Source organism: Ciconia boyciana, chromosome 3 (assembly GCF_034638445.1).
Source record: "Ciconia boyciana chromosome 3, ASM3463844v1, whole genome shotgun sequence".
Classification (NCBI taxonomy): Eukaryota; Metazoa; Chordata; class Aves; order Ciconiiformes; family Ciconiidae; genus Ciconia; species Ciconia boyciana.
The window spans coordinates 79,107,806-79,179,894 of NC_132936.1; the positions used below are offsets into that span (position 1 = coordinate 79,107,806).

The window sequence follows — 72,089 nt, forward strand, 5'->3', positions numbered from 1 at the left end:
AACCAACACTTAATTTTCATAGACCACTACCTGCAAGTCCTTTCTTTCAGTAAATGCTCAAGTTTATTAACAAATGGCACTACTATTGGTTAGAGCACCACTGCTGCTATTCCTAATAACCCACATCTATAAAGCACATATAAGAAATCAAGTATCTGCCCCAAGTATTTTGTAGTCACTGCTTTAGCGGGACTAATGGTGGCCGACAAGTAAGAAGATCAGAGAGCTAGGGACAGCTCAGTTCTGGAACACCATACGAAACAGAAATCTCTTGTGGGTTTTCTTAAACCAACAAGTGTGAAATGGCAGGTATCTGATTTTTAAAGTGCTTAGAAGGAGCAGCACTGAAAGCCTGAACATGACATTTACAAACTTCACATCACTGTCCTAACCTGAAGCAGTGTGGATGCAGGTCTGTAAGCCCATGGAGACAACCAAGTACCTTCCCAGGAGCTCGGGACAGCAAGGAGCAGTCCTTGATGGGTGCAACAGAGCTGGAATACAGAAAGGGCAGGGCACTTTATGGGAACAAAACAGGAGGCTCTTTAAAGCTTAGGAAGAACTCATTAAAATTCAGAGATGTGTTGCTGATGAATAACATCAGTGTTAAATGCATCTCTGTCCATTACCTCCTCGATAAATATATTCATAAAAGAACCACTGAATTCAGGGAAAGACACTTCTTACAGTCACTTTCCTGATCTCACACAAGATTTTTTAACTATCTGATGCACGATGAATCTTAGCTGCTTTAAAAGCAAAGAGGCACTACTTAGAAAGCCGCAGAGATCAAAGACAACTGTTTCTAAGGGAGGAGTTTTTTTCTTTTTAAAATATGCCTGCAAAATGTCTAGTAGCACACTCCAAATTTATTTCTTCAGCTTGCTCAAATGCTGTGCTCTCCTGGGTGCCTTTGCAGTCTCAGAAACAGAACAGGTACTTTTGTGCTTCTTTGCAGATTTTCCATTCTGCTGCAGAGTCTGTTTAGGTTCCATAAATGCACAGGTGCACACAGTTATACATGAATGGAGCCAGGTTGTAGGGAAGCGAGGAATCACTTCTCCTACTATTTGCATAGGCTGGAGGCAGGCATAGTGCAAATAACTCTTTGCAGCTGTACCAACACGCTCCAGTCTCTACTTGCCCTGTCAAACCATCCTGCTCTGAGGCACCTCTTCAAAAAGAGCTGGAAGACATGGCTATTCACCAGATTCACTAAGTGTTGCCACAAAATTTAAAAGATTGGACTGGGAGCACAAAGGGACTAGAGGAAGCCTCAGCAATGGTGAGCGTGACAGAGCTCAGACTCCCTCAGGGAAGTATATTAACCAGCATAAGGCGGGTGCTAACACCAAGGGAGCCCTGAAAGCATTTCTGACCATCACCGTCACTTGCAGCATGCACCTGCCACTCCTGCCACCTGGGTTCCTCACCTGGCACTGACCATTTTGGTTCAGAGCCAGCTTGCAAGGACACTTCTTCTGGGGAGCTCCTCCTCAGGGAGCACACAGTGTCCCCCCAAGTGAAAGGTCTTCTTCTGCTGGTCTAACACTGCCAGGCAGGAGCCCCAGCCACCTCCCTGCCCAGTGCAGAGCTGGCCTGAAGCTTGCTGCCACCACTACTGCATCATTACATCCTGCAGAGAGAGCAGGAGCTTTCCTGAACTGAAATATTCTTCCCCAGTTGCTGATTTAGGCTGCCCTGGGCAAAAAAGACCAAGAGCACAAGCCAGAAGTGCTCCTCCTATGGCCACCACCTGCCATAGAGGAAAACACACCTTTTGTCACTCTGGTTGAGAGGTGAGCAGCTGCAGGCAGCTCCATTTCAAGTTTCCAGTCTGCCGTGATCTGTCAGCAGCCTGCCATGATACACTGAGCTAATCACATCCTCCCCAGAGGCTGACATGCAACCTCTGGCCTCTAGCATCCTAAATGCAAGTGTTTGCCAGGAAAAAGAGAAAAAAAAAAAAAAATCTACTCCAGCAACCAGTTATGGATGATGTAAGCAAAGGCACTCTCTGATGCAGGAGGATGCAGCCCCACACACCAGCCTCGCCAAATGCTCAGACAAGGGTTCTCATGTGGCCAGAACAGTTCAGGTTTTCCACATTAGCACAAACTCTTATACACCCAGCCAACGCTACGTGAAAAGCTAGTAAAGGATTTCCGTCCTGCCCAAATGAACTTGCTCAGATGGGCTTCACCTCTTCTTGAGAGCGCCAGACTGAGGATAAGCACCCTGAATAACACTTTTAGGATATGTTTGGGTATCCTGAACTCTGCCCAAGTTCCCGAGAGAGTTAATCCTCTCTGAGGGGCTTAGACCTGAAGCACCAAGATTAATGTCCGACAGAAAGCCAGTGGCACACCTAGAGACTAAACCTGCATCTCCCAGATCACAGATACACTTTTGGACCACTGGACCAGCCTCACTTGCTGGTAATTAGAAGTTTAATGGCATTACTGAAATTACAACCAAATTTTACTCAGTTAGACTGATCACTGTCTAATTTTGAAAGTAGTTACATGTGCTGACAGGATGATTACAGCTTTATTCACCCGTTTTAGACTCAAATTTAAAATAAAATGCACTGAGATTGTATCACATGATAAATTGCAGTCAGTTCTCAAGTCTAGTTCTTCCAGATTTAATTCTAACATTGTAAAGCTGACAGCCTCACACAGCTCAAAAGAGTATTATACTTCCTACAGCAGAAGCTTGACAAAGGGACAGATAACACTTGCTTTGAGGCCTGGAGGGTCCCAAGCTACAGGCTCTAAGACCACAGTCTGGCTACTGATTTGCTTTAAAAATCTGTTGAAAACTCACATGCATCCACCTGCAAATTCTCACTTGCATTCTTAGCTAGGGGAGGCTAACATAGCAATAATTTTACTCACAGCTTAGAAAAGTCTTTACATTAGTACCAACAATTTTTCCCTGTGACTCTGTGCAAGTGAGTCCATGACAACAGAAGTACCCAGTTTGACACGTAAAGAAAACCGGGCAGTCAGGTAGGTAAATGGTTCCAAATTGTCCTACCTGATTTGTAAAATGATCTTTCTACAAAATACAACCTACAGAAATAATTGTGTTTATATATAAAGTCATTTTGATTGTCGCTAGTTCAGAATGACCTGCTTAATCTGTGTATGTTCTCATTCATACATAAAGCAACTCTTAGAAATATGCGGTGGCGACACACTGTTAACATGTCTCCTTGCATTTAAAAATAAACCCATACATGCGTGTATCATACAACAGTCCTTGGCACAAGTCCACATAATACGGCTGTATGCATCCTGCACATGTGAGACTTTCATCTGCGCTCTGAAGCTGCTAGTGCATTGACTTTCCCTTTGCTCTTCCAGTGCAGTTTTGTGTTTGCTTTTCTAAGCCTGCTTTTATTTGGACTTGTTTAAATGTTGGCATTCACAGAGCCGGGAGAGGAGGCGACTGTTAGAGAGTTTGTGCCCTCTGGTGTTCAGCGGTGGATGCTGGATCCCTGAAAATGCCACTGCTTGGTGCTACTGCAGCATCCTCTCCTCACCCAGCCTTGGCCGCCTGGAACGCAGCTCACTTCAACAGGGTAAAGTATTTGGCCCTGGTCTGCTTAATTGCAGAAGTACTCTCAGCAAAATACTGTGCAGAGACCATTGTCTCCTTTTAAGACCATCTGCACGCTTCACATGCAAGACTCTAGCTTTGAGGATGATTTCAGCAAGATCCACACCAACTCAGCAGTTTCCAAAACTGAGGAGAACTCTGAATGTGGCACGCCTTTGTGTTTTCATCAGTTCAAATCAGCAAAAAAGTACAACGGATAACTTCAGAAAATCAAATCACTTATTGACTGAATCCCCTGAGTCCCAAAGCTGAGGATATACTCTTTAGCCTATACTGAAATACAGAAGCTCCCATCAGCATGGTTTTCAGATGGCTGGTTCACATTTCCTGTTACCATGCCTGTAGTAAATTCTTCAAAATCCCAACTAAAATCAAGCTTGTGGGCATAACATTAACACTCTGTTATGCCCACAAGCACTAAATCTTTGCCAGAGATGACTCAATTACAAATTTCAGCAGGCAAATTCTGAATAGAAAGCAGAGTTTACTCTCCTTCTGAAATCCATCCAAACTTTCCACAGTTCGCTCTAAAGACAATCCGATGTGGAGTTGTTCACTGTGGTGAGATTTAAGGTAGTTTGTAAGGATTTTAGTGATCAAACTGTTCCATCTGCAGATACCACCACTCCACCATCCAAGCTCTATACCTGCTGTGTTGCCATTGCTCAGGAGCTCTAGTTTCGGAAGAACCGTTCACCTTAGCACCTACCCCTGACAGGGATACCAGAGAAGACTACCCCCTGTCTTTTGGGGCGCCCAAAAGCCAGTAAGAGTAGATGAGGTTTTGGAGGAGTCCAGTGGCATCTGCATCTATGACCTCTCAAACAGTCTCTTCTGCCCTGCCTACACCTATGAACCCACTACAACAGCTCCTCTACACTTTGCACTGGCTGCAGGCAAGTGATAAAGCTAGTTTAAACTCACTTTCTGATCTAAATAAGCAAGGTCCTTTTATTTATCCTTTGAGGGACCCATTTTCCTCCAATTCCCACAACCTTCCCCAGTGTTCTGATGGAGCTATTTCTTCTTAGGGTGTTAGAGAAAAAGACGGTGCCGAAGATCTCATTTACAAACATGACCCTCTCAGCAAATGGATCTTTCACGATGACATTCAAAACAGTAAGTTACCAGCTTCCATCACTGTAAGGAACTACCCTAAAAAGAAAAAAGCTCACAGAAATGCCAAAAAAAAAGGAAAGAAAAAAAAAGAGGCAAGAGTTAACAAAGGATCTGGATTCAATAAACTGTTTCAGTGGAAAGTTAGGGGCCTAAACACTGAATCTGAGCCTAATAGCCGTTTGCTACAGTTATATTCACTTGAACATTGAGCACTGTGTCATTAGATGAGTGTATTCAGACAGCGCATTGCAGTAATAATTCACAAAGTGTTTACATTTCAACAAAACCTTCTCTTGTGTGTTCTTCTAACCATAACAACACATTTAAACATTTTATAAACACAGCAGATTTGTTTTTAATTAAGGAATTTCACAGCAGTGAACTCTGATCACTTAATATTTCAAATCTGAGAACATCACTCTTACAGCATGCTAAGAGATTATTCTCTATATACTTCATACTCTGTATGAGTAACATTTCCCCCAAAAATGCCACACTGCCAGCAGATGATGCACGAAGAGAGTGGCAACGTTGGCCCTCCCTGCGGCTCTGCAAGAAAGCTGTACCTGTGACTCAGGAGAATATGCGCAAAGACACTGCTTTCAGGACCGATCACAATCAGCTTCTGCATCTCTGAGAAATTCTGTATCTTTTAAGCAAAGCACAGCTGAAATCAATAGTCTGCCAAGAAAAGTGGAGAGACTTTGCTTTAGTGCTGTGGGATTCATTTTCATGACTGTCAATCATACAGTAATTTTCACAATTCCAGTGCTGCAGTCTAACAAGTGCAATAATCTGTGGCCCAGACTTCTTGCCAAGCAGGAGTGATTTAAGCTGAAAGACTGGGACACAGGAAAGGAGGAAAGGAGTGCATGTTTCACCCGATTTGACCAGTATGCAATTTACACTTGAAAGGAAAACTGGGGAAAGCTCGCTCTGGTAGGAACTGTTGGCAGCAGGGCCTGTTTGCAGCTAAGAAGCCAACAGAAGGATTGTATGGCAACAAGACTTCTGGTTCCTGCATGAATTTCAAATCACAGCATTATGTTTAACCTCAAAACATCTGAAAGGAAATGATGAACAAGCATCAATCACCAATTAGTCATTATTTCTTGGACAGTCCATGGAAAACAAAGATGCTGGGTCAGATCAGAGTTTTGGAGCTGCTATAAAGGCCATGGGACTTTCCTCGGTGGCCTCTGCTTTTCCGCTCCAGCTGGACGTATCCACGACGGTAAATGCAGCCTACATGAAAGGTGGGAGCCTTTACCCTTGCAGTGAACTTTCAACTGTCTCGCATCAGCTTGGGCCCACGTCCTCTGCAGGAATCACAGAGTAACAGAAACACCACCGCACCTCTAGGAGCACTTTTAGAAGGAATACCCTCTAACCACTTCATAGGCAGAACTCTTACAGCTGCCTTTCACCAGAGTGGCTTGCAAGCATCCTCAGTTTCCTATTAAGTTTATGTGCAGTCAGCAGCAACAAAAACAAGATGGGAGTCGAGCGACAAATCTTGAATCAGCCTCACTAATAGCAACATGAAATGGCCCTTTGTGGCTTTACACCGTGCTGGTAAAGAACAGAAACACAGCTGCACTGAGCATGGGTGGGACGCAGCTCCCAGGCGGCACCCAGGACCAAATGCCAAGCTTAAAATACATCTTTAATATAACCCACATGTATTACACACACTCCCCAAACACTGAGGGCGGGCCTGAGGTATAGGACAAGCTATGTGAAACATTTAGAGGTTGAGCTGTTTTTAAAAACATTTGTAGTACTAGTTGCATGCTGTGACAGCCTACCTTTGGTTGGTGCCTTGCCCCATAAGCTCACAAAGATTTCTGCTCATTTGTTTCCATGGGGCAATCAGTAACACCTCTAGCAAGAGGGCTGCTTCCAGTGCTTACCTGGCTACCAAATCGGTAGGATGTTATTCACCTCAGCCTGTCCTTTGCCATTCACAAAGATCTTCTGCCCAAGTCTTGCATTGTTACAAACAGCCTTGTTCATACAAGACTATGAAGTCTTTCCAGATATTTTAAAACCAAATCAGAAATAGGACACAAAAGGGAACTTCCCTGGACCAATCGCTCCACTGGGAACAGCAAATATGAAACAAATCAACCCCGTGCAGTCTGTGAGCAACCCACAGGCTGAAATTAATTTACAGAGATGGTACACCATCTCTGTAACAACTTCTATCCTTCTCCCTCAATTTCTGCTTACTTAAAGGCTTTAATGATACATTTGTCAAAACCACTCCATTTAAGCTTAAGCTAATCCTTTAATAACACAGATGCTTTATTTGACCTTTAATATCAAATCTGGATATCTGTGACTTAATGCATGTCCTCTATGAAGTCCTAGCACTGTGTGGACCAGCACAACACTGACCAGCCATGAGGAACTCTTTGCTTCACCTTCTGCGACTCAGGGGTAATTTAATCCTTGCTCCTATGAACCCTCCCAGGTCTGAAAACTGCCTCCAACACTGATGATGAGGGCTGCAGGAAACATGGAAAACAGAAGGATATACCCAGGAGCACACTGACAGCAAATATTTGTGTCACTGTTCAAAATAAGCATGTAATGCTTATTGTATTATAGAATTTAATAAGATATAATAAGCTGTAATAAGATATTTCAGGTATAATATAAAGTAAACGTATTATAAATGCTGGAGAGTAACTAGAATTTATTAAACTGGATAATGTTATTAAATGATATTTACTGCTAAAAGCAAAGATTTTTGTTAACCTGGCACGCAAAACTGACAATGCCTCTTCAGGATGGTTTTGTTTACAGACAAAAATCATACATTACCTTCTTTTTTCGTTGGTTAAAATGATCAAAATAGCACAACAGATTTTTTCCAAAATAGTAAAAACTGCTAGCAACTGAAAATATACAATTGTCTAACAAGCAAATCACATATGTGACTCACTGCAGCATCACCTGACTGCCAAAGCTCATGAGATTTTCCATATCCACCATCATTCTGGCTATGTTGGGACAGAAGTTGTTTCTGTAACACTTCAAACTAAATCTGTTCCAAGAAGATTCTGGAAGAGGCAGTATATCGTACAGTTTCTTAATCACACATTTATTACAAAAAATACAAAAATTAAGAAATGTAAGAAAACAAGACAGTCTGTTATTAGTTGCATTGGAACACAGGAAAGCTGTAGTATGGGCTCTGAAACAAGGAATAAAATTGCCCAATCTCCTCTCTACGCTTATACAAGAAATATAGAAAATGCTTCCCACAGAACTCCATCTGCAAACTGTCACAGCCAAGGAGCCTCCAAGCTAGCTGCTCCTACTCTGGCAGAGCAACACGAAACGGATATATCCACAGAGGGTCCACACCATGGAGGCAAAAGCAGATAAGCTGCACTACTCCAGGGGCGAAATTATATTTGCTAATATACAGCAGTTGCCTATAAAAGATAAGATCTTTTTCTCATGTCTAACTGCAAAAATTGTCCCATGAACTAGGGAACATTAATTTTCTGCCAATTAGTGTCCTTCATCCTTTAAACCTTCCTCACTCCCACAGTAACACCAACGCCCTTAATATCTTGTGTGTCAGAGATAAGTGTTGTGGCTACTCTGGAGCTAGGTATATGTTGACTGACTGGCCTGAACACGGGAGGACTGGCTACCTGGATGCTCTCAAATACAATACCTCATGGTTGAAGTTTGCCCAGTTTTTCCTCTGCCAGGGAACTAATTTGGGTCTTTCTCTTCCACCAGCATTGCAACGGAAACTAATGAAACGAATTCTATTTTAAACTTCTATCCCATTTTAAACTTTGGCTAAATTTAGCCTGAGAGTCCAGAAGTCGGGGGAGAAAAGGCAAGAGGAAAGGGCAAAGGGAGGAGACCCAGAGACATGGCAGCCCAATTTCTTTAAGAAACTAAGCTTAACTATCACTGCATCCTTCTATGCCTGGCATGTATCACTGTTACTCAGGGCTAGTGCACAGGTTTTTCCCTCAGATAAGTATCACCAGGTGACTTCTAATGGGACTACCCACATTGAATAATTTCTTAGCAGCCAAAGTGCATGCAGCCACAAACTGGACTTTCAAAGCAGGACATGGCTGCTAATAATGACAGCCAGCGGCAAAGCCAACCTCAGTTCAAGCTCTTCTGTGGAATAGAACAACAGAGAGTTCACACTGAGTATCTTGGCAAGTTTTGCTTTCTGGTGCCATACCCGCAGGAAGGCAGGGAGGAGAGCACATAGTCAGCACAGAGAAATACAACAGTGGAGACAGAGAATGGGCACCATTCTCTCGCCAGCTGATTGCAGAGTATATGATGTGCCAGCTAGGTTGCAAACTAATGAGGCTCAGCAAAAGCGGCACTGAAAGAGATGCAATTTAGCCTATCAACAAACAATAAGCAAGCAAAGGTATGGTGAAAAGGTAGCTATGCTAGCAAACAAGACTAGAAAGTATTCAGTAAAGGAAAATGTAAAGACAATTTTTTGTATTAGCTTTCCTCACAGGTTTCATTTTGTTTATTAGTCTGTCCCTACAGATACAAAAATAAAACAAAAATAGAATTAATCAGGTCAGCTCTACAGTTTGGTTTGTACCTCAGAGCGCAGACTGATTATGCCTGCATGGGCAATGTTCCAGGGAAGCGTCTCAATCACAGCAATAAAATTGGTGTTGCATTTTGTAGATCTCTCCCCTCTTCCTCCCACTTGATTCCTCTCCATGTCCAGCTCCCCCCTTTCAAGAGATACAGAGATCCAAGGCTAATCCTCTCCCCTTCTCAGTATTCAGTTTTATGCAGGCCACACTGTGGCATTAACTCAGGGCTGTGACCCCTCCGACCACACACAGAACAGGATTACCGTGCACTAGAAGCTTAAAGATGGCTCGCTGGCATCATTATTTCCAAGCTCTCCAATAGACTTCCACATGCCTATTCTACTCTCTCAAATGACAATCTAAAATTTTAAACTAAAACTGTACCACAGCAGCTGAGTCCAGCACTGAAAAAAAAAAAAAAAGGATCAGGTCCATACACTCTATTCAGTGCGGTCTCTTAATGAGGGTCCAGGATGAAAGGCAGAAGGAGAAAGCTCTGCTCTACCAGCTCCTGATACAAAGACGGGTTACAAAGCCTGAGTCAGGAGGGCCCCCAAGAGTCTGCTCTGCAATATTATCAGCTAGCAGATAGGAGGGCGATAGAGCTATGCTCTACCGGAATTACCTAGAAGCCTAAAGGATAACTAACAAACAACAGAGGCATTTAACAACTATAACTATTTTCCCAAGTAACAGTGCTACCTCCCACACCCCACCTTAACAGATCTCCAGGCAGATTCTCCTTAAATAGGCCCAAATAGCTGTAGAGCTTCTATTTTGCTAGCAAATTAGTGCATGCAAATAAGAAGCCTTTGCCTTTCATCGCTAACATAGTAGGACATGCCATAAAGACCACAGGACTCCTATCAAGCTTTACCTCACTGCACTGCATATCTTCATGTTTCCAGTCCACAGATCATTGAAGTAAACAAAAGGAGTCCTACATATTTTTCTGAGTTTCACCTCAGAACCAGTATTTTTTTCAGTATTCATTTAAGCAAGCTACATAGCCTCTAACTATGAAACCTCTCAATTCCAACGGGACCTGTAGAAAGAAGTGTGATAGCTATCCTGTTCAAATATGAAATAACACAAACAAATCAAAACAAGAGATCTCTAAAACACTTGTGGAGACTTCTCCAAAGGGCATATTTCCACAAAGACCAAAACAAACAAACAAACAAACCCAACCCAACGCCCCACAAACCACAGACTGTCTTCCTCGACCCTTCAGCTTTTGAACTGCTCAGAGAAGCACACATAAATATTTAGTAAATTATTTTTCCACCACACATGTAGACACATCTTCTGTATTCTACAGATGCCTAAATTATTTTTTCAAGTTTTTCAATAAAATTCTTCCCTTAGGCAGTGAAGTAAACGAGAACAAAGCATGAAGAATACTTATCACTGTAGTGGTTGCTATACAATACAAAAAAATGAGCAGCCTACAGAGAGAAAAAATTATAGCACTCAGGTCCACCCATAATTCACTCTCCCAGAGCCAGGGGATCTGCCAGGGAATCTGTCTCTTGTTTTAAACGTGGTATTGCAGAATGTGAGCCTTATACTGATTCCCCATTAAACCTGAATCTTAGCTGGTGTAATTCAGTATAGCTCCACATTAGGTTTCTATCCTTACGATCTGAAATACTTCCCGATATGACATGATTGGCAACTGACGCAGCATTGCCTGAACATGACTGAAATGACAGTCGGAGTAGCAGAATCCACCCAGTTCTTAGATACACTGATCTGTCTCTCTCATCTTGCCCCCAAAACTCAAATCTTTTTCCCCTACCTTATATAAAAACAAGGTTTCTCTTGTCATCTGGACAGAATTCATCACTCTGCATGGTCACCCTCATCAGCCCCAGTGTTATGCAATGGCTCTTTCTTGAATATACTCACACTCTCGAAATAATGGTGGGGGAAGGTGATGATCATTCAGCAAAATGTTTGCACATGTGGCCCCATTCTAGCCAGATGAGACAGGAAGCAGCGCAGAATTAGGCAGCTGAAGAAAGAGCGAGTACACCATTTTGGGGCAAAATCTGAAGGCTTGGAGCACCTTGCCAGCAGGTCTCCAGCTCTTTAAGGACTGTCTGCTTTGCTAGAAGTGGGCTGGTTGTCTTATGTCCAGCAGCACCTGGTGCTCCTTTCAGCTCAGACAATAGGTGAACGTAGGAAAACTACTACTCAAATATGAGAGCCACAACAAAAGTAAAGGTTCTTCAGAAAGAGTGTTTCTTAACCTGAAAATCTTTGCTTTTGGGTTAACCAGCCATTCGGGGAGACTTGTTTAAATGCTGAGAAAAGTCAGAACAGGAACAAAACTTCCTAGAACAACTGTAGCAGTAAAGTAACCTCAAAATAAACTGAGTTTACCGGCATATCTAGCTATAGTTTGGTAGAAACAAATCCCTTAATACTCCAAATGACTTTTTCTTAGAAAATTTCTTAATCTAATCTGAGGAGAGAATGTAACCTTGACCAATTCCCAAGTAATGTACAGGAGAAGAGTTCAGGAAGCAAAAACAACCAAACCACTAAATAAGTGACCACAACATAATTGCTATATTCCCTCTGGAGAGATTCAGAGCACTGTTAAGAAGTCTGGAAGGGATTCTGTGCAAATAGAATGGTTAAAAACAGCAGGAAGCAGCAAAATGAACATTGTTAGGCTCCAATTTGAATGCTGACGCAAATGGTACTCTCGACCAAAGAAGCTGCTGCACCTTTCAGCCCAGGGGTTCATAAAGGGGTTTGTACATACTCATAATACTTTTGGAAAGAACTAAAGATGGGCAGGGGAAATCCTGTGCTGAATTCTCTGTTACATGAGTTAGCATACCTCATTTAGGAAAGGGTAACTAAATATAGCCAATACGTTTATTTGTACATGACGCTCGTGGGATACAGTACATGTAAATTATTATCTCACCTGCTGAATTAGAAGTGAAAGACAGGAAGGTGAAGTACTCTGTCCATTCCCTTCTCCCAGTTTAGAAAATAAAACCCTACTTCCAAAGAGAGAGGAGGAAAGGGAGAAAGTAAGGAAGTCCCTAGCGAACTCTTAGGAAACTATACTTTTCCCAGCTAGCTGGCTTCACCTCCCTTCTTTGGTCATAGCATAATATGTCAATTGATACTGCTTATCATCTGCTCAGACTTCATTGCCATTTCTACCTATGCATTTTGAATGGCGGTCATTTATGAAGAGATGATTTAACGTAGCTCCACAGGTTGATTCCACTCTAAGAAAGTAGTAAAACATAGTAAAATAAAAAGATGCGAAAGACAAAGATATGAATATCCCTTATTTGAAAGGGATGCTTTAATATACTGGCAACACTTGTACTTTTTTTAGCTCAGTATTTTTTAAACTATATAAAAATCCATTGCGCAGTTACACAACGGATGACTTTGATGGTTCCAAAACCACCACCACAACAGCATCCCAATCCCATACAGGGCCCTTAGAGGCTATCAGCATAAAAACAAATAATGTCCCCTCTGACATGAAATATTTGTGTGTATGTGAATAAGTCTGAAGTTCTTTCCACTGGTTCTGTCATTTAAAGCTACTGATATGACTACATGCAACATGACTATATTTAATTGTTGATGTGAGGTTACAAATAAAAAAGTTTAAAAAGATGTTTCCATGGACTTTGAAGACCCAGCTATTAACAGGAATGAAAGAAAACCCATATTCTGCAATAACTTCAAATCAGATCGGTATGTAGACTTCTAAAAATGGATATAAAAATCATGTCCCTTGTGGCAGAAGACAGCTCATAAAACTCTTGGCGTCTATTAAAAATGTTGCAAAACTCTTTTCAGTACTGTTCAGGATCAATCTGCTAGCCCAAACAGAAATTTACTGGTACCAGGGAGAAGTCAACACTTTTCTTATAGCTGCTCCTGTTCTTTAGGTGAATTGCCCATATATTTTCCACTGGTGATATACATGCTTAGATTCCTCAAACCAGCAGAATCCACTGGGAATCATGTCTATATCCCAAGTGACTGTACCTTCAAAAGAGATATAAGGAGACCCTCGCTGTTCATCTCTCCAAGACAGGATGCAGAATTTGACTGTCTGTTTAGCTATACCTTGCACGGTCACAGAATACAGACGGACAACACCTCTTCACAAACCAGTCACAGAAGTCATCCCTTCTGCTACTGCTACTTCAATTTTTTTTTTCTCTGTATAAACACCACTGGTGCTGATTCACTGTACCACAGAAGACATGTTGAGGATCTGAGCACATTGTAGCCTAGCCCAGCCAGAAATATTGCATAATCCTAATGACCCATTTAGTAACGATAGGTATTTTTTTTATTTTATTTTATTTTTATTTTTTAGTATTCCCACGTATTTTTAGTATGGGATCTTTAGTGCTCTAAAGACCTGTGTTGCAATGAATTGACCTTTCATGTTGTTCCCATAAATGAAAAACAATGGGAGAGACAGATTTAAATAGCTAAATTTATCCAGGTAGAAACAGAATTTCCTGAAGATCGAAATTGTGGATTTACCTTTGCCCTTTTTTTGTTCACGTTTTTAAGGAAAAATGCTACATAGCTACATAATCTCAGCTATAATCTTTTTCTATCAGTGAGGCAAAAACAGCAAGGAAGATCCAAAAAAGCAATTCATCTTTATAAAATACCTCAAATGGGGGTGCTGTCCCTCTCACCTACCTTTCTGTCTGCTACAATTTCTAACATAAAGACTGTTTGGCTGAAAACAATGAAACTCATAACGCAAACTCACAGTTCAAAAAGTGGGCCCATTTATCTTATGACAGCATCATTTAGAAACCAGGAAAGGAAGAATAAATCTACGCTCTCAGTGATTTTTTTAAGACAACAGTTACTCTTGCATACAAAGATGTCCTGAACTGGAGACTGGCAAGCTGAGTTGCCAGGTACGCAAGCACTGGGGGAGCTCAGCCTGTCTGAAGTACCATAGTACAGCTGATGGCCGAGCTGGAAAGGAAAAGATCAATGTCGCCCCCAATTAATTTAAGAAAACACTAATTCCTTATTTTAATGGTTAGATATTTTAGAAATGAGAAATCTCTGCATGCCAAAACAAAGAGTTCTTCGCTCCCAAAGTAGAGTTTCCTGAAAAACAGACATGACATACTTTTAACTGCCTACCTGGAGCCCCTTCCTGGTGTAGAGTGTCATCAAAACCACTGATAATGGTGCAGAGAAGGGCACTCTCTTACAGAAACAGGTGTTTCCACCAGTGTAATATCTTGATCGTAAAGGGAACATACAGGTCATAATTAATAGCTATTTGTATGGCTTTCTCGCAAGCCTTTAAGGTGTACAAGCTTCCCTTGCTGAGCTGCACATACCTGGAAGCCATGATCCCAAAGTCTCAGACAAGTCTTCACCAACACTTTTGGACAGATTTGGAGGTGGCTGAGAAAATCTGGTATGATTTGAAGTCTTTGGCTGCAGTCACCACTGCTTTGGTGCAGAATAAAGCTGCTGCTGTGAACACTATCTTTCAAACTGAAGAGAGCATCATTTTCTCTTCACTTTTAAACCAAAAAGAGGCAAAACCATCAAAATTTATCAGACAGAAATTGTTGCAGAAAATAACTGTCCTATAACACAGGAAAAGAGGGATCCCTGTTTTCTGATCCAAGCTGCAACACTCACCAGACATCATGCAAATAACTTCTTTACTTTTGATACAGTAAATGACAGCACTCTGAACTGCCATGGAAATTGTTTGGGATTTCAAGTGGTCCATTTCCATAGGCTGCACGAATCACTACCTAGAAAGCAGCATCCCGGAGGCCATTAGCAGGGTTCCTTCCAACTGAAGACACCTGCAACTAGAGTTGAATGCCAGGACTGCCTTCTCAAGCATAGTGCTTTGAACAGATGGGAAAACTGGGCTCAATACAGAACACAGTGCCAAGTCTCCCTTTCCAGGAGAGAGGGAGGGAAGGAGGAAGAAAGGTAAAGAAAGAAATGAAGTGACATCAGAAAGCAAGTAAAAGAAGCTCCTATTTTCCCTGTGTTTTGAAAAATGTAATGAGAAATTAAATCCTCTGCTGAAGGATTTCAGTGGACCAAAAGGAACTTAAATGATGAATATATTGGCCAGACTGTGCATGCAATCCAAACATCTTTTTGTTATCTGGATCTAACATAAACAACTATCCAGTCCTACAAGATAACAAGGTAGTGATAGGACAGCACAGCTTTGCCTAGGATTCCTCCTCAGAGCAAAGCGCTCACTATTTGATTAATGTTCAGGAGGACAAAGATGAATGGTGAGGTTCCCTTGTGTGGTTCACAGGATCAAGCCCTGCTGGAATGCAAGTATCAGCCTTTACAATGACAAACGCCAGTCAGTGCAGTCATGAGGATAATCAGAAGACATGTCCCTCTCCCATCTTCTGCGCCAAGGGTAGCAGAATTGAGTTCATTACGGCCACGGCAGACATTTTCCCAACACCTCTGCATGAATGCACAGACTACAGTTTCACACCCATGATCAAAACCACAGAAAGCAGACTTCCAAAAGTGAAAGGAAAAAGGGGAAAGAGGGAGGAACAAAGAAATATGTAAGAGAACTGATTTTTCCCAGTGGGAAAAGGTGAGCAAGGACAAGGATAGCCTTTATATAAACCCTGAAATGATACATAAACAAGTGGGAAACAGGGAGTTCAAATGATGAAGACAGACCAAATCACTTGAATTCAGAAAGCTTGCTTTTCAACTCTCTAATTTACTTTTAAATTGTCTTACTTTTTAGTACATTAAGAGCAATTGTTTGAGCAAAGAATTCTTACTGAGCTTTAAAAGTAAGACAGAAGAAGAGATACAGCATAATGCTTCCAATTTACATTAAAGTCTATGCACTATTATCTTCTTATTATCTCCTAAAGATTTTTCCAGGCATTTAATTAACATATGACAAGATACCCAAGTTAGCACGAAAAAAAAGTCACCATTTGGTGCACTATCTATAGCCTTTCAGAAGTTAGTTTCCCATTGTTTTTCCTCCTAATGCACTACCTAGTGCACATCTATTATGCTATTTTAATAGCGAGGCTCTGTCACAGAAATAAAAGGAATAAAGTTCTTGAGGTACCCATGTTACGTTTTCTAATTTGACTCCAGCACAAGTGTCTTTCAAAGTCAGCGAAACATAGCTAAAGTTTAGAAGTTTTCACCCAAGGACTCTGCTGTGACAAAGGGTGCTGGTACTCACCTGCCTGCAGGAGCTCTGGCTGGGAGCCGAGTCCCAGAGACACCCAGGGGAGGCATTAACTTTAAATGAACATAACGCTGACAAACAGCCTCAGAACATCTCCAGAAAGGTGGCGGAGCAATCACCAGGGCCCTGTAGGCTCCCTGTGGGCTGGGGGCAGTGGGGGCTACCCATGGGGGTCCATTGGGGCAGCGCCTGGCAGCCGGGGCCCATCCCACGTCCCAGCCAGGAGCAGGGCAGCCGGGGGCTCCAGGGCAGCCCCAGCCCCGGGCATCGGGCACCTCCCTGGGGATGGAGACAGGCTGGGACAGGCCGTGGACCTGCAGATGGGCCCGTGGCCAGGCAGGGCAGGGCTGTGAGGAGCTGGAGACCTGCCCTGCTGCAGGGGCTGACAGTCCCGGACTGACATGGGGCCCTGGGCTGGTGGCCGGGCAGGAGCAGTCAGGCCTGGTGGTGCCCCCAGGGCCCTGACAATAAACACTCCAGGCCCTGTTCTCAGGGATCGTCTGTCTTTTCCACACATTCCCTGGACACAGACCACTGGCCTTTCCCACTTCCAGCCTGTCCCAATTCTGCCAAAAAAAAAAAATCACCCTTGGACAAGTGAAAGGATATCCTAACTTGCTTTACACATATTTTATGCATCCTCTTGCTACCAAACTCATGAGGTGATCTGAGGGAGATCTGCGAGTTCTGCTTTACTAACGTACTAACATGGCAGGAAAAGCCTGCAGCAAGTAGAAAAAACAAGACATGCTTAAGGGTGAAAAGATACTGTCTAAAGCAAATTCTCCCATCAGAAAAGAGTTTCTCTTTCTTAATAGCCCCACATCTAGTACTTTCCACAGCATAAAATCCCTCTCTCTCGTTTTTTTGTGAGTTTTTTTTGTTTGTGGTTTTTGTTCCCCCCCAGAGAAAGTGCTTCTAGCAGCATTTGCCAGTCGCTCAGCTCAGCAGTCACAGAATCTCAGGATGGTGGGAAGGGACCTCTGGAGATCATCTGCTCCAACCCCCTCTGCTCAAGCAGGGTCAGCTACAGCAGGTTGCTCAGGGCCATGTCTAATTGGGCTTTTAATATCTCCAGGGATGGAGACTCCACCACCTCTCTTGGCAGCTTGCACCACTGTTCAATCACCTTTAAATTTAAAAAAATATTTTTCTTATGTTTAAACAGTAGTTCCTGTGTTTCAGTTTGTGTCCATTGCCTCTTATCCTGTCGGTGGGCACTGTTGAGAAGAATCTGGCTGTCTTCTTTACTCCCCCCCCATCACGTATGTATAAAAATTGACCAGATCCCCCCAAGTCTGCTCTTCTGTTGGCTGAACAGCCCCAGCTCTCTCAGCCTCTCCTCAGACACCAAATGCCCCAAGCCCTTAACCACCTTCACAGCCCTTCACTGGACTCACCCCAGTATGTCCACATCTCTTGCTCTCCGAGGCAAACCCAGAATTGGACCTGGTACTCCAGATGTGTCTCCCCTCATAGAGGGCAAGGATCACGTCCCCCAGCCTGCTCTCCCTGATGCAGACCAGGGTGCTGTTGGCTTTCTTTGCCGCAAGGGTGCCTTGCCGACTCATGTCTAACTTGTTGTTCACCAGAAAACCCAGGTCCATTTCTGCAAAGCTGTTTTCTGACCAGTCAGCTCCCAGCATGTGCTAGTGCATGGGGCTCCTTCTCCCCAGGCTCAGGACCTTTGCATTTGCCTTTGTTGAGCTTCATGAGCTTCCTGTAGGCCCACTTCTCCAGCCTCTCTAACTGCAGCACAACCATCTGGTGCATCAACCACTCCTCCCAGTTTTGTATCATCTGCAAACTTGCTGAGGATACACTCTGTCCCATCATCCAGGTTCATTAACAAAGATGTTAAATAGTATTTGCCCCAGTGTCAATCCCTGGGGAACACCAAGTAACTGGACTCCAGCTGGACTTCATGCTACTGGTCACAACCCTTCAAGCTCAGCAATTCAGCCAGTTTTCAGTCCACCTCACTATCCACTTACCTAGCCTGTACTTTAGCAGCTTGTCAATGAGGATGTTATAAGAGACAGTCTCAAAAGCCTTGCTAAAATAAAGATAAGCATCATCCACTGCTCTCCCTGCATCCACTGAGCCAGCCATCTCTTCATAGAAAGTTATCCAGCTGGTCAAACAGGATCTCCCCTTCATAAATCCATGCTAACTACTCCCAATCACCTTCTTATCCTTAATATCTTTGGAAGTGGCTTCCAGGAGGATTTGCTCATGGAAGCTCTTTCCCATCTTATCTCTGCCTAGAGAGCTGGCTCACTGCTCTTGGGTCTTCTGTGGGACTGTTAACATTTAAAGCCTACCCAAGTCTTTGCTAGAGCTAATAAAGGTTCTGTTCTTCACCCTTTTCACATAGATGAATGGAAAGACAAAACTTTTTCCAGTCATGCCAGCCAACTTGGCACTAAGCTCAGAAGCAACAAGTGCTTTAAACAACACTCACCAGAGAATAACAACAACTACATGTTCAGTTATCTTGTCTTGGTGGAGAAGGGGAAATCTGAATGCCTCCTACTTTGCCAGAAGACCTCACAATCTCGGGCTCCTTGAAAAGGCAAGGAAAGAGCAGTAAGAAAAAACCCGACTTGCCAAGAGGAATAAGGGGACAAATCTTACCAGAAAACACCAGTGGCAAGTAACAAAAACTTGGGAGGTAGGGCCAAACAGTTCTAGACTCAAACTTAGCCCTGTTTCCCCACATTTGTAGATCCAATTTTACAAGATTTCACTTTCCTGTACACAACTGAGTATGGCTGCCTCAGGAAAGGCACAGACTGCCTACCTGAACACCTAAAATACGAACAGTACTATTTGTGGATTTTGGATTTCTTGTCAACCTCCAGAATTCTTTGATCTCACTTTTCATATACCTACAAAGTCATGCAGTGTGAGCTCATATTAATCCATCTGTTCATTAACCCCAAAATGCTTTACAGGACTGGGGAATGCTGACTAGGTCATGAGATGATCCAGGAGTCAAGAAGAGGTCCTCTGATCTCCCTACTATGCAAGAAACCTCTGGAAACCCTGTCCAGGCTGGTCCCAGCTATCAGGCTGAAGGTGCAGAGAGGGAGGAGGTGAGCAAAAACAGAAAAGGAAGAGCCACTCTCCACTGTTTTCCTCCAAGGCATTTCTTCTGTTTCAGATGATAAGTGCTACATACAACTGTGAAATGTTTTTTATAAAGGAATATAGACACTACTTTTCTAGCTGATCTGAGTTTTTATTTTAAAAGGTCTGATGACAGACTACGGCAATTTATTGAAATCAAAGCCCTCCGCAAGAAAGACCCAAACCATTCATCAGGAAGGTGTCTCAGATTCTGGGTGAACTTTACTGTTAAGAGCAACATGGAACCGCTTCTATCCTCTATCTTGCTTAGAGTACCCATCCTCCTCTCAAAGGTAACAATCCTACAAGACAGAAAAGATCCAGGTAAGTGTCTGACATATCTGTTGGGTCTTACATGGTCAACGCAAGTACACAAGCTAGTAAGATACCAGCTAATCTAAAGCATTATTACCTTTTCTCTCAGTGTCGCAAAAACTGGCCCTAGGTTTGCCTCATCATTGCAGATCAAACCACTACAACAACCTGGCTTTCCTGCTCAGCCTTTGCATGAAGCTCCCCTCTTTGTAGCACTGTGAACATTTTTTTCTTCAAGCATCTGGTACTTGACAGCTCTTAAAGCATTTATCACTGTAATAGCTAAGGAGTAAGGAGGGAAGGTGTTTGAGAATTTTTTTTTCTTAAAGAACAATTCCCAATTTAAAAAAAGCCAAACCTCAGATTTCCTTAGCACCTTCAGTAGAGCTACATAAAACTTTTCTCCATTCTTGCAGTGACACATAAGCCTTCCTTCCAGTATCTGCGAGAAAGATTCACACTACACTGCTCAAACTAGCAACAAGTGAAGACTGTTTGCCTGGGTTTTCTCTTCTCAACACCTCTACGGCTTCCTTCATCCTGTATGTTTAAACATTCTCCATTTATGTTACTCTACCAACGTTTGTTTGTGTATGTGTGCCTCTCTCCGTGTACCACAGGATGGCAGCAAATGTTAGACTATAAAGAAAACAGCTGAGCAAGAGACAAAACAAAGAGTACTACAGTTGATTTATATATATTATTGTTACTTGAAACAAAAGGACTAGTTCCTGAACTGTAATCCAAGTTCCCAAATGCATAAGCAAAGACACATCCTCAGGCACATAAACACAGTAATATGTGAATTCACACCATAGCAAGTCAAAGGCATTAAAAAAATTATCGTTTAAGGGAAACAAATGATATGGGATGCCATTACAAAAAGTAACTCTGGAATTAACAGGATGTTTTGTTTGATCCAAAGTAAATAATAATCAGCAAAATTGAGATGGGGAACAAATTTGTGTGGAATGACAGTAAATCGTAATTGAGAAGGACTATATTGCCTGAATGTGTTATTGAAAAGGCATCCATAGAAACAAAACCAGAGGAAAAAAAACATTCAAAATTCATCTCCAGAGAGAAATACTCTTCCTGGTTCAGGTACATTAAAAATTTATCTTAAATGTTTTACATAGATAGGTTCATTTGATTGAGGGCACTTGCCACAGGCAAACTAAAAGATGTTGCTTATTTAAAAATTAAATGAATTGTGCATATATCTTGCATGGAGTTCACAATTGGTGCCTCACCATTTTTTAAAAGCCTTCTCAGTAATGAGGAGCTCAAACAGAAGACAAGGGAAAAGAGAACAAAGTATATGGAAAAAGCACCAAATAATCCAATAGTAGCTTTTTCAACTTTTCACATGAAGTGTAGACTTCAAAAGCTGGGATTTGAAAGTCTATATTTATCATTATTATTAAATTAAAGGATAAGAAACAATGAAGAAAACCTCACAAGCCAATAAGAACATTTTTAGAATGGGACAGGAAAAGGATTTAGCGTAATTTTTGCAGAGCCACCTTTAACTGAAAGTTACAAAGTTTATGAAGTAATTTCACAGGAACTTGTTCATAAAGTTTCTAGTGATGAAAAGCTTTATAAAGGGATGCTGCCACTGTGCAAAGTTTTTCTCTCTAAGCCTTCAAGCAGTTTAAAAATTTTATAGTAAATTTAGATGAAATATTTATTTTTAATTCATGCCACATCTGCTTCTGCTCATAAATTTTTCTGCTTTCTTCCTACCTTACCACCTTTGCTTCTCTGTCCAATGCCAAACTAATCAAGAGACATGCTAGCATAGTTGAGTAAATCATCAATATTTTGAAGTTGTAGGCTATGTCAATTGTTTGCAACGCACCTCTTGCCAAAGAGATCAACCAACCTCCTTTGAAGAAGCCATAACTGGCATGGCTCTGTGTGATTTCAGGACTCCAGCTAATCAAACTTGTGATCTTTGCACTGCGATGGCTAGACTTGACTCCCCCTCCTGACTGCTGTTGAATGTCCCCATAGAAAAGGGTGACAAATTGCATGATTACAGTTAGCCCATTCTGGACATAAAATCGGAGGGGACCCAATTGTTCCTAGGGGATCAGGAAGGTGTGCAAAAAGAAAAGCTGGTAAAGATGCTCATGCCCTTGTCTCAAGCACAGAACAATTTACATGGCAGACATCTTGGCTGGCCAAAGAAAATTTATGCTAATATATTTTGTACTTTTTAAAAAATAAGAACATTTCATCTATCTGATGCATGTGGAAGAAGTGACTTCCAGATGTTACTGGCAGTTGTGCTTCTCTACTATATCTACTTGTGTTACAGCCATGGCCTTTTCCCTCAGAAACTGTGGGATGACCACTGTACATGACTGTTTGCTCTTAATCTGCTGCCAACTCCTGGCCATACAGTGAGGCAATTATAAGGGCGCAGCTACTAGCCAAGAGTCAGTACAGTATTTCTTCCCTTCAGGCCACTGTCATCCCACAGATATGAATAAGGATCTGGAAAATAAGTGTTTTCTATAGTCTTCTGCAACCTTCTTGCTGTAAAAATAGATTGTAACCATGCTTATGTCATGTTGTTGCTCAGCAACCTCCCCCCCCCCCCCCCTTAATCTCCCTCTTCTCTAATATCTTATTGGTCTTCACTGTGATCAGTCTGCAAACTATGACTCGCTACTCAGAAACAGCACTGCCTGCTAAGCTTGCAGGACATTCTGCCCTCCAATGATTACATAGGCTTAGGGGGATATACCTTACAGAGTAACCAGAGACAGGATGTTGACCGGGGGTGGGGGGGCTAATGAAAATCATGAGGGACGGGGGGAGAAGTTGAAGTGAAGAAAAGAGTGGTTCCTCTATCTTGAGGAAGCTTACAAAAATAAAATGAAAATTAGACCTCTAATCCCTTTCCCTTCTGTCAAGGTCAGCAAAGAGGAATCAATGACCTTATCACAGTCTCTCCTTTTCCCTGATGAGCTCTGGAGAAGGATCTTCCTTTGAAAGAAGAATAAGGACTGTCAGGCAGAACAGCAAGGACTCACAGCTCTCATAGCACCTGAAAAGCTTATTGTTTGAGAGGAAATGACAGAAAAAGGAAACTTGCAAGCACAGCTTTTGCACATGTAGTTGTTTGTGTGAATGGACTTGGAGATGAGCATCCAACAGAGCAGTGACACCAAAGGGTAAAGCCTAGCTCCAGAGCGCTATTTGGAGAGGGACTCAAGTGCTTAAACTTAGGTATGCATGAGCATTTTAGAAGTCATAAGGTATTCAGTCTGGCTTTCAGCTCCTGCCCTAGAAGAGGGTGAGTCTCCCATAAACACCGCATCGTACCTGCCCAATGTCCAGGTACCACAGGAAATCTAAAACCGCATTACATGCATGCCTGTGCTTTGGTCGCTGAATCACTCCTGAAGTATCTGACTTCTGTTCAAATATTTTAACCTTTATTGGTTTTAATGGATGCTAGGGAAACCACCCCCCCCCCCCCAGATCCATGTCTAACGTTACCTCAGATATCTGCATTTAAGTACCTGACAAAGGGGGAATACACCTTGTATCTGTGCTGTTCTTATTTTTCTTACTTTATGACTCCACCTTCTCACACAGTTCTGATCAGCGTCCAACAGAGAAAGCTTGTCCTGATCTTCTGGTGCTTGCTGTCTCCCAAGGTAGTTAGAAACCTAATATCTATTTCAAATCATCTCTGAGCGTTAGCCTCAACACATAAACACAGCCAAATTCTGGGACAAGATTTTCTACCTTCTTTGCAAAGGCTTAATACTTTCCAGTGGGCCTTGTGACTAATCTGTCACTTCATCTCTCTACAACTTCACAACATCTCAATTGACTTGAGGTCACAGCCAAGAGATTACCTGACAGTGGTTAGGTTAGTCAGCACCTTCCGAATCACCAGCTGATGGGAGCGTTGCCAATATCAACCTTACAAGCAGAGCTAACAGTGAGGTAGGTACTGAAATACCTTTAGATTTCCAGATGAAAGATTCCTCAGAAAAACATATGTAAAATATCAAGGGAAAAATCCTGATCCCCATTTAAGGTAGCAGTAATTTTAGCACAGACAGTGAAACACTGCAACAGTCCACACCAGCTTCTCAACATACAGGAATCATCATCTATTTGTGCTCATACGTTACTGATTATTAGTTGATCCAGAATGAAGTGGCACTACATGTAAACTAATACACATACAAAATTTCACCAAATGGAGAATCATGAGCTATTCCAGATTGCTTTCTTCCAGACTACATCAGAAGTTTAATTTCAGCATTTTACAGTGAAGTAAATACATCTCACAGTAAAATGATAGGGTTTAGTCAACAGCATTAGCAAGGAGTAATAATATTAACAATAATAAACCTTTTTCTCATATAATTAAGGAGCTAAAGATGACAGATACAATCAGCTACTCTGACCTTTTCAGCTATTCAATGCAATAACAAAAGCAAATTTAGATTTGCTTTTGGTGAGCAGTAAGGACATTATAGAAAAATCTAGATGTAGAATATGACCTTGGACAGAAGGATCACAAGAGGTCCCTGTTTAAATTAACTGAAAATACAAAGAAAGCAACTCCACGACAGATTTCTACAAGGAAAACAGACAGCTTTGATAAACTCTACTAGTAAAATCAGATGGATTGAGGATGTCAGGGACTTGACTGTGAAGCAGGTCTGGAACTTCTCCAAGAGGTACCCAGGATATAAATACTGAAATTATATTTTCAGTAATTAGGAGGACTTGTGTTAAGGGGCATCAGATCTAGTGGATGAATAACTACCTTAAGTGGAAAGCCTACCAAGTAATAGAAAAGAGGATGAAATGGCAAGGAATGCAATCTTCCTAATACCAGAGATCAAGGGAAAGGATAAGTGAAAGTTATCAAAAATCAAGGCAAGATATTCTTTGCTATGTGTTGCACGAGGGGAGGAAGGTTATTTTGCTATATAAATGAGAATAAAGACGGAAAAAGAAGGGGCACATTGCAGTTGGCACAGTGCAAAAACTAATGCAAGTATGGTCTCAAGTCTAAGTGAATGCTTTGTCTGAGCTACCAATAAGTATGATAATGAAGATGTCTGTTATAGCAGGATGACTAAAGAGAATGAAGATATGGAAACAAATTTTGCAAGCAAGCCAAAAGCTCAGTGTACTCACAGATGTGTCAGTACACACAGGGGAAGGACACAGGTAACCATGCTAGGACTCTGCAAGATCCAAAGGCTAAAATTGGTGGTTCAGCTCTACATCTTCCTAATGAAGTCAGGCACGGGGAGATATCAACTGGAGAACAGCAGACATAGGATCTTTATTTCAGAAGGGGGGTGGGGAGGAAGGATCCAAGAAGCCATGGAATCTTACTTGCATGCGAGGATTTACAACAGATCTCAAAACACAGGATAAAAGACGACATGGAGCTGAAAAGAAAATAGGGTAAGGATGTAAGGATAGACTAAGGATAGACTGTGCTAGTCTAACTTGACGGACCTTTTTAAAAGTAATCTTCCAGGCAAAAAAAAAAAACCACAAAAATCCCAAACAAAACACAGAAGTGGTACTTCTCGTCTACTTGAGAAGTGTTTGATACAATGTCATGTAGTAAATAATTCATTAATGGAATAAAATGACTGCTGGAGGTATTAAAAAGGTAGAGAAATAGCTAGCAGCAAGTAGTGCTGAAAAGCACTACTATCTATAGGAAAGAAATTGTGTTCCCCATAGGTTGGTCCTAATATTTTCACTAAAGACTTTAGTACAAAGAAGCAGGGAGTCCTGATGGAAACGTGCAGAAAACTTGAATTTCAGAGGCACTGTCAACTCCGACAAGACTTGAGATAGCAAGAAAAAACACACTTGAACAAGGTGAGAACCTCTGTGATGAAATCCCTCCCGTTCACGCAACCTCACTAAGGTCACACAGGTATGGGACATCCCCCCACAGAAACAGTGGCAGGTGCAGGGGACATAAGCCCTCGTTGCTGTCAGTGAGCTCCTCAGAAAGAAGCATGGTCCTTTTTGCCACAAATAACTAACTACAGCATTTACTCCCTACAAGTCCGTACCCATTGCTTTGAGAAGCGTAAGTGTCTATGCATGCACAGGTGCTGCCAGTAGGACTGACGAGAAGATCTGGGCCAGTAACTGAAGGAAAGAGAACATGGAAAATAAATACTGAAGAAATGCTGAAGGCAGCATATAGCAAGTATGTCTCCATTTGTACTACTGTAAAATGAAGGTTTCATTTCCCAGTTATTTATACGGTTACAAAACAAAGCTATAGTTTACAGCTGGAGACTTTCAGAGTGATTCAAATTATGTAAAAGGATCCAGCAAAATAATTTCAGGAGCTATCGGATAATTTAAGCCAACTGACGTGCCATACACTTCATTTAAATTACCTTCACAGGATCTGGAACTATTTTAGGTGGCAATGGAGTCTTTTAGTGAGTAAAACATCCTGCTTTTTTTTTCCCCCAAAGGTTTATTTCCACAAAGCATCTTGAGTTAAATATATGCCTTTCCCCTGTTTCAGATTAAATAACAAAGCACATTTATTGGGGGGGAGGGGGGGGGAACCCTTGGGTGGGGGGTGGTATCTGAAGAGGCCTTTTTCCAACTGTCAACATTTTGAAGCTGAGTAATAACGCAGCCTTGGGGTTGCCATGGGAACGCGTTTCATTTCCTAGGTGACAGCGATTGTATGTCGTCACCAGTGAACCACAGCGACTCTGGAAATATGTCAAGTTTCCTTCAGACGTCGGCATCCCGAGACTTCCTGCTCCCGCCCCAGGCACACGCCCGGCTGAGCTCAGGCCGGCACCTCCAGCCCGACGCCTGCCTCGGCCCCTGCAGGACCCGGCTGCTCTTCCTCTCCTAGGAAGGACAGCTGGTTTGGCTAGGGCAGGGGGAGGCTCCTAGACATCTTGAATACCCTAATAAAGGGCAACCCCCCCTCTCCCCTTGGCAGCCTCTTCCATTGCCTAACTGGCCTCCTACAGGCACGGTTTCATTCTCACTTGAGCGTGGCTTCAATTTCCAACTCTTTGGTCCTGGGTAAGCACCATCAGCAGGGCCTCTCAGTATTAAAAACCCCAAGAAACGTTGTGTCATGCTGGTAATGGACACATTATTTAAATCAACTATTTCTGAATCACCTGTACTACTAATCAACCTCTAAAAATACCCATAGAGCTCAAAGACTTGCTACACTAAGATGGTTTTTTAATCTGAAGCTTTTGGTTATATGACTGAAGACCCCTCTTTGCAGCACACATGTTCCCCAACACAACTTCAAGGCCACCAGCTGCACAGTACAACCAGCAGGATTCACTTGCCTCTGAACACTAGGGAGGGAAAATAAAGTAGAATAACTTCTCCGTAACAGCTCCTCAGTGCTCATGCACTAGTCCAAAATAAGCAGCTCTGATTTTGTAATAATTATTCTGCTCTGGAAGTAGAGTGATTATTTTATTCTGGGATAATTACTCCATTTCCAAAGTGAAATAATTGTTATAGAATAAAATCATTTTTATTTTGGAATATTTCATCCACATGTGGGAGTTATTCTGGAACAGCTAAATTATACCCTAATAGCTAGAAGAGAACAGTCCTGCCAATCAATTTTCCTCATACAGGCGAACCCTTAAACCGTAGTGCTACTGGAAGGAACAGTGCAGAAGATCTCGTTACACAACTGGAGACCCCTACTGTTTAACTTCAAGAAGAATCTGCATTCATTTACAAGAACTATGGCTAACAGTTCCCCTAAATCATCTATGCAGAAGTCCATAAAGGAAATCACAAGTACATCACGGGATTTCCAGAGCATGCTACAAGTATCACTGCTGGTAGGCGTACCTCATTATGGAATATGAAAATATTACCCATGCCATTGAATGCCTTCTCCTCACAAGGTCAGAAATTGCTGCCAAGGATGGTCCTGGTCTACACCACAGAAAGCCCTGCCTGCAGAGGTAAACGTTGGTAAAGGTATGTACCAGCTGTACCAGCACTTGATTTCTGAAGGAACTGGGGGCATACCCTGGGCTGTGCAGCTATTGTGCTATCTGTTCCAGGGTAACTAGCTTAGAAGTAAAATTTAGAACCTTTTACTTAACAATACGTCCAGAATCTCCTTCTGCTTTGCCCACTGTTTTCTAACATATCCAACTCTCAGGAGACTACGAAGGGAGTTCAATGCTAGCACCATTTTTACACTGCAAAATTTTATAATTGGGCATTAAGCTAGGCAAAGAAGTCAGGAGGCTCAAAAGTTTAGGTTCCCACAGCAACAGTAATTCAGCCACATTTAAGATATATAGCAGAGCATAAATTAACAGTTATTGAAAATGCTGCGTATGTGCAATGTGGCCATGTTAACATTGCTATGGGAACCTTAACTTTTGAATAGATAAGCATTCTACCAAAATAAGAACCATACAAAAGAAATAATCATTACAGATTTTGCTGGAAAAGACTACAGCCAATTCCTCATCTGCAATTTGTTGACGCAGAACATAAGGACGCTAAAGCCTCAGAAATGCAAACAGGTGAAAAAATCATCACTAAGAACACTGGGTGCCAGAGCCATAACCATGGCTGACACCAATGCTGTAACTTTACTTTAAATTTGAATTTACAGCCAAACAGTATGCAAAATCATTCCAGAAATTACAACAGAGGAAAAAAAGAAGCCCATGTACAGCTATCACCCTTCCCTCCTTTCCTCTCAGATTTTTCATGCATTAAATATTTTGGAAGAACAGACTGTAAATTCACTACTGGCTTTAGTCTTTTCCAGCACATTTCAATTTGGCAGGGGAGAGGGGGGGAAATCAAGCTGTGCTCTAGTATACACTTATTTAGTAACAGCAAGTCTGGATTGTCTCTCTCATATTATTCTAACTAAACCAAAAGTGTTCATTTCAAAAAAGTTTGATTTAAGCAGGTCTTTGGGGATGGAAGTTTTCATATTTTTAAATGAACGTAGTGACAGTAGGGCTGCTACAAGGCCTTACTCTCTAGCAGACTGGATGTTGCTTCAGAGTAAAAAAGCAGCATTCTGCTCCTGGTTCTACCACTCCATCCGATTCTCTGTGCTGCATGATCCTGGGCAAGCCAGGCTCACTTCCCTACGCTTCAGTTCCCTGAGCAGTGAAGCAGGAATAATGACACTCACCTTCCTTTTTATGCACAGGTCCAGTGCTTTAACTAAGTGGGTTTTCTCCCCTGTTTAAAACAACAACGAAATCTTCAAGGCAGTCTTTTTACAGTATTTGAACAGAATTCCAGCAGCATCTAAAATAATGGTTCTGCAAAGAGTTCTGCCAACTTGCCACCTATGGAAAGAAAAACAAAATAAAAGCTCCTTTCTGCCACTCCACCCTTTTGTTGCTGTGTGGCATATATGGTTAGTCCCATCCAAATTCCTGTTGAACAAGTTTCTTCCCCAGAGCAACTGCAAGATCACCAAATATTGTGAACCGACAAATAGGGCAAGTTCCAGAGTCCTGGAACCGCAGAGGCAAGATAAATAGCGTTCTTCAATCCAAGTCAGTGCGACAAGTTTTTTCTCTAATATTCTGGCATGCATGCCTGGAATTGTACTGACATCAGCAGGATTTCCTTGCTCGTAGGAAAAGCAGGATATTGGCTCTGAAACAAGCCACACAGTTCAAAGAGAACCTCATCTAAATTATTTGAGGTGACCCTGATTTCTTGGCATTTATAGCATAGACTTTATGAAGATTACATGGGCATATCACCTGAACATGTTTTCTGTGTATCATTACAATTTTACCCGGGCCATAAACTTGAGTTTCCCTAGAGTGATTTAGAAAAAAGAAAACAAGCTAACACCGGTCAGAATAGTGCTGCCTTTTACAAAGACAGGGATACACGCTTAAAATAGGAAGTGATATCCCTCCCTAGTAAATGGGAGACAGACAGACAATTTTGCCCAGTACATGCATGATGGGGTTTCTCACAGCAAACAGCCACTGTATTATTTGGTCAAAATGGAAGAGTTTATACTCCTTTATACCCAAAACACTGATTCCTTATGTTCTTCCTCCAAATCCTCCAGTCGGAGTACTGTATTTTCTAGACTGGAAGAAACAAGGCTGCTACAAATGGAGCCTGTGAAACAGAAAGGTTAGGTGGAAGAATTATATTTTCAAACCATACTTATGAGGTTGCCTGAGAAGGAGAGAAAGCATGGGTTTATTTGAAGCCCTTGCCATTTCAAGATGTTTGCAGTTACCCTTCAGCAAATTGCAAAGTGCTTTGATAACCAGCAGCCTTCTGTATTTAGTCATCCCTCATAAATGGTAACCTGCACACATTTCAACCTCCATACTGCTATGTCCAGTACCCCAAAACCACTCTTTTGCTCTAGTCAGCACCCTCACTGTCTCTGCTTGCCTTGACCCCAGCCCAGCCTCACAGCATGAAGGGCATGTTTATCTGGACAGCCTCCATTGCTGTCCAATTCCCTCCCGAGACAGCTCCATTCCTAACTGTTCCTCCTATGTGGCTGACCCCAACATCCTCAAAAGCTGTACTGTTGCATCCCAGTTCTTTTCCTTCAGAGGTTTACATCAGCTGTGATGAAGTCCACTGTTTGTTCGCTCAGTCCATGGAGTGAGAAAAAAGGCATCACATTTGCCAGTGAAGCTGGTATATAACTTACGTTACCTTTAAGTTAAAGTTATTTAAGTTACCTTTTGTTCATTAATAGATCTTAAGTGAACCTTTTCAGGCATGCAGGTGGTAAATTTTTAAACAAAGCTTCCCCACCTCATGAACTTAACTCTGATATATTGGGAAGATCCCTAGACTTACAGTCTCACATTTATGACAGGCAGGAATTATTTAGCTTGGTTTTCTGGGACAGCAATGGGAGTCACCGACAAAGAAGATCCTTCCATGTACTTTGTGTCTGTATGACAACACCCATCAGTTTGTCACAATTTTATCACGCTGCCTACAGAAACCACTTCCGCTGTTCCAGTGTGTCTTCAGCCATTACCTGCACTCCTGATCTGCACTGCCACTCCATTCTCAGAGGCATCTTCCGATTCCAGGATGTATAAAGCACTTGTCTCTGCTGTCTGACATACTCTGGAAAGTGCAGAGTACCAAAACCATCCTACTAGTCTACAAGTTCCCTATTCATTTCAGTATCCAGTGCTGGTATCACTTACACTTGGTTTTTAAAAAAAAAAAATAAATTCAAGATTATGTAGTAAGTATCTTCAAGATTCCAGCACTAATCCAGCACCAACCTCTCCTATACATAACATTGTGACTTTTAGTAAAAATGACTTCCTATTAGCTCTTGCTACCGCAAATAACCACCAAATAGCATTCAAACATTTAAAATAGACAGACAACACCATTTTTTCCTCTTGCCCTTAATTTTCTTTTTCCTTTCAACCCTACCCCTTGCTAAATGCAAGCTAAAAATAGGTCATGACTTTCTCAAGCTATTCTCCCTCTCAATGGCATAACATAGTAAGGGCTAGGGCACTGGTAGTGAGCTACTCAGATTATATATGCAAAAAGTGCTTCCTGGCTAGATGCAGATGAGTTTCATTTATAACCTGATGCCTTGTCTAAAAGCTACATATCCTGTATGCAAACCATTATGCTAATTTGTTTTATTGAATATCCAAATTCATCACACTCTAAAATGTTAGTTAAAAAAGTTGTTTCTGAAACGTCAATGAGATTAAACTCTGCCTATCTGTTTCTGTTTAGATAGTACTAAGTGCACAATGATACATATCTTAATATACACAAGTTCTAATGAACATTGGCAAACTGGAAACATCTGCATGTCACTTTATAGGTGACTCAGTACAGGTTTGTTTCCCTTCAGGTCTCATTCCATATTGCTTCTTAGTGCTCCTGCCATAATAGCATATTGTTGTTCTAAAACACTTTAGAGAAAATAGCAAGGATTGCCCAAAGTCCAGGTAAAGTTTCCATTCTGCATATCACTTAACTCATCCATGACTGAGATGTTGACCCTCCTTTTTCTTTTGTTGTCAATGCCAAAGATGGCAAACACACAAATTACGTTTCTTTGCCTCCTGATCTACTTTTGTATCAGCCAGCAACAAATTCCAAAATGCAGTGTACAACTGGAAACAATCCCTGAAGGCTCTTAACTCACTCAGACTTTCAGAGAGCAGAGAGAATCACCGGGACATTCACTGTAGCCTCATTAATGTTCAGTATCCAAGTCTCTTCTTTTCCCAAGCTCCAAAGAGGTAAAGGAAATGGAAAACTGGAAATTCTCTGAAGACCTGAAGAGTTATCCACAGTCTGGCTGTTACATGATCCAAGTCTCAGAAAAATCTTACAAAATATGCAGGAACAAGCTAATGACGGATTTTGGTTGAAGAGTTAAATTATTTTTTATGTCATTCAAGATGCTTTCTGCCACCTAAAAGTTATGCCACGTTTCTCGTGCATACTGTCCCAAGAACCAAATCTGCTTTCCCATCTTCCTTTACTATTGTGTTTGGTGCTTATAACTGTAAAAGAGTAATTAAATAAAGAGGACATGCATAAAACCACACAACTCAAAAGATGATACACCATCGCTGACCAAAGTCAGTCCCTAAAATCTGCTACAAACCAAGTCATGGCAGTTAGGCAGCAGCACAGCATTAAATTTATTAAAATCAATTTCCACTTCAAAATCAACTATGCTGACTACCATATCTCGGGCAGGTAGGCCTGCAGACCTGTATCTGTTACATGTCTACTTGATAAGAAAAAGGACCAGAAAGAAACTTCAAGCATAACCTTGGTCTCTGCATTATTAAATCTTATCCCATGTCTACTGTTATTGAAGCCCTCAAGACAGTCCATTTTTCTCTACGTGATAGTCTAAGCCTCCTCTGTATTTACAGTGCTTCTCAAATTTCTGCCATCATCCAATTTCATCATTACTCCCAATTCTTGTGCCTGAGGTCAACATCAAAATATTACACACAGGAGGCCCAAGACCAGTCCTCAAGGAATTCCACCAGTAGATCCTCACTCAGCAAGCCTGACTCTTCCTTCTTTGTCTCTGCCGGCCACCCTCCCAACTTTATTTAGATCCTTATCTATCATACAGTACCTGTTTCTCCTCCTTTCCTTCTGTTTAACCAAAAGTTCTCTATGTGGTACTGTACTGAAGGTTCAACTTTACTGCCTTTGGAGACAGCAGCAATATTTTCCTCTCTATTTAGTGTGTTTAGATATCCATAGAAGGGGACAGGTATCAAGTGGGTGAGCAGATGGGGGAAAAGCATTCCCAAACAAGGTACCCAGCCAAATGCCACTCGCTAGTGACAGCTGCCACCTTCTCCCCACTCTTACCAAACCTGCTCTTCCTGTCCTGTATGGAAAGCTGCACAGTGCAGCTGCCCTCACCAAATGAGAGGTGCAATGTGGGATTATTTCCTACCTCTCCTCCCAAAAAACCCCAGAAGCCAAACCTGCAAAGCAGCAGAGAGTCAAGTCTTGTCCCTGCTCAGTATGAAATGACACCAGCTCCAGGCAAGGTTCAGTTACCGGCAGAAAGCCAGCTACCAATAAAGCAAAAACATCTAACCAAAAAAGAGCTGATCCTGCCCAAGCTGTCAGTAAACAGGGGCTTGCTTTCAGCTCTTTGGGCACAAGGCAGGATCAAGCCCCCCAAACTGCCATGTGAAAACAGCGACACAGTTATTTTTAATTATTTACCCATTCTAATCCTGTTCATTAAAAACATTTTAAGGATTAGAATATATGACATTGACCTAGCCATGAACTACAACACGAGTACATTGCTCATCACAGTTATATTTTCACTGCCAATGTCATTTTCAGAATCTTTTTATTTTATGAAATGTTTGGGAGATTTTACCAAGCCAAAAGAGAATTTTCCACATCCATCCCGTATAGGTGATTGCTCGTAACAAGGATAAGCAGTCTTACCTTGCATAACTTTCCACAAAATAAAAGGTCTCAAAACATCAGTTTTGTAAGAGATTTTTGTTACAAATTTTAAACCAGAAAACTACTGCCTAAACACACAGAATACAAAGACAAACTTACCCACCTTACAGAGATATTTCCATATGTTTGTTGAATACTTGGAGTGTGAAGGCATCCCTCTTCCAATTACGCTGAAGTAACAATCACAGACTCCAAAGCAAGCAGGCAGCATTGCTCAAAAAATTATTCTAAATCTGTCCAGTAGAGGGCAATGACATACACACACACACAGAGTGAAAAGTTCAATTTGAAATGCACGCTTGTAAAAATAAAATAAAACTAAATTAAAATAAAACAAATGCTTTAAAACTATAAGGGTATTTTTAAATTGTTTTATCTAGAATATTTATCTTCAGGGGAATATAGATCACTGTCCCCCACTTTAATGCCTCAGAGGGCTTCAAAATTATACATTAAAAATCTTTCTGATGTTTTTGCAAAACTGACCACTATCTATACAGCAACAGGACAGCCTTCCATAAAAGAACAACATACCTTTATTTTACATTTGACCGCAGGATGAATGCCAGAAGTGGTTTTGTCCCTTCGGCAACACACATTTTAGTTGCTAAAAAACCTTCGCTTTTTGTTTAAAATTGGTCCAGAACAATACTGTTAAAGCACTTTCTTCCTGCCACACACCCATCTACTGCAAAGAATGCTCACAGGCATTAAATAAGATACCATGTTTACATGGAAAGCTGCTGCCACAGTCCAACTGTTTCTTTTACAGTTCTCAGAGAAGATCTGTGCTTATTTTTTTCAACTACACTTAGAAACAATCCAAAACTTCTTCAGGGGTCTGCAACACATTCCCCTGACTTGCAAGTACAAGGTGGTCAGGGGCTGAAGCACTGAACCACCCATGCCAGCTCCTCATGGACCCTCACGGCAAGGTAGGACTGCGAGCAGTGCCCAGCTCCCCTATTTCTTCAAGGCCCGGAGGAGCCCCGCTGGAGAAAATCGACACGGTGGAAAACGTGATGGACACAAGATAAGCACTCTTCACAGAAGCCACCACAACAAGTGGCTGTTTACATCTGGCCGTGACTTGTTTCAAACGCTGTCACCTCGGGTTATCGAAGCTCCTAAAACTTTCTGCTGCAGAGCTTGGTTTGAGCTCAGGTCACATTCCCAGGCTTCCTACCTCCCAACTGCAGAAATGGGGAAAAAGCAGCTGTGAAATATACCCCACTAGCAGGCATGAAAATGAGAAGCTGCTCACAAGTAATGGTACATTTGCCGATTTTTCCTTTTTTGTTTGTTTGGGGGTTTTTTTCTGTTTGTTTGTTTTTTAATATGGCAATGAATGGTTCGTGTCAACACATGTCAACATCCGAACAGTTTTTTCCAGGGTATCCAACTCACTTGGCTGAACATGGTAGTTGCTAGGACAGCTGGTCAGGACTCAGAATTTGCTACAAAAAACTCTGCAATACACTCCCCCCGCGCCCTTGGAGGGAGGAACAAGCCTCCCAAAGCCCGAGTGCACTGGCTGCTGCCAGAGTTCACAGGCAGCTGGCAAGAAGCCTCAAACTCCTGATAGCAAGATGTTGATCTGACGATCTACTGGTTTCCTAGCAGCTGCCACAGCTGGAAGCACGAGGGAGTCCCCCAGCCTAGAGAAGCATCCGTGGAGCAGCTGCCCAGTCTGCGGAGCGTGGAGGTCCTGGGGTCTGCAGCACAGGCAGCAAGCCAGCAAGAAACGTGGGTTTCAGTGAAAGCTCATCAAAGCTGAAACACTTCTAGGACAGCCTTACGCTTTATATGGTTTGGATTGCACTGTGCAACAGAGGCATTTTAGAAGATCCACAACTTGCTTTAATTCACACCTCATGGAGTGACTGTTGCAGGCTGTATGGTGACCCCTCACTGCTCTGGTTACGTTCACCTCACATTTTTTACGTTTTCTTCATCATGAAGACACCGCAAAGGCGTTTTGTTTTTTAATCAAAACAGATGCTTGAAGAACTTGATTGTGGTTTCAGAGAAGCACAGATATGACTAGCTATGTATGCCAACTGGTTTAAAGCCTTGGGTATAGTCTGTGTACAAAGCACCAGTGAAATTTATTGATTGACAGACAGAAGAATTATCTTACTGTTAAAAAATAATTCAGGTTAAAAAAATATTTTTTTAATAAATCTTTTAAAGAATATTACTTTTAAATAAATTCAAACTCACTGAAGAATTTACTTTATATGTTCTCAGAAAAAGACAAGACTATGTACTGATACTGTTTTTTCATAAGTTAGATGTTGACCAAATCTATCTATTTTAAGGGAAAACAGTATTTATATATATATTTTTTTTTTTTTACTGTTGTACTTTTTCTATATTTATTTATGGCTCCATTGCAGTAAGAGGTATTAAAATCTTTCCATGAAAGAGATCTTAATGCAATTTAGCTATCAGAATGCTAGTTAAGTATAATCAATAATCTACCTCTTCAAGGAGGGAAACACCCCATTTTAATGCAATTATGCAGCCTTCACTATTGTAGGCTTACCTTATCAGGAAAGCAAAATAACTAGATATATCTAGAAAGGATATATCTAGAAACAGCATATGATCATCATCCAACTTCAGTCAATTTGTATCTCTCAACATACAGAGGATTTCTGTATGCTTGGGCTTCTGTAAGCTTGCCTCAAGGAAATCCCTTCAAATTAGGCAAAGCAAGCATTTTAGCATTTCACACCTGTACCACAAAAGCACCTGTGCCTTTTGCTCATGGGTTTGAATCTTTTTTTGTTAGATGCTATGCAAACACCAAACAACAGATGAAGCTCCTACCTCAAAGAGCTTTTGGCAAACTATTAAGACAAAAAAAAAGCAAATAAAATATGTCTTCTGTGATACACAAGACCTTGTCAGATGGCACCAATTAGCATGAGCCATGACAGCTAGGCTACATTCACCAGGTATGGAATTAAGGTACAGCATGCTGTGAACCAGAGTCAGCATGCAGAAACTACGTAGGAGGAATTTCAAGACATATAGGTTACTCATGTAACCTATGACACAGGACAAAGCTCAAGTGTGCCTGCGTGGAAGCCTGGCAAATACACAGAAAGAGGCTCCAGCCAACCCACTCGTACGGCACAGGAGGTTCTGCATCAGGAAGGCAGAGTCACATAAGGCCTTGCAGGGCAGTTCCAGTACTTTTACTTAATACAGATGGAAAAAAGTCAAAGCCACCAGCTAGAACAGCTATTTTGTGTTATGTGAATGGGAATTTTTTGAATGCAGTAAAATCATTCTCCTACACAGCCAGGAGATACCCGTATACTGTCCTTGGGTCCAGCAACAATCATTTTTCCCTGCTCAAAACCCCAGTGAACCATCTGCTCTTCAAGCAAAGGTATTTCCTGCTATAATTAACATACCCCAAAATAAATTTTCCATACATTCTAGTGAAGCCATTTATTTTCCCAATGGGCAGCAACATGCTAACATAATTGCCCTCAAAAAGTTAACTTTAGCTAAACCTCACCTACAAGGTAATTTCCCACCTCTTGGAGGCAAGCATACAGCCTGGGTGAGTCCTGATCCCTACCTCAGACCCTCCCCTGAGACCTGGGCAGGCATCCCCCCACCTTGGTTCCCCAAGGAAATGAACTCAGGAAGGCAGGCATGTAAGGAGCCACAGCAGGATACATCCTCAGTCTGGGCAATCAGAAAGCTCATAACATACCTGGCCCATAGCCTAGATGTGACCATGTTGACACTGTTTTGAAGATTATGAAAATAGAGCTTTGCAGGGCATAAGCAACACAGATACCGCTAAGGCAGGTAGTCTACACATGCTAGCAAGTGAGCAGGCATACAGGTACAATTTTGCAGAATGGGGATTTTCAGCCAGCTTGCCTTACAGCCTCAGGAAGCTGAGTCACATCGTAGGAACTACACAGGTTTGGGGAAGGCAAGAGATCCTCCAATTTCTAGCCAGTTTGAAAGGAGCCAATCACATCCAGTACTAACCAGCTGAGACTGAAGAGAACCTAAGGAAAGGAACTGTCTCCCCCTTCTGAAGTTTGTTGACTGGGTCATGAGTACCCTTTTAACACTGTTACAGCTTAGCAAGGTCTGCCAAGAGCCCTAGGCAGCAGCTGGTGCTAAACACTCTTTCTGGGGCCGATTTCAGCCTTTTAAGACAGGTTCACAGATCCACTGAGCAAGGTAAAAGATCCGGGTTGCTTAAAAGAGTAGAAACAGACCTTTTACTCCTCCCTGCCACTCATTCTATCCCAACTTTGAGTACGAGATGCTGGATGGTGTTGCAATGAAGATCCATAGACATCGAGGTCCTCGCTTTGGAACAAGACTGAACATGGAAATATGTTCATCTGGACCTTAATTTTAAAGCATGATACTTGTCTAATTCCACATCCAAGTATTTAAAACTTAGTTCTGGAAATAACCTGCTAACCTTAGCCATTAATGTCTAAAGAACCTATTCAACTGCTTCTCTTTTTATACCCCACTAAAGCTGAGTCAACAAGATTGCAGAGATATGTCTGAGATCAGAGTAACTGCAGAGCTGAATTTAGCCTAGTGGTATTTTTGTTTAAAGGAAAAGCACAGAATGGAGAAACACTGTACTCATAAGTGCTTTCGGACTGCATGAAGGACAAACTCATTAGGCTGAAAAGCAGTACTTCTATCTATATCTAGTAATTGTATGGATAGCATCTTAACCAGTTTGTCTGGAGGTCCCTGTAGTAACTACTGGTTTCTAAAAAGACTTTTTCTAAAAGGCCTTATCACTGTATAGAAAAAAGGAACATAGCAATTGAAATATACAGAAATATACTAAATGTGACATGCCTAAATGTCATATTTTCACCAATTCACAGAATTATTTCTCATTTCTTGCACAGTATTTTAAACAAGAAAATATAATTCCTGCACCTGCCTCCTCTCCCCAAAAGGAACAAACAAAAATAATTTTAGAAGATGAGATGAAGGTGCTAAATGCAATTCATAGGATCGTAGAATAATTCAGGTTGGAGGGATCTCTGGAGGTCTCTACTCCAACCTTTTACTCAAAGCAGGGTCAGCTAAGATCAGACCAAGTTGCTCAGGGCTTTATCAGTTGGGTCTTGAAAACCTCCAAGGATCACAGAATCACAGAATCATATAGGTTGGAAAAGACCTTTAAGGTCATCAAGTCCAACCATAAACCTAACACTACCAAGACCACCACTACACCATGTCCCCAAGTACCTCATCCAAACATCTTTTAAATACCTCCAGGGATGGCAACTCAACCACTTCCCTGGGCAGCCTGTTCCAATGCTTGATAACCCTTTCAGTGAAGTAAAATTTCCTAATATCCAGTCTAAACCTCCCCTGGCACAACTTGAGGCCATTTCCTCTCGTCCTATCACTTGTTACCTGGGAGAAGAGACCGACACCCACCTCTCTACAACCTCCTTTCAGGTAGTTGTAGAGAGTGATAAGGTCTCCCCTCAGCCTCCTTTTCTCCAGGCTAAACAACCCCAGGTCCCTCAGCCGCTCCTCATCAGACTTGTGCTCTAGACCCTTCACCAGCTTCGTTGCCCTTCTCTGGACACGCTCCAGCACCTCAATGTCTCTCTTGTAGTGAGGGGCCCAAAACTGAACACAGTATTCGAGGTTTGGCCTCACCAGTGCCGAGTACAGGGGGACAATCACTTCCCTAGTCCTGCTGGCCACACCATTTCTGATACAAGCCAGGATGCTAGTGGCCTTCTTGGCCACCTGGGCACACTGCTGGCTCATATTCAGGCAGCTGTCAACCAACACCCCCAGGTCCTTTTCTGCCAGGCAGCTTTCCAGACACTCTTCCCGAAGCCTGTAGCGTTGCATGGGGTTGCTGTGACCCAAGTGCAGGACCTTGCACTTGGCCTTGTTGAACCTCATACAATTGGCCCCAGCCCATCGATCCAGCCTGTCCAGATCCCTCTGTAGAGAGTTCCTACCCTCAAGCAGATCAACACTCCTGCCTAACTTGTTGTCATCTGCAAACTTACTGAGGGTGCACTCGATCCCTTCGTCTAGATCACTGAGAAAGATATTAAACAGAACTGGCCCCAATACTGAGCCTTGGGGAACGCCACTTGTGACCGGCCGCCAACCAGAGTAAACTCCATTCATCACCACTCTTTGGGCCCAGCCATCCAGCCAGTTTTTTACCCAGCAAAACGTATGTCCATCCAAGCCATGAGCAGACAGCTTCTCCAGGAGAATGCTGTGGGAAATGGTGTCAAAGGCTTTACTGAAGCCTAGATAGACAACATCCACAGCCTTTCCCTCATCCACTAGGCAGGTCACCTTGTCATAGAAGGAGATCAGGCTGGTCAAGCAGGACCTGCCTTTCCTAAACCCATGCTGGCTGGGCTTGATCCCTTGGCTATCCTCTACATGCCATGTGATGGCACTCAGAATGATCTGCTCTGATGAATTTGAACAACTTCCCTAGGCAACCTGCTTCACTGCTTGACTGTCCTCAGAGTGAAAAAACTTTTCCTTATAGCCAATCTAAACCTCGTTTCAGCTTATGCCCGTTGTCTCTTGTCCTTCTACCATGCGCTACTGTGAAGAGCCTGGCTCCACCTTCTCAATAACATCCTCTAGAAATTGGGGGGCTGCCATTAGGTCCACCTGAAGTCACCTCTTCTCCAGGCTAAACAAGCCCAAGTCCCTCAGCCTCTCCTCACCAGCCAAAGTGCTCCAGCCCCAGCCATCTTGATAGCCCTCCTCTAAACTCACTACAGTTTAGCAATGTCTTTCTTGTATTTGGGGATCCAAAACTGGACACAGTACTCCAGGGGCAGCCTAACAACTGCCGAGTAGAAGGGGATAATCACATCGCTCTACCTATGTGCCATACTTCTGTTAATATAGCCCAGGATGCTGTTGGCCGCCCTCTTCGCTGCCAGGGCACACTGCTCATATTCAGTTTGTTGTCTACTAGGACCATCAGGTTCTTCACCGCAGAGCTGTTCCCTGGCCCATACTGTTCCAAGGCAGGGTTTCTTCCCAGGTGCAGGACTTGGCATTTTTCCTTGCTGAATTTCATAAAGCTCCTGCTGGCACATCCCTCTAGCCTCTCTAGGTCACTCGACAGAAGCTCTGCCCTCAGGTGTACTAACTGGTCCCCCCAGTTTGGTGTCATCTGGATCATTGGCATCACTAAGAGCAAGGCCTCCATCACCTCCTCCAGGTCACTATGAAAGACATTCATTGACAGGTCCCAGGACAGACCCCTGTGGTACTCAGTTCAAGCAGACACATTATTGACAACATGTCCATTTGGTACATCCAAACTCTGAGCATTTAATAAACAGGCAGGATTCCAAGGCTTAAGATTACAAGTATAGCAGCATATCCAAATTTAACATTTAATCTAGTCATAGAAATCAGCTTTTAGGGTGGTATTTACGTGACCTAACTTTAGCATTAAGTCTAGTCACCATAGGCTTTCTTTATAGTCAGCAGAGAGAAAAAAAAAATCAGTACAAGCTGGGGACCAGCTGGATAGACTGGCTAGCAGCTCTGGAAAAAAAAAGGACTTCAATACAACAGGGTGTTGACAAACTAGAGGAAGTACAGCAGTGGAGCACTAAATGACTAAGACTGTTACTTAAGCAGCTGCAGGTCCTAGGAGATATACAAGGAGACGCTAAAGGAACTGGGTTAAGTTAGCTTGAAAAAGAGAAGGCCAATTGCTGAATTCAACTAGCTAAAGGTGAGTTGCAAAGAAGGTGGCATGAGAGCCTTCTCAAAGGAGCACAGCAAAAGGACAAGAGACAATGGTCACAAACTGTGATGCAGGAAATTCTGATGAGACATAAGGAAAAAATTAATCAAAGTACAAGTGGTTCAGCACTGAAAAAGATGCCCCGAGAGGCTGCAAACTCTCCATCCTCAGACATTTTCAAAACTCAACTGGATAGGCCCTGAGCAATCTGATCTAACTTGGAAGTTAGCCCAGATTTGAGCAAGGGGTTGGACCAGTGACTTCAAGAGGGCCCTGCTAGTCTAAATTTTTCTATGATTCTATGAGAAAGGCCCCTTTGCTGGATGATTCATCTTGTCTTAAAATAGGTGTCTAAAATAGATTAGATGAATCACCATCTGGTGGTGCCTGTGTCTCACTGAATATATTCTCCATTGAATACAAAGGCAACCTAAGCTGACCGGCTGCGATTAGATACCTTAAAGTGAGACGTCTGTAAATTGGAAGAGATGAGAATCACCATTAGTGACTTGTGCCCCAAAACAATAACGTTCTTGCCTTGTTTACATATTACCCTTTTAGAGCGTGACCCACTTTCTTAATAGCCAATCTCTTAATTGTGGGAGAAGGTGGACAAGACCCTCATGTAACACCTAAAAATTAAAAATTAGAATAACTTAGAATTTGATCTACACAGTTAACTTAAGTAGTTTGTTGCTGTATGAGCACTTCCCTTCATAATGCAATGGCTACGGTTTTAAGATCAGGTATACAGATTATAACAGGTAGTAGCTTTGTCTTTAAAGACAGATGGCTAATTAGAAGCTGATAGGACATTTTTCCCTAGCATAAGGATATTTCTATTTTGACAGCCTTATATATTAAGGCCATAGTGGATAAAGGAGAAATGGGTGTAAATGTTCGGGTCATCTAGAAAATTTTTTATTATCATCATTTTATGGACTGTAAATGCTTTAAAAACATGGTTTAGAGTTGTCTGAAATTTTCATGGACAAAAATGAATTTCACATGAATGGGTAGAAACAGTTGAAGTTCTGGGTATTTTTTTGGTCCTTAGAAACAGCCTTTAGCTAGAAAACATTTCTCTCCTCCTTTTAACCTGGAAGGAAAGAAAAAGGGAGGTAGATAAAAAAAGAAAAATCAAGTCTTTTTTCAGCCCTCCACATAAGCAGAACAATTCTGTTTTCTTTTATCTGAAAAACTGAAGCACAATTAAAAGTATTAAACTAATTTTAAAAGTCCACTTAAGTTTGCTGATATTTTTCCCCTTCTGTTTTTACCAGCTCTTTTCTCTCATGCTCTGCAACAAGATTGTGTTAGAGTCCTGGACACCTCCCCCCCATATGAATTTAATCACAAAATATAAAACAGGCAGTATTTATTTAGACTGTTAAGTGTTTTGTTACAAAGGAAGGGGAAGGGTCAGAGAGTGTATAAGTGGGATATACGCACTTATTGAGGTCAACATTCATATCATTTATTAACTTTGGCTTGTAATTTCCTTGGTTTTCCTTCAGTAGGGTTTTTACTTTTAAGATACACACTTGATAAATGCCTCTGGATTTATATACAGCAGTTTGAAATGACAAAGCTTCCAAAGAATGCTGAAACTTTTTAGACACGCTTATGGATTGAGAAAGTAACTTAGGCATTCAACTCCCAACAGTGAAACGCAGAAACCCAGCCTTACTTCTTTTCATGGTTAAGAGGTCATAGCAACCTATATCTGTCACTTGAAAACTTACTTGGACGCCTTCAGCCTACGGTCACATTTTACAGTACTGTCAAGCATTTGCATCTAGGGATCCATTTTCTGGATACCTTGGAGTCAGCTAGGAGACTAGGCTCGCTCACACCCTCCTCAGCAGACTCCATTAGCACACACAGCAGGGGGTGGGTGGGCAAAACTTCCCTGTTCCCCCTGCCCTTCCTTCAGAGAAGGTGACAGAAACCAGGAACAGCATATCGGGCTCTAGCTTTCCAAAGACAACATCAAAATAACTGTCTTGAGGCAGCCCATATGGCAAATTTGACGTGAAGGCTCTATTTTTCTATCTAGTCTCTCCTGTACTGACCCTGAACTTGTAACCCAAAAAAGCTTTCTTGAGTCAAGCTCTTCAATTGAGACAAACATCAAGATATAATCAACAGTTATATTTTCTTTTGAATACTGAAACCTTATCAGGGCAGTAAAAACGAGTCAGGTTCTGTGTCAGTGAGGCAGATATTTCCTCAGAACGAGGTATACAGATACAGCATAAATATTCTTGGGTTTGGGAAAAAGCAAAAACTAATCCCTTAATTAACATTTTTTTTACACCCAAAACAGTGTTCCATTGCAATAGACAACTAATTCCTCTAGACCTTTCAACTTCTACAAGACCACACTATGCTCAAGCCTCAGTTGGCTCTCCTGGCACAAGAGGATACAGTGCAGAAGAGGAGGTCAGCAAATGCAGTTAGACATCCTGTGGCAACCACACGCAGCAAGAAATAGTGCACTTTTGGAGGTAAGTTTTGAAAGATACCTACATGATTGCTGTAAGAACTGGGATACTGTTTGTGTGGTATATAAAGAGGATATAACAGTCTGTAAAGAAAGCAGTTATCAGACCAACTGATAAGCACTTGATACCATAGAGAAATGCAAGCTAAGCATAAGAAACGTTAATGTATGTAGTGCAGAATTCATTCTCAAAAGACAATAAGGTACTTTTGATACATGTGGTGTATATGTAGCCCCAGTACACATTTGTATTCTATAACAAGATTTTAACTACCAGGTATTTGCGAACTCAGGAGCTGTAGTAAAGCCTTCCATTAAGGAAAAGGAAGTTTAACGCATGCTATACTTAACTATGACTTTCATAAAAAACTTAGAGATAGAAACATTTCAAGTGCATATTTACTTTGCATCAAAATTCTCAAGAAAAAGACGTTCTTGAAGTTACAAAAGCAAGTCTACATCCTATCGAAGCCAACAAATAAACACACAGGGACACCTATATGCAGGGTCAAATATTAGTTAAAAGTGTTATGTTATCAATCATGTCTTTCACATTAGCATCCCAAAGGTTTCATATATGGCTTCCCCATCAATGGATGAGCCTGCACGTTCCAACTTTCAATTGATTTTTAATTTTTACCCCAAACAAAAAACCCACTCCACTTAGCATAGTAAAAACATGACTTATTCCTGTGCAGGATAAATTACCTCAGTGCACCCTTCTTTTCAGATCTACCACAGCAAAACAAGATGCTTATTTCACAAAATGCACTCCTATAAATGCTTATGGGGAAACAGCAAAATCCTAGCCAACAGCGTGTGTATGTGCGCATGTGCGTATTTTGCCACACAGGACGAAAATTCAGCTTGGAATTAATGATCAAGGTGACAGAGTTAAGAGGAGCCAAACTTGAAACCTGTTCACAAGTCAGTTTTATATTCAGACCGATAACTGCAGTGAGGTTCTGCAAGACGTGTTCAGCTTTGTCCAGCACTCTTTTCCAAAGAGCTTACTGCAGGACACAAAAGAACATCATTTGCTCTCCATCCACAGCCTGCCAGCACTTCTGAATTAGCTATTAACCTTATTTAAAAAAAAAGTAAAAAGTTAAACGGACTTCAGTTTTGCCAGAACAAACCCAGAGGGAAAGAGAAGGTATTTATGATGGAAAGGTTGAAGGATATTTTGAAGGACAATGCTTATGGGGAAAGGGCCATGTGCTAGAAGTTTCTGCAGAATATTATCCTCACTGTAAAACCTGTTAGATTAGTTTAAAAGAAAAGCCATAAAAAGAATAATGTTTTCTACTAAACAATTAATGTTGTCAAATAATGTCTATAGAACTGTATTGGTTACACATCTAATAAAGTCAGCATAACTTTTTCCTAAGGGAAATGGCATTTTTCCTACATATACTAAAAAGTTCCCTTCTCCATGCTCCAGAGATTCTCCCAAAGCCAGCTTCCCATTCATTAACTAGATAGCCAGCATCCAGCTGGTATCCAGTTTGGTACATTGCACAGAGGAGCGGAAGTTCCCTGTCCACAAAGAATGACCCAAAATTAGAGTACAACCATGGAAAACTATGGTTGAAGGAGATGGGAAGAACAGAAGCAGCAAGTAACTTCTGCTATGTATGCTTTGTTGGCAGCAGAAACAAAGACGGGGTTTGTTGGGCACGCCAGGATGTAAAAGCAAGTACATTCTGAAAAGACGATCCTGGTTTCACCACGCAGCTGACAAAGTCTATGAAACTATCTCACAGGTCCTCCTACCAGCCCTGCCTGCTGGAAAGTCACTCCACGCATTCCTGAGCAAGAGAAGAGTGGAGCAGAAGGACACAGAGACAACTGACAAACACATTTCCACGTGAGAAATGGTCCCAAGCCAAGCACTACCTCTCAAGGCAACCTATTTCATAGTTGAGAAATCAGCCTCTCTCTGTAACTACTTACCTTCCACAGCAGTGGAACATACCCAAAGTCAAGTGCTCATGCCTTGTTGTGACTTGGCCTTCACTAAGAAAGAGCATGTCCTAAGTATCTTTTAGTTGTAAGTTTCTGGGACAATAATGATCTGAATCAAAGCTTAATAAAACTGTTAACTTTCATTAGGTTCAAAAACAGTCTACACTGATTAAGGAGAAAAGCCAATCCTGTGGAAGTCTATGACAAAACCACCAAACCCAAGATTTTACATTTGACTGCTGTTTCAGAGCTACCATTGGAACTTTTATCATTTCAGCTATGCAAATATGAAAACTTTATTCTTTTACAATTAACACAGATCAATGCACACATGCTTATTCTCAGTAAGTACCAGCTTTACTCCAGAGGCATTCTGTTGGCTAATTGTAAAATAGGAAATTACTTAATATGAACAAAAATATTTCAGAGTCTGGGTTTTATTTTAGAGCACTAAGATTTCTATATTGACACATAACCAATACTGTCAAGATCTTATTTTTCTTTTGAACTGGGAACTATGAAATATTGTTTCCTAAGCGAGAACGTGCATAACACGTCTGGTTTTAAAAGAAGTTTGCCCATGCTTTTCCTATAACAAAGCCAGATCAAAAACTGCAGGGGCAGGCTCTTCGAATTTTGAATGAGTTGCAGTCTTACGAATATCCTGAAGCATGTTCAGGCAGTCAGCTTTAATCCCACATTCTGGGGAAAATATTTTTTTTCCCTTGTACTGTTTCTAGTACTTTGTGCTGACAGCTCTCATGCTTTATTATATTTTGTGTCTTACCCTGAAATGCCATCCTATTTTGCATGACTGAAGTTTTGAAAGCTCTAATTGATTCATTGTAGCTGCACTTAAAATCATCATGTATTATGTGACTTTGTGAGAAGTCCCCATTCCCCCCAAGGGAAAAAAAAAAAAAAAAAAAATCAGCCATAATTGTGAAAAGAAGAGGAGGCGAGGAGGTGTATATGAAACTGCCTTTTGTCTGGCTTAGCTATTCAAAACTTTTTCCATCATAATCTCACAAATCAATAGAAAACCCAGTTAGGACTTCCTTATAACTTCTAATGGCTAAACATTAGCAAGATCCCAGTACCTGCTCTCCAGTGTGGACAAGTTTGTGATATAACTTGAAATCAAAGTAATCATTGTTTTACTTCAGCAAATTTTACTAGTCCTGATTGTAACAAAAAGAATTGGCTCAATTTGAAAGTGAAAACATTTGTTTTATCAAGCTTTGGAACATAAAAGTGATGGAGAACCTCATTTATCAGACACATGAAAAGCAGGTAACACTATTGAGCAATAGCTAAGTAAGTACAACTGCCATTTATCAGAAACACACATACAGAAAGACCAGCTTCAATCTAGGAAGGCATTTCAGAACGTAAAAAAATACTTTGAGTCAAGAGGACTTCAGTTTTCTTCCTAAATGTTTTTAAATAAGGCTTTATAGGTAAAAGGAGAAAGAGAGCCACCAGATTTTCAAAACCAGGGTCAAAACCAATGTGCCTAAAGTCCAACTGCATATTGACACTCATGACCACAGCTTGTAAGCACTACCAACATATAAATAATAAAACACTGAGAGCACCTGAAGGCACAGACTCAAGAGAGTAAAATGGAGACAGAGCCATTCGGTAGAAGCTCTGGGGATTTTCAGACCAAGTCCCCGCTCTCTCCCACCCAAAGTTTGCAGAAATTCAGATCTACACCAGAACTTTAGCGTATCTTCAGATACATGAGCAGGGACAATGCTACAGCAGAGAATCCCAGAGTAACTGGGATAAAACCTTTAGATGTCTGAATTTTAAAATTCACGCTTAAAAACGTAGAGAATAGAAACTTGCATACTTTCTAATGGGAGAAGGGAGACAAGTCAGACCCCTACAAGACATCACTCTTCTAACAGAAAACACTATAAACATTACTCAAATGAGGTATCACTTAACTCTCCCAGGCCACATGCCACTAATCACAGCATTAGTAACTAAACACGGTCAGAGAGATTGTAAGCCAGAAGAAAGAAAAAATGAAAAGGTACAAAACAACCTAACATTTTCCATACTACTGATGACACAATGAACTGAAAAAAGAGGAGAAAGAAGACAGAAAACCAGTTTATCCCTATCAGTTATGTTTGGCTTTCCGATAGCATGGATGCACGCAGAATAATTTAGCAATTAAGGGTCAAAGTAACTTTACACCAAAAGAGTAAAATGAAAACAGCTCTTTAACACCTCTCCTGTCCTAAGGTGGCTTGCAGTGTATGACAAGTACACACTACAAATTCACACAGATATATGGAAACATCATTGTGCCAGGTTCACATGGGCTCTCAATTGCTTTAAAGCTTAAGGGCTGAATCATCTCAAAAACCCTGGGTCAAAGTTTTGTTTAGCATTGATGTAAGATTTTAAACACAAGCAAGCCTGAGGTTGCTCAGCTCGGTGTGCGGGTTTCAGCTGAGCTTTCAGGCAAGCTGAAGCCCAGGTTAGAACGTGTAACAAAACAAGCAAGTGGCTCGGGCGATGAGTAGCCCCAGGTTTCCCAGGCACCACCTGACAAAGCAGCTTTTTGTAGTAAGACACTAGTGCAATCCAAAACCCTAAAGAAAGGTTGTAGCAGCAGTATATGTATAATCATATAAATTCCATAAACTTTATGAAATAGTCCTGACGTGTTTATAAGCAAGCTGTAAAAGGAGCAGGATGCATACAGTAGAACAGCTTAATATTTCATTAGATATTTCAGGACTTTTTCAAGACAATTGGCAAAAACTGTAGTGCACATTTCAGCCGCTCCCACCCTTCAACATTTAAATAACCGTTTCTGCAATACATGTACTCCTTCCCAAATATTTTAAAACAAGAAAGCAGGGTCTGATTCAAAGCCCACTGAAGAAGTCAATAAAAGTTCTCAATTAAATTCTTTTTAAAAAAAAAAACAAACACCCGCACAGATGAGTTTCAGCACCCACCAAAGTAAAAGAAACAAAAATACTCACTTCCATCATGCTTTGGAGATTACACCTTTTCAGCCTAGGGAGGCAGGAAGAAGCCAGTTGCTATCAGAGAGATTGCTAATAGCAAGTCAGTTTTGAGAGCCATAAACAAGAAGAATCTCCTTGACTTCCTAGCTAAAAATAGAAGATCAAAATCATTTTGAAACCATTTATAATGTCAGCACTCCTTTCAGTCTTCATCAATTAAAAGATACTGTGTCACTATACTTGCCATTGAATTCACATGCTCCCAACTAATATATGAATGCTTTTTGTGCATGTGGGGTTACCTTCTGTGGTGATTTACACCACAACACCAGATAGCACTTCTAAAATCAGGTTGGGTTTGGGACCACACCCAAAGCACCCCCACCCACTCTATAATGGCCAACTCTGATCACCTGCACCATCTGTCAAGAAGCCAGATGCTATGCCTCCGTCAACAGGAAGATAAAAAGGTTACCAGAGGGCCAGTGGTGAGAAAGCAATGGAGAAGAGAAGAGAAGAGAAGAGAAGAGAAGAGAAGAGAAGAGAAGAGAAGAGAAGAGAAGAGAAGAGAAGAGAAGAGAAGAGAAGAGAAGAGAAGAGAAGAGAAGAGAAGAGAAGAGAAGAGAAGAGAAGAGAAGAGAAGAGAAGAGAAGAGAAGAGAAGAGAAGAGAAGAGAAGAGAAGAGAAGAGAAGAGAAGAGAAGAGAAGAGAAGAGAAGAGAAGAGAAGAGAAGAGAAGAGAAGAGGTGTCTCCTACCCCCTTTTAAAATAGGACTCTAGAGATAGAAGCTTCACTGGGGCCTCGTGGCAGACCTGTAACAAAATAGTGCAACAAATGCTGAATGCCTCAACAAACAGCCCATACCAAGCACTCATATCTAGTCTATTTTGCTCCCATTGCAAGGGATGTGATAGGACAGAACAAAAGGCAGAAACGTTTTAGTAAATATGTAATTTTTAGGGCAGAAACATCTTGAGGAAATCCCTGCCATGCGACAGCACCAAACACAGCGAATGTTTCTTTAATGAACTTTTTATTTTTCCCAATTCCCTCTCCCCTCCCCCACCAACGCAAACCAACCCGCCAAGCTTATTCCCTATGCAGTTGCACTGAGGTCATCAAGAGTTTAGTATCAATCAAAATTACTAAAATGTGAACAATGAGAATATTTGCTCAAACCAGACAGGGGCAATCATTCTGCTCCAGAGTACAAATCAATCCCCTATGACAGGTGTCAGGAGCTGCCCCTCTAATTCTATTTCCCCACATAAGAACTTCTTGCCTGTTCTTTGGGAGCATCCAAGACCGCTTGAGACTGCAGGGTTACATCAGCTGTCCAGCATCAACTCTTTCATCCCTGAATAGTCAAGGCCTTTCCTCCTACCTCTCAACTACAATACAATTTTTTCAGTAGCTGAATGCTCCTGGCAGCATGCAAGGGCACTCCTGCAGCACAGAGTGGAAGTTACGGACCCCTCCGGGTGACTTCTCCATAGCACCCAACTCCAACTTGGCAGTTTCCTACTGAACGGTTTTCCCTGCTTAGCAGGATAAAGCTGATGGGGAGCACTATGACTGCGGCAGAACACATTACCCTAACGTGTCAGACTATCTAATAAGTTAAAAAAAGAATAGCCTAACTTCATGCTCAACACCTCTCTCTCTGGCTGTTCCTGGCACGCTATTTTTATATGTATTAGAATAAAAAAGTTTACAATGTGTTCAGTAAGCTGAGAGCCAAAGTGAGGCCATCCTTAAAAAATGTTCAGTTTCCTACTCCCAACCAACTGCTCCTAGACTAATGTCTGCAACTAGACTCTTACTACTAGGATGGAGTTTTAATTTTTTATAGATTTCTTGTTTGTTGCAGTGAGCTCAGGTTGTAGAGGAGCAAATTCATCAAAGGCTTCCCTATAATAAGAAAAAAAGCAACAACAGAAAACAACCCAAACCACAGAAAAAAAACAGAACAATTTCTGAAGGACAGGTTGTGTTATACCTAGAAGAATTTAGGGACTGCATAGATTTCCCAGAATGAGCTCAATGCGCTGACCATGAATGAGGAGAAAGAACACAGCAGGTCTGAAAAGGATGATAAACCACACAGGAAAGACTATAGCAAAATAGCATCACATCAAACTGATTTTGCTAAGACATACTCTTAGTTTGACCAAATTTGGTATCTTTGCTTTTGCTCTTCTAAACTATTCTGACTGAACGGCACAGCTGTGAGGCTGTTGTAGAGCTTTGGTACAATCCTGATCAGGCTCTACAATGATTTTTAAGCCATACCAGTATTGGCCAAATCTTGATTTTTATTTATTCATTAAGTAATCTAGCTAAAGGAAATACTACTATACACAGCTATACTTTATGACATGACTGGAAAATTCTGGATAGAACCAAAATTTTCTGACAGATTGTCAGCAATGTCAGATTCTTGCCCATCGTGCCCAATAAATGCACACTCTTGACTGTTTTCTTATTGTAAAAAAAAAAAAAATTCAGCCCATAAAAACAGTAAGAGAGTTCAGGAAGTGCATTTCAATGTGATTACAATACTTTTTGGGTAAATTAAGTCACAGCCTTTAGCCATAACATGACCCGAAGTATGTTGTAATGGTCCACAAATTAAGTGCCTTCTATATGTTATGACTTAGGTATGTACTGCAAAACTTGGCTTCATCATACTTCAAAATATCAGAAGACAAATTTTTATGTCCTATGACACAATGCTTTATTAAAAATAATGAGGTTTCAAGAACTTGTAATATTTGCAGGAAAGAACATTTCAGCAGGGAAATACATCTTTGCAGCATTTATAGTTTTACAATGAGGCAAGTTACATCAGCTTAAAAAAAAAGCCAAACAAAATCACAACAAAACTTACCAGCCTACACAAATATGTTCAGGTCCTATCTTACTACAACATCAACATGAGAACACCCTTTGGGTACGCACATACACCAGCTAGACAAGTTCTCTCACACGCACATCCTTTGACACAAACACTCCTGCCTCTGCATGCTTGCACACAAACGCTGCGCTCACATGTTAAGCTTCTCGCACGTAATCAATCCTCCAAGCTCTGGCGCTCTCTCACACAAACACAGACGTGCTTCATACCTTCTCCTGCATTAGAAAACCATGTGAACCATCTGTCACTATTTAATCTCCCAACCCAAGTCAGCCAAATATGCCCCATCTCAGCCCCAGACCCCCCAGTCAGCCTTTCCAGCAATACACCCCTCACAAACAGACGACATTCTTTTTGCTAGTCCCTACCTAACATTAATTTGTTTTCCACCCCATCTCTTCTCCTTTCACTGCCATATGCCCTGTAGAAGGAGGATCTATATTGCTGCTCTTTCCAGCAGTGAGGCCTCAAGCAGCCCAGTGTTACATGCAGCACAGCCATACCAAGAGGTGTTTCGCAACGTGCAGCATACCACAAACTAGCCACAGTGGACACCACAGGTTCCCTCTTTGTGAGTAACTTCACACTTCACTATTCTTTGATTGATGAGTGTTTGGGCAAATGGGCACAAAGAAAGAATCTTTGAAAAAAACTCTAGTAACCATAGGAAGAAAGGAAAGAGACCTACCCTTCAAAACCTTGACTGACTATACTTTCATTTCATAGGTAAAAAAGGAAAAAGGGACTAATTTAATGTTTGGGCAAACCCCTCAAAACACAGCCTCAGGACAGAAGGGTCTAAAGGAGACCTGAAAGCTTTGGTTCCAGTGTGTAAAAGATAGGCTGGCCAAAACACAGAAGAAAAAAGAAAGACTGCTTTGTTGTTAGGGATGTCAAAAGTGCTGCTGAAGGCAGCATGCTGGACTTGGAAGGAACGGGATCAAAAGCAAGGCTTAAGTACTTTTGGCATTTCAGGGAACGTTACAGTACCCCCCCAGCCAGTGCAGAAGGTTGCTATTACTCACCAAGGTGTTTAAACTCTGTGAAAGACCTCTCCTGGTTAAATGTCACTTTAAACCACTCTTTCTCTCCCCAGATGCAGAACAGAAGTTCACAGCTACCCTTTGTACCAGAGAGATCCCTCGGTACCACTGGTGGTGATCCTGCCACACGGGAGCTTATGCCAGTCCTGAAGAATTGGTGCCAATTTCTACCTGGAGATGGAACCAGAACAAAAACCTCGGCATCTTAAATACCGAAAAGTCTCCAAATTCAGGATTAAACCACAGAGTTTCTGCTTAGCACGGAGTGGACCAAACCCACATCCACTCCTAAAAAGGAACCAACTCATAGTGGGTATTTTGTTGCTTTCTTCTCAAGATGATTAAGTTGGTGTGCACTTTAAGAAAGGCTTAGATATATCCAGAATCTAGCTTTACCTAAATATTCACTTTATTATCGGGGTTTTTTGTTTTGATCTGCAGACTCTTTGAAGAAGGAACTGTTATGTGACTTCTGTTTGCACAGCACTTGGGATAATAGCACCTACCAGGGCTGTGACTTACAGCAAAGAGTATGGGGTCCCAAGATTTGGGAAAGGCATCCACCTCCCTCCTTTGGGAAATGCAGCCACAGCTGGGGATCTCTGCAGGCAACTAAGTAATTCTATTAATGAGTGAAAGAAAAATAGCCCACTGGGGAAACTGTCATTCAAAAGTCTGGGAACCATACATTTCCAGCAGGACTAGCAAGCAGCCTTTAAGACATTAGTGCAAAACAGGGAGTTTTTAGGCAAGCAAAAACCTCTCAAGTGTAAGAGAGCTCTGCGTATCGGACTTTGCTGAAAGCAAAGCCCCTAGAAGCGACTTCCTGTCTTCAGCACATATAGCAAGTGCTATATGCAGTGGCACGAGCGGACTCCAGGACAGAGAAACCCATCTGCTCTGTGACCACCTGACCTCAGTGAAATTGGAGATCCCATTTCTTCCTTGATATCAAGCTTCTTTCATATTTCACACCACACAGCACCTCTCACCTAACTGTAGCTGGTGCCTGTGCCCTAGTAGAAACTAAATTGAAACAGAAAACCTGTGCAAGTAAAAAGGACTATTAAAACTATTAGTGAAATAAATCTTATGAGGACTGTTAGCAGCAAATGAAAAAAATATCATTCTGTGATATTCTAGTTGGGACCCCTCTAGTTGGGACTTTGTTATTAAGCTATCGTAATAAACATTCATTTTGAATGTGCGTAAGCCTGAAAGGAAAGAGATCTTCAAGAGGAGCTTCACCATAGAAAGCTATCAGCAAATGAAAGATGGTTCGACAGTAGCTAACCCCCAAATCCTGTCCTACCACCTCATTACTAGCAATGTCCGAAAAGCTTCCATTGACAAATTGTGTACATTTCCAACACGAAAGGCCAAAATGGAACTATTTTCAATGGAACAGATTGCTACAGGTGGAGAGATCATTTGTGAAGGCTGCTGCGAGAGTGTGGTCTTTGGCTTCAACCTAAAAATCACACACGAGTGGGCCATACTGTTAGCAAAAAGCAGAGAAAACATTTGCCTTTTACAAATTTACTAAAAACTTTGCTTTCAGCTTTCTTTTTGTTGGAACACCATGGAAGCCAGCCCTCTTACCTAGCACTTGGGTGTTCAGTGAGCCTGCCAGGAAACACCAGGTAACGTTTCTCAGGCTGTCTTTGGTCTCTTCTTAGGATATAAGAAAGACCTAAATAACGTAAGTTGAGAAGCATCTGGTCTTCTCTTTTCCAATGCTGTCCTGTCGTGAACCACTGACAGAACCTACCTCTTTGATCCCTACATAGATATGAAAACATGAAGGGAACAAAATCAATACAGGCTGTCTCTTCTCTTAAAGCGACCACAGCTCAGTGCTTTAATTGGTAATAGTCCTCCTCCAGCAGTGCTGAGAGAGAGTTCCAGTAAACACAACAGAAGACGTGTCTCAAATGCCCATTTTATTTAAAAACAAACAATCCCGCCCCCCCGCAAAATCCCTCCCTTCCCTTCCACCCCAAGACAATCCAAAGGATTTTCCAAAGGGAAGGGGTTGTTTATACTAACTGCCTGCCGCTTAGACAAGAAGAAGTCAGTAACCTTGATATAAAACATCTGTTCAAGCTACCATAAGACAAATGATCCACTATTGGAGGCACAAAAGAAAAAAAACCAACCCTCAGATGAGAAAAAAAAAAGTTTGGGAAAACTCGAAAGCCAGACTTTCAAACAGTAATTGACCCCCAGACTAATGTGAAGGTAGAACTGTCAAAATAGAGAACATGGCTGCTTGCAACTCCTACTCAAGAAAGAAGCCCACTCACAATAAGGATAATCCGGATAATTTGCCTCCTGCGGTGAAAGGACTCTCACAACACGCATAAGGTGTTTGAAATGTGAAACTTCCATGAAAAGACAACAGAAGACATTCAAATGCTGTAGAAGTTTATTACAGAAAAACATGTTCAGCAAACATTTAAAAAATTTGTTACACACTATACTCAAAAGTAAGTATTTCTTCCAATAACTGTTGCTTAGAGTCTCATGCCAGATTCAATTCAATCACCTTAAACATCGTATCAGGAATATTCATAGTAGGCCCCTCACCAGCTCAAGCAACGGTAAGAACAGTGAATGAATGTTCATCCCAATCTCCCTTTTCCCAAGCAGCATCAATTTGTTGCTCTAGAGTAGTTAAGCAGAGCCCAATGGTACTGGCCAATGCAATACCTCTAACTTTAACAATTCTCCCTATGTAAGGATGTGGCTTAATGTCATGTACCATATTCTGTGCCATGTCAGCAAGGACAACATTGATTCCAGAAATAAAACTCTATTCCTACCTATGCTCAAATTCAAAGTATTGCACTTAATAGCATAGATTTGGGGGAAAAAAAGCTAAATATCAATATATTATCTAAAATTACCAATTTTAAATCAGTTCTGGTAGGCTGGCAGAAGTCGTCTTCTTAAATAAGGAAAAAAAAAAAATTCTACAGATTCCTGCAATTAAAAGTATCTCTTCTGGCAGGTAGAGAATTCTGGCCTGCAGTTAACCCATACCAACAGTCAAGCTGAGAAATTCTGGGGTGAGAGAAAAAAGGGCAGAAGCAGCTTTTCCACAGACTTAGCAAGTATAGCAAATTATTTTTATTATTACTAAATATATATATATATATCTGTCACTCCACTCTTGTAACCATTTTCCCTGTCTTTTCAGTACATCCTTGAACTTTCACTAAGTATCATCTGCTCCATCTGGATAATTCAGCTAGCTTTTTTGGAGTAGGTGCTTCTCATCTTCTGCTACCTGACAAACAGACTCCTAAGTTTAAGTTACTTTAAAATACAAATGCCCAAACGCAACAAACCAGTACAAGAAAGAGCACAATTCAGTCTGCAGAATGAGATGGAGATGACACCAAAACTCATTTCTTTTTTGTTCTTCAGTTCCTAACCCCACTCCTTACCAAGTCCCAGATCTGACAACATGGTGATCATTCACGCTCTCGAAAGCAAATTCTGAGCAGAGCAGAGTAGATTTAGAAAGAGGACAAGGAAAGAGAAGAGTTTTTACCAGGAGGATAAAGCAGAGGAAAGCAAAATGAACAAAGATGGGTACAACTACAACAACACATAGGCAGCACAAAGAGGCATTTGGGTTTGTTCAGTACTGCCTTGTTGTCTTTGTGCTCTTCAGTGATCAGCAAATTGTGAGAGAGAATATCTGCTTTTACTCACTAAGCTGATGAAACAGCTGAAGAAGTTCATAGCTTCTGACCTCAGCTGAAGGGCTGGTCATGATAGCATAAGACCCATCATGTCTGGTCATCATTTAAATAAAAATAAGTGGAGCCTTGTGAGACAAAACTTGACAGTTAAGGAACAAAAAGCTATGTACAAAAACCAAACCAAACAAAAAAAACCCCAACAACAAAAACCACAAAAAACCCACAAGCCGAACCTGGTACTAACACTGTGTAGGCATGTCATTACAAATATTAAAAATTTATGCAGGACTTTAGTAATAACTTCTGGAGTTTTACACATGCCATGTGCCAGACTTATTCCATCTCTAATAACCCTCAGTACCACAGCTGTACAGCTCAACAGCACCAGCATGACATTCCCTTTTATGCAAGGATATAAGGTAGTGAGGAGTTACTTAACGTCTCTTATTATTTTCTAATAAAATGACAAAGGTTAAGAGAACTAAAAGTTACTGAAAAGCAGAGCTGTGCCAGCAGTTTCCAGTGATGACCTGACATGATTTTTCCTCCAACTGACATCCAAGTAGTTATGGAGTTTATATAGTCCAGCCCAGCACTCATTTCAAAATGAACTTTCTGTACCATGTGGTATTCCAAAGACATCCAGAGGATGGAAGAAATGGTTAAGGAAAATCATTAGCTTATATGTTATCATAGCACTTATTTAGGTTTTCTAAATTAAGCATAAACAATTGGAGAGGAGGAAAGCACAGACAGTGTCCTGCAAGAGAATTTGGAGGATCATTTTAGGGGGAAAAACTAAAAAGGAAGAATCCAACATGAAACACCAGAAATACGGTGAAGGGAGCTGTAAAACGAAGTCATGGCATTCCCTATTTGGAATCTTTTCCTGGATTTCCATTCTCAATAAATCTGTGTAAAAATCTTTATTGTAAGGAAGCAAATTCTACTTGTGTTCCAAGAGCCATACTGAAACCCCTCCCCATTTTACCTAGCACCACAACCAGTAGCAAAAAGCTCCACTGGTCAAACCAACCTCTATAATGAACTTGTACTACTATAGCCTTTGCAGTCTCCTCCTCAGTAACACTTACCCAAGCCCATTATCTTTTGGCAATTTCCCTGCATGACACCCAAAAAAAACCAACCCCAAACCCACTCTCCCTGATCACCAGGTGGGTTTTGTTTCCTTTCCACTAGATTTAGCGGGCAGCAGAAAATAAACAAAAAACCCCAACCATCCTAAAACAATACTCCCTTATGGTAAACAAAAGGTGTCTCTGAATACCCCCAGCAAGGTGTTTTAATGAGTGAATGACCTTTTCTTTCCTCCTCTGTTTTTTTTTGGCGAGAGGCTTTTCACAGCAGAATAAAATACTAAGAACATTTAGTTTCTTTAAAAAAGAAAAGTATTTTCAAACAGATAAAAGAAAGGATGATCAAACAAGAACTTGTATATGTCTAATATCATTACTTCCAAAAATACTGACTTTTGGTTTTAGTAAAAGGAGATGGGATATTAAACTCAGTGAAGAAGCATCACCCTCAAATGGCAACATAGTGCAAAGGACCACCTTACCATACCAGAATGAACCTTGAGCTATTTCACAGTCTAATTTGTATAAACTAACTGGTGTCATTCAAACTGAGTCATGACAGGCCTGCAAAGACTTGAACACTCTGTATTTGGAAACAGAGGTCATTGCTTCGAAGGTCATGAAATGCCATGTAAGACACTACATGGTTTGCCATGACTATGAACATAGCACAACAAGGCGAGACATTTTTTTCTGAGATTTTTGGCTTACAAGTCTTGAAGCAAAGGATTCTGGCCAAATCCTGCTTGAGTCTGTTTGACTTTGGATATTTTTTCTCTCACCTACATGCTCCATTCCATCCTGCCGTTTGAACAGCAATGTTATCACAGAGCACAGATGCAGCTGACTATCACAGAGACGGGCATTTCTGAGGAAAAGGGAAATAGTATAAGAAAACTGTAAATAAAGGAGAAGGTAGGAGCAAGCAGACAGAACTTCCTTGCCCATCCTTCCTGCTCTCTTTGCAAGCCTACCAGAAAATACTCGCTGCCCTGTTTGCTGCTTCCCTTCTGTCGTTCTCATGGTTGTTTTCACAGGACTTGATAGTATTTCTGTGAGGTAAAGAAAAACACTTTGCGCAAAAATGGCTTGCTGGAGTACTAAGACAGCAAAAAGATGAGTAAATTGAGGGAGATGAAGGAAGAGTTTAATGACTTCAAACAAACAAACAAAAAAAACAAAAACCATAAAATGAGCCATTTTAAAAATACAGCCCTGTATGTGTGTGCCAGATTTATTAGATTGCAGGCTCTTTGGAGCAGGGACCACGCAAGACAAGGTGCTTATTCAGTGCTCAAGTATAAGCTTGCCATCAGCTGAGGCTGCCTTTGGACATGACCTCATTGTAAAAACATTACCCTCGATCACAGTGGTCCTTGAAAACTGCCTCCTGGCTAGTTGATCCTTATTACAGATTTCACAGTAGCTATTAGGCATATTTGCATCTGTGTCTTTAAAAAAAAAAGAGAGAAAGAGAGATACCTGGGGAGTTGTGGGGGGAGAAGTAAAAAAGCACGTCTGAACAGATGATCTTTACAGTCCCCCCCTCCTACTGCTAGAAGCTTCCCACTCAGCTTCTGCTCCTATTTGTTCATCTTTCTCTGGCAAGAGCTACTCTTAACTGTGTTAATTTTCCTTTTTGTGGGTTAATGTTGGGTAACGCGCTTGCAATTGCCCACAACTAATAGATTTCCAGTGATTGACTTTACTGCACTCCTGGCAGTAAGTAGGGCATATTTCTTGCACCAGGGTCATTTTAAGGGATTCCAGAAAGTACCTTCAGACATTTCATGGCTTCATTTAAACAGCTACTTTCCTGGTTCCATGCAGGATTTTGAGCAGGAGGACAGTATCTTCAAAGGGAGGTCACTATCCCCTAGAATATTAAGTGAGAACCATTTCAAGAGTTTGAACAAAGCATGAAGCATGACCTTTTTTCATTTATTTATTTAAGGCTAAACTTGGCAGATATGAAAATATCCAACTGTAGTTAGACAGCCATGATCTCAGCCTCTGGCTGTGCAAAGACATCTTAAATCTGTAGGTTCTGTGCAGATCCAGGGGATTTTTGCCAAAATGTTTCCTGAATAAAATTAAATATTCCTTCATGTTAAGCTTTACATTTTTTTCTTCCTCCTTCCTTCATAGCCTATTATAATCCCAAATTAAAAATATATAAAGCTTTAGGATTAGCAGTGCTTATTCTGCAGTTTCCCAGCCAAAAATGACTGCTATCATTCTTTAATGATTAAAAAAAGGTTAAGTGTCACACATCTTCTGTCTTTAAAAACCAGTAAGGCACAGCCTATTCCTAATCACTTTCCATTTACCTGGGAGTGATACAAGGAGAAGGCGAGAAGACATAGTCCTACCAAGGAAAATCTCGGGAGCACCCAAGGCCCGGGTTGCATTTGCAGAATGAATGGCATCTGTCCAGAGCATCCTGTAAGAAGCCGCATACCAGAAGCCACTTGCATCATTAGCTGCAAAGGCCTAGATAAAGGATTATCTAGATGCTTTGGCCCTTCAAAACCCAATAAAAATGTTCTGTACAGCATATATATGTATATGTATAACTACATCAATCTCTTCCCAGTGTTAATCCACCCCTTCCTTGGATTTAGCGGCTTCACATCTTCAGCTTTTCCAAAGCTGCATGTGCAGCATTAGCAGAGGTGTACATTTAGGTTTCTTTGCAAGTACTAGCTACCACCGGTCAGGGCTGTGGCTTTGTATTTCACAGAGTAGAGAGGAAAAGATGACTACCTGTAGCTTTCTCCCTACCTATGCAGACTAACTGCAGTGGGTCTCTCCTTCCCCCAGATGTGGGAGAGGAAAGTGTGTTGGTAGGTCACAGTTGTCTTCTGTGTAGTTTTAAATCTATGGAGCTGTATGCTGCCCTTGTTGATGTGCCGACTGTGGGCCTTTCATCTAGTCAAATGCTTGCGTCTCATATGCACCTTCAATTCCCTGCCTAAATCTCAGCATGTGGTTCTTGCATACAGCACTGAAATCCCAAGTACTTTCAAACTTCTTCATGCTAAGGTAAGCATATACAGTTTGAAACTAACAGGCTAAGTCAAAGGACAAGTGGTATAATAGTGAGCAACGTTCAAATAGGACCTTCTGCAGAAAAGTATCTGGATCTTAAGAATTAGCCTGTTTCAGGTACCATGACCAGAACCCAATGCAATCCACATGATTTGCCTCAAAACCCTACATGGGCCACAGCACCGTCTCCTGGAATCAGAAGTTCCACTGCAAGAAAATGCTGCAGTTCTTCACATACTGTAAAGAGAACAAACCAAAACAAAAAATCCACCAACATCCCCAGAACACTGATGGCAAGGGCCTTGAGTTAACCAATGCAAAAATTGGCTGTGCAACATTTCTTGCGTTTCCAAGAAGGTACTGAGCTTCGTAAGAAGCCAAGCCTTCCTTATGCTGAGGAAGAGCGGCAGAACGGAGAGATCTGCCTCCAGCTCCCTCCACACAACTGAGGACACTCTTCATGCCCTGCAGACACATTCAACTGTTAGTTACCGCTGCCCAGACAAGCCATGATGCAACTGTAAGCCCTTTTTTGGTTTGGCCTTGAAAGAGACTGAAGCACTCATGCAGTCTTATATAGATGGAAAAAAAACAGCTGAAAAGCAGGAGGAAGGCCACTTACTCAATTGTTTCCTGACAGCCCCTTGGTGTGAGTGCTCCTAGTCCCATTTCTGGCAAGGTCACACAAAGTTGAAGACACCTGTAACTTATTTAAATATTTTCCCAAAGACAGCTGGAGAACTTCCATGGACAGTTAACACAGAGACCTACCATCTGATCTTACTCATTTGCAATCCTTAGTTACAAAACATAACATTAGAAAGTGATTAACAATATACAGAGCAAATCTGCAAAGCCTGAGTAGTAATTATAGACAGCATAAGCCCATCTTGGCTGTATCCATGCTAAAGGAAATACGACAGAAAAATAATGCAGGTGAATAAAGGTGAAAAATAAATCGGACTTTCCATGGGCAAGGTCTAGAAAGCTAACCTGATCACAAACAGAACAGAACAGTCAATTTGCTTATCTTGCATAGATATTAATTTGTTGTGCTAACCTAACAGCTACATTCAGATTAAGACAAATGCATAAAAATTATTATGAAAAAGGGCTATTCTTGAAGATAGTGTTCTTCTGACATTTAGCCTATGCTCATGCAGAGGTTGCCTTCTCCAGGTGCCTTGACATCTTCACTCTGTCATTTTTCCGCCTTCATCTCTAAACTTAAGTAAGCCTTCCCTTGAAGGCTGGATGTCTATTAGTGCTTTCCAAGTACAGTCTGAGGATTATCTTTGTTTCCTCTCTCATTTCTTATAATTATCATTTCATACTGCTGTCATGTATGACTCCTCTGCCTCCGATCCGTATCGTACTGGTTTTCATTGTTAATTCTCCTGTATTATGTCTGGGCCCAACACTAACTGAAAAACAATGTAAGAATCAATCTATTACCAACTGCCCCTCAGCTGAGATACCATACTCAACTAAAGCACAGTGTGGATGGCTTTAATACAGCTTGACACCCGAAATACAGCTGCTCATTCCACATGTTAGCAGACATAATAGGAATGAGCTTAGAAACACAAGCTCAATTGCCCAATGTGTGGGAACACCTTAAATGTCAACATTATTAGCCATCACACTGTGACTGAAGTGATAAACACACAAACCAACTGTATTCTAGCCCATCAAACCCAGACAGCGTCCCTCTTCTCCTCCTCCAGCATAAAGCCACAACTGTTGCGCAATGAGTTGCCAAGGCTTCTGCATTATCGCCAGTAACTTAAAAACAGAATTACGCTCAAATAGTACAAAAACTTTAAGGCCGCAGGGTGAAAACGCAAAGCAACTTTATTAATAGACAAGTGCTTCATTAGAGATTATTAGAGTCTCTGTTTTTGCATATTAACAACACAATGCCTTTAAAAAATAAATACATCTGCGCTTTCATGTCACTTGGCTTGTGCAACTCTCCTCCTTTCCCATACAGGAGCACTGGACTCAGATATGTTCAGAAACCATGGCAAGGTGGTACCATCAATAGAACGCAGCCTCCTGCCACCACTGCGTGATCAGGTGAAGGTAGACACCATAACAAGGAGACCAGGACTCTCCCTCATACATTTCATAGTAAGGGTAGATATGCATTCCTTGGTTGACCAGGAATGGGGAAGTAGCTTCATTTATTTATTTATTTTCAGAAAGAGGAGAGTGGCTAAGGAAAACAAACAGAAACGATACAACACCTGGTTAGTAAATCCAGGAGATTCGCACAGATTTTCATTCTCCCAGAAATTAAAGGAAACCTGCCGAGTTTTTACATTTTCAATTTCACTTCCTTTATAATCCACTCACCTTTATGATTTTCCTCCCTATTTAGCTTTTTCTGCAAGTTTTAGAAGGCATCCTAAGTCACGATCCTTTCTTCTCTGTCAGCCAGGGTCTCCATTACCCAGGCAGCACCTCTACAAGTCAGGAGAGCACCTGAGGCCAGGTGAGGGCTGGACTCTCCAAAAAACTAGTCCTAGTCCCCTCTGGGAGGCCACTCAGGCTCCCTGTGCAGTCAGGGGGATGTCTCCACTGAAGATCTTTTTCAGAGCCGCTCTCTCCCCACTGACTCTCTAGGTAGGGAGATGGCAACCACCAGGTGTGGACTCAGCCAACTGCAAAACTTGACTCCATTTAACAGCAGTTGCTACCTTGAGTTAACTCTTACTGGCACGCTGGAGTATCACTGTCTGCAGACTGGGGCCAGCCAGAAGGATGGACTAGCAAACATCCTGCACTCACAGCCAGATGGAAATGGGGCTACAGGACCATCATCATGGTAACTATCCTACAACTTCACAAAGCCCAAAGCAGAGTCCCAAATAGTTATCACAAAGCTTCAAGAGATGATTTTCCTGGAAAGGCTGGTTATTTAACCAAAGTCCCATTTTTGAAAGTCACTCAGGAGACTTCTCCAGTGCTTTTCACTGAAATTTCAATTCCTGACTCACTAGGCGTTTTTATAGCATTACCATCCACGCTACATGACCAGCATAGCTGAAATGTCTAAGTGCCCACAAATAATTAAAAAGTCATCTCTACTTTTAAAATGTTTGGATAAATTTATTTATAGGGCAAGTCAGTAATTCACCCAAAGTCACACTTTCCAACCAAAGCAACTATGTCAAGTACTTAAAATATCACCCCTTTCCCTATTGCTCTGCCTAATGACATCAGTTGGGATAGCTTTTTTTCCCCTAGAATGCAGATAGTGACCTCATGTCTTGCTAGCAGCAGCTCAAGACCAAGCTGTACTAGGCAGTACTGCACTGCTGGACAGAAAAGTCCTCTCCTAAGTGGAAACACTGACTCAGCAAAACACTCAAGCATTAGTGTTTGTATTTTACTTCAAACAAGGCTCATAAACTTATACCTAGGCACACACTAACATACTTTTCTGAAACAAATGGAACAGAAAAGCTCCTCAACAGGCTTTATGAGACAGTGGATGGGAAGGCAAGTCAGCAACAACACCCGAGGAAGATATTTTTTCCAGGGAGCGCTTACAACGCTATTTCACAGCATATATACCTTGTCCTCACTCTCTCTTCCCAAACATTTTGAATTGTCCTTAGCTTTACATCTTTCCAGCATTCTCACTTTGCAGCTTCACATACATTGAAGTGGTTTGGTAAAACTGTCTTCCTTTTCAGCATGTTGAATTTGATCCTCTGAAACAAAAAGTTAGACCTCATCTATTGTTCACAGCATCTGGAAGGCAGATCCTTGACTGTCTCAGGAGAAAGAGATCAAAAATCAAAATCTAACACAGGAAACTATCAGTAACCACTGAGCTAATCAGCTTTGGAAGGCATGGTTTCTTTTCCATTGCCAAAGCCCTTAAAAAGCTATTGGTGCATTTCTTTTTCTTTTTTTGGTGACACAAACTTTTCCCTCTGAACAGAGTCAAAAGGATCACTTTTTTCTGTGCTATTACAGTATTGGCACAAAACCCAAGCTGTACAATAATTCCCTTCTCTTTCCCATGCCCTCACAAACACGAAAGCCTCTGTTGCTAAACACCTTAACTCCAAGTAGCCAGATCTTCCAGACTGGGATCCAGAGACAGAGAGGGCTTGTTTGTTTCAGGGATCAAAAGCTAAGTGGAAAGAAAAGAATGGCCAGGACACAGAGGATGAAGAAAAGTAAGTACGGGAGAAACTGAAGCCTCACATCACACACATAAGGGAAGGACTGCTTTGCTTTTCCACCTGTATCAGAGAAACATGAAGATCAACAACAGTGTGCAGAGCTCAAAGGAATCCCAATAGCCACTTGCACTATAAAACAACAAATGGAGTAAAGACCATTACTTTCATTGTATTGATGAAGACCGAGTATGGGGGGGGAAACTGTAATTCAGAAGTTGGGTTCAATTCTGATTTCCATTACATCAAGGTAAGCCTGGAATAACACGACAAAACTTGGTTTCCTGTGTCTGATGATCCCAAATTAAGATTTAATAGTAATCAATAACTTAATACCAAAGTTCAAGACAAAGGTGAATGCTAAGCACTCACACAAATCATCTAGTGTTAGCCAGAGAGAATAGTTTAGTATAAACTGCTCCCCCTAGTAATTAGTAGGGAAGTATCCTTTGCGTAGAAGTGACCCTCGAGAGGGCTTCGGTTAATAAGACGACCCTCAGAATCCTGCAAACACTTCCTTATGCACGTGATTAACTTTTATGCATGTGGACAGTCCCATTGAACTCAAAGAAAGTAATCACATCTTAAAAGTTACTCGTGGGCAGATAGTTCAACTTTGCCTCTGGAAGAGTTTTGCAACAGTTCTCTCTTTAGAGACCAATTTTGTAAAGCACAGAAAACTCTCAACTATCACTCGTATTTGTGACAACGGAGACCATTCAGCACTCTGAACAACAGGACCACAGGGGAGGTGGAGGAAGAAATGCATTTATTTATCTTCATACACAATACAAATAGAGAAAGAGCAGCCCAATGAGAATTTAGAGATTCTTCCTTCCCTGAATCCATCATGCTCAAAAATCTCTGCAAGAAAATTTCCAAAATACTGTATTATACTATATTCAGGAACTGCTGGATAATTGTGAGCAGCATTACTGAAAAATTTAGGCACAATGTCATGTTGCATTTGGTCCTGAGAAGTGTCCACATTTTATTTGTTTGTTTTTAAACCAACACCCTCCATTTTCACATCTTCCACACTAGCTTTCAACACATTCATAGAAAACAGCGATTCACAGAAAAGAGGATCCTTCTTCAAGTTTTTTATGCTACCATTTTGAGCAAAAGGGTTATCACCAGAAGGGAAGACCTCTGCTTCAAACGCCGCTGAAAAAATGTCTTTGCCATTTGACTTGCACTGAAGCCTGAAAGATCTGGTCAAAAGGCAGGAGTCATCTGCTGAAATACAGTTGTCTACATCCATGCTAGCTGTTTGGACTACCTTTATATTCAACTGGCAGAAACAGCACTTCTCAGATCTGATTCTGCTGACTACATGTAGACTTCCACTTCAGGAAGAGATGAATTGCTCCCCAGAAATGTTCTGTCTCCTGACTTTAAAGGGAGTCCGGAGAGCTGCGTTTCAACAGACAGATCCCACCTTCTCCATGCTGGGTATCACACTGAACAACCATATCTGGTTTCTCCATTAAGACCCCATCAGCTTTGCTAGAGTTTCTGCCATTTAGACTGGTACAAGTAAACCAGTATAGTTACCCTAGGCTCCATGCACAGTCAATGGAAAGAAAGAGGCACCTCCGAGAGGCAATTCAGCTCACGTAAAAATCTGAATTCTCCCCGGAAATGCCACTGTGTCTTCACAGATTATGGGAATGAGCCTTAGGAGCTCACCTCTTAATAAAGTGAAGCAGTAAAGTGCCTTGAGTTAGACAGACAGGTTCAGGCTCTCACTGTTGAGAAGGTGAGAGATGCTGACTACTCTCATCCCTTATCTCCTCTCCACACCAGTGAGGCTTGAAACGTATAGCATCAGACCCCATAATGACAGGCAAGGTTGCAGTATGGATTACAGAGTCCTTCATAAAATACTCCGAAGGAGAGTAAAAACAAAACCACACCAGGGAAGTTTGAAAAATCTGTATCGTGGCCTACATAGTGTCTGTCCACCCACAGCTTTGCCAAGTAAGGATAAACTAGAGCTGAATGAAACTCCGCAAGCACACACTTCAGTTGGCCAAATACCCAACACAGTCTGGAGCAGCTAAGAATTAGTCTGCACTCTCTTAAGATTTAAAAACAGAAGAGATTCATCTGTTAGCAACGCATACCCTCAGCTGACCAGGTGACACAGAGACGTAAGATGGCAGACACGGATCCAGGCTCTTGCGCACTCGCGATTCTGTCACCAAAAGAAGTCACCTCGTTAGCCAAGGACAGCAGGGCTTCTGCATTCGACTTCTGCAGGAACACAGGATTTGGCAGCCTCCAGAAATCTGAGCTCTCTATTTTTCTTCCCTTCGTTTACTAATGCCCATTTCCCCTTCCCCTCCTCCCTGCTCCCAATGCACACACGTTTTAACGCTAAAACCCAGGAGTTACATGGCTTTTCCATACTTCTGGGCAAATATTACACACTCTCCCTCCAAACTAGCAAGTATGCCTTCTCTACAGAGGTAGTAAACCTGCTGTAAGAGCACAGCGCTTCATAGTGAGATACTTCAGATTAATCAAAAAAAATTACCTGCACATCTCATGCCTTAAGAAAGCTTCACATCCACCATCTCACACAAAAATACACTGCCTACAACATTGTGATACATTGCACACTCTTAATGGTTTCTACAGTTACGTAGTCACAGACAATGTAATTAACAAGCAACATTCCTTCCTGTAAAACAGGAGGGAGAAAATAACAGAATAAAAGTTCACAAAAATAAACTTGAGCTCAGAAATAAAACTACAATTTTAATTTAATTTCATCATCTACTGTGTAAGAGACGACACAAGCCTGGATTACCCAGGTGCAAGCACAGGTTTTCAATCAGTTTGATTTACAAAATACCTTCTGTCCCCTTACAAGGAAAATTATACCTTATTTACTCTCTTTAGATACACATCAATGCATTATTAAATATTTTTTCACTTTGTATTTCATTTGTTTTGTACACACTGAAATCAAGAAAAAACAATCCTCTTTTAAAGTTGTATTTTGTTTTCTGTTTCTTGTTACATAACCAGAAGTGTTATAGGAAATGCTATTGTGGAGTTAAAAAAAAAAAAAAGAAATTAAAAAAAATATTAAAACCAGGCACACATCACTGCATCACAATAATGTGTAAGGTGCTCCTACACCCACTATTGGCATACATTTAAATTGAAACTACATGTAATCTATAGCCAACTTTCAGGTCTCTGCTGAATGTCCTTTCTGTGTTTAACCTCCTCCATTGCTGACAAAGAGGTAAGATTTTCCAGGTTAGTAACAGCAAAATTCCACATTGCAAAAACATTGAATGCTGTCATGCAAATAAAGTCATTCACAGGGTCTTAAATTGTCCCTCCCATGTCAAGACTGGTCTTAAGCAGAGAAGTGATAACAAAATATGAACATGGATCTTATTTTCTTGTGGGAGAGCCAAGCAATTTAAAACCAACAACCACATAAACCCTAAACCATATCTTTTGAGAGGGATGGTGAATCACTACGAGTACTCCTTTCTAATGAAACCAGAAGAGCACACCAGCCGCTGTGCTGGAGACATTTCCTTGCAAAAAGCAAAAACACCCATGGTGGTGAGTGAATTTCATGATCTGGGTGACTTGTGACATTATGATCTTTCCCATCCTTTACAAAAAGGGCCACAGACTCCATGTTGGAGAACACACTCATTCCATCCCTCTCTGCTCTCTGTACACCTGCCCAGGCAAAAGCTCCGCATTTCTGAATTCGAGCATGCACAGAGACACATTCACATCGCCACCAGAACCCACCACACTCCCACCATAGCCTCCAGAGCCATTCGCCACAGCCTGAAGCACTGCTCTGAATCCAACCGGTATTTTCCTCTCCTCTCTGCATTACAGCCACAAGCCCAGAGCCCTGTAGCTCAGCTTGGTTCATCTGGGCCCACTTAGTCAAAATAAACACAAAGGAAGGGAACCCACTGGGCTGGCTGAACAACAACAAGAAATTCGGCTGCAGAACTCCCTCACACTTGTGTGCATAGCTGATTTTACACCACTCGGCTGCTACATTGATATTATCTTGTCAAAAAGTACAGAGCAGCTTTCACCACAAATTCTTGGAGCTTGAAAATTACAGCAAAGCAGCAAGGCTGGGGAAAAACCAACTTTAGCTGGATGCAAAGTGCGCTGCAAGTGCAGCATCTGAAGCCTCAACGTGACGCAACCGAAATCGTACCAGGGACGGGGGCTTGCTGGAGGAAACTGGACCCACGCAAAACCACAACGTATGTATTAGGTGCCTATAGCTCATTTGCTGCCCAAGCTAGGAGCGCCCTGCAAACAGAGATTTGCACAAGCTACAAATCAATGAGGCAGCGTGGCTGTGCCCACGCCAGTGACAAACTGCAGTGGGGAAGGGAGCCTGGAGCGCTCGGCAGACCCACCGCCCCCCTCGGCCACCCTCCCACACCCCCTTCCCTCGCCCCCCTTAACCCTTCCCCTCTCAGAAGTTCAGTGTCGGTGCGGTGGGAACAGCCCTGCAGTTTCGAGCCCGGCGGTGGGAGCAGCCTGGCCTAAACGCCCAAGTCACCCCGCTGTCGGTGGGCTGCGGGAGGCCAGCCAGGCTGACGCGCCCCTGCGGTGGGCTCCCGGCCGCCCACCGCCCGGCCACCTGCAGGCCTCCGCCGCCCTACCTTGCTCCTCGCCGGCCCCAAAGCAGGCTCTGGGGTCCTCGGGGGGGAGCCGGGCTCCGCCGCCCTCCAGGGCTTTGCGTTTCTTCGACATCTGGTCGGTGTTTGGGAGTTGAGTTTCTCCTCTCTCTCTCTCCGGGGAGATGAGTGTATGTGGAGAGAGAGGGAGAGTGTGAGGGAGAGAGACACAGGGAGGGAGAGAGAGAGATTGAAAGAAATCGCTGCTTAAAGAGAGGGGAAGAGACTTTGGAGTGGCTGGAGAGCAAGTAGGAGGCAGGGACTAAGTGGAGAAATCCTACAAATCACAATCCCATCAATTCAGCCCCTCGTCTAAAGGGGCTGTTGAGGTCTCCCCCTTCCTTGCTCATTCATCTGAGTGTGTGAGTGAAAATTAAAGAGCGAGGCAATAGTCTTCTGTTGTTTTTCCAAATGTTAGCGGGTGGTGCTTTTTTATTGGGGGGAGGGAGGAAGGAGGGAGCCGATTGATATTATTTTCCCCAGTTGGGATTCCTTCTGGTTAAAAAAAGAAAAGGGAAAAAAAAAAAGAAGAAAAGGTAAAAGCTGAATGGATGGGGGGGTGGAGAGCGGGGGGATGAGAGGATTAAAAAGAAAACCAGGAGCAGAGGAGGAGGGATGACAAGAGTCTGCAGGTGCAGGGAGGCTAAATTCCCTGCAGGGGTCATGTGCTCCGGGAGCCGGGGATCCTCGGCTCCCCGGAGGCTGCCGGGGCCGGGCGAGGGGCCGGCGGCGGGCAGGGGCGGCTCGGCGGGGGCTGCGGCCACGGCCACCCCGCCCGGCACCTGCGGGAGCGGCGGCGGCGGTAGCGGTGCGGTGCGGTGCTGCGGGGCTCCGCAGCCGGCGGGGAACATTCACGAATAACTCGCACCTTGCAAACTCCGCCGTGAAGTCAGTACCCCCGCAGTCGGTCGCTCGCTCGCTCGCTCTCGCTCCCTCTGTAACCCTTTCAGTCCTGGGTGCAAGGTGTGCCGCTGCCCCGGGGAGTCCCGTCCCGTCTCGTCTCGTCCCCCCACCCCGCCGCCTGCCCCCCCCTTTCCTGGCGGATTCCAAGGCTCGCTAGCGGGTATTTATTCGCGGGAGGGGGTTGGGGGGTGGCGGGAGGAAGGGGCGAGGACACAACTTACCCTCCAAACTATGCACAAGCTCGTCTCTGCTTTCCCCTTCAGATCAACTTTAAAGAGCAGATTCTCAGTCCGGGAGGCAAAGAGGCAGGGGAGGAGAGGGGAAATGGTTTAGGAATAGCGGCTGCCAAGTGGGTGAAGTTCAGGGCACAATCCTGGCTCTTCCACGCTCCAGCAGCCCAGCATCTTCCCGGGGTCTGGAGAACAAGGTGTTCAACAAGTCTTCCTTGTTACCCGAAATTGATTGATGATGGCTTTCCCGCCGGGCTGTATTTAACAAAACGATGCAGAGAGCTACTCTGACGAGCAGGAATTTTTAGAGGAGCTTGCAATATAGCTGCAGCTTTAATTCATCTATTTCTGTCTCTCTCTATACATACGTACAAACACACATGCACACCTGTGTGTGTGTATATGCATATATAAATAAAAAGATATAACTCTATCAATACAATGTTGGGTCCACAGGATCTTAGAAAAGCCTGCCTGTCGGCTGCGTGGAAGTTAAAGAGTTTTTCTTAAGCAAAAGGGGCTGATGCTTGGACACATCTCACGTCCAACAGGAGGCAATGACGTCTGTAGCTTCATTGCTATAACAGCACCAAGGCTGCAATTGCCATTCACTGAAATGATAAGGGGCGCTCAGACGTAAGCAGTCTGGACCTCTAGCAAGAGACTGAAGCGAAGATGATTTTTCCCCTCCCAAAACAAATAACAATGCTCAAAAACACCTCAGGAAAGAGACGGGGGAGCAGGGAAAGGAATCTAGGTCTTGCAGTCACACGCTTCTGCAACATGATCCTCTAGCTTCAGAAACATTTATTTTTTGCAGCTGACTAGACTTTGGGCAATTTCAATGTATTATGATTGCTCGGGCGGGGGGAGGGGAAGGATTTTTTTTTTCTT

General features: G+C 42.0%; 1 long non-coding RNA gene across 1 annotated transcript; it reads right to left on the minus strand.

The window, feature by feature from the left end:
• Positions 1 to 19,945: 19,945 nt before the first annotated feature.
• LOC140650235 (uncharacterized) lies at positions 19,946 to 29,343 on the minus strand. The gene is made up of 3 exons (XR_012041904.1): positions 29,273 to 29,343; positions 27,952 to 28,059; positions 19,946 to 20,054 (listed from the first exon to the last, which is right to left on the minus strand). It is a non-coding gene; the product is annotated as an uncharacterized lncRNA (long non-coding RNA).
• Positions 29,344 to 72,089: the final 42,746 nt, after the last annotated feature.